Source organism: Urocitellus parryii, chromosome 7, assembly GCF_045843805.1.
Source record: "Urocitellus parryii isolate mUroPar1 chromosome 7, mUroPar1.hap1, whole genome shotgun sequence".
Classification (NCBI taxonomy): domain Eukaryota; kingdom Metazoa; phylum Chordata; class Mammalia; order Rodentia; family Sciuridae; genus Urocitellus; species Urocitellus parryii.
Window position 1 is genome coordinate 29,012,005 of NC_135537.1, and position 72,089 is coordinate 29,084,093.

General features: G+C 36.9%; 1 protein-coding gene across 1 annotated transcript; it reads right to left on the reverse strand.

Annotated features, from left to right (window-relative positions):
- Positions 1–13,018: 13,018 nt before the first annotated feature.
- On the reverse strand, positions 13,019–47,941 carry Trhr (thyrotropin releasing hormone receptor). The gene is made up of 3 exons (XM_026384552.2): positions 47,880–47,941; positions 46,545–47,412; positions 13,019–13,426 (listed from the first exon to the last, which is right to left on the reverse strand). The coding sequence occupies exons 2-3, from the start codon at positions 47,331–47,333 to the stop codon at positions 13,019–13,021; spliced, it is 1,197 nt and encodes a 398-aa protein (XP_026240337.1). The 5' UTR covers positions 47,334–47,412; positions 47,880–47,941.
- Positions 47,942–72,089: the final 24,148 nt, after the last annotated feature.

Consider the following 72,089-nt stretch of genomic DNA (forward strand, 5'->3'; position numbering starts at 1 on the left):
CAAGAAAGAGATAGAGATTCCAAAACAAACAAACAAAAAACAAACAACAATCAGAAATCCTTGAAATGAAGAAAACAATAAACTAAATAAAAAACTAAATAGAAAGTATCACTAACATATTAGATCACTTGGAAGACAAAATGTCAGATAATGAAGACAAAGCATACTACAGAGCAATAGTAACAAAAACAGCATGGTGTTGACACCAAAATAGACTTGTAGACCAATGGTAGAATAGAGGACACAGAGATTAACCCACATAATTATAGTCATCTTAGACAAAGGCACCAAAAACATACATTGGAGAAAAGATAGCCTCTTCAACAAATGGTGCTGGGAAAATTGGAAATCCGTATGCAACAAAATGAAATTAAACTCCTATCTCTCATCATATACAAAACTTAACTCAAAGTGGATCAAGAACCTATGAATTAAATCAGAAACACTGCATCTATTAGAAGAATAAGTAGACCCAAATCTCTATCATGTTGGATTAGGCCTCAATTTCCTTAATAAGACTCCTATAGTACCAGAATTAATATCAAGAATCAGTAAAGGGGATGGATTCAAACTAAAAACCTTCTTCTCAGCAGAAGAAACAATCAGCAAAGTGAATAGAAAGCCTATAATTTGGGAACACATGCACATCAGGTAGAGCACTAATCTCTAGGATATATAAAGAACTCAAAAATCTTAACACCAAAAACACAAATAACTCAGTCAATAAATGGGCCAGGGAACTGAAGAGACACTTCTCAGAAGATGATGTACAATCAACAAGTATATGAAAAAATATTCAACATCTTTAGCAATTACAGAATTGCAAATCAAAACTACTCTAAGATTTCATCTTATTCCAGTCAGAATGGTAGCTATTAAAAATACAAACAACAATAAATATTGCTGAGAATGTAGGGAAGAAGGCACACTGATACACTGCTGGTGGGATTGCCAATTGGTGCATTCAATATGGAAACCAGTATGGAGAATCCTTGGGAGACTGGGAATGGAACCACCATTTGACCCAGCTATTCCATTCCTGGATCTATACCTAAAGGACTTCAAGTCAGCATACTACAGGAACACAGCCACATCAATGATTATATCAGCATAATTCACAATAGCTAAACTGTGGAACCAACATAGATGTCCTTTAGTAGATGAATGGATAAGGAAAATGTGGTATATATACACAATGGAATATTATTCAGCATTAAAAGAGAATAAAATCATGGCATTTGCAGGTAAATGGATGGAGTTGGAGAATATAATGCTAAGTGAAGTTAGCCAATTCCAAAAAACCAAATGCCAGATGTTTTCTCTGATTTACGGCTGCTGATTCATAATGTAGTGGTGGTGGGGGGGGCATGAAAGAATTAGATGAACACTCAAAAGGGCAAAGGGGAAAAGGGAAGGGAGAGGAAGGGAGGGGGCATGGGTAGGAAAGACTGTGAAATGAGGTGGACATCATTACCCTAAGTACATGTATGAAGATACAAATGGTGTGACTCTACTCTGTGTACAACCAGAGATATGAAAAATTTTGCACTATATGTATAATATGAATTGTAATGCATTCTGCTGTCATATATAACAAATTGAAATAAGAAATGAAAACAAAATGCACAAACATATTCAGCAAAGATGCTATGTATCCTGAGAGAATTCCCTGAAACTGTAAATGTCTCCATATCACTATCCATTTGTTGCCTTCCATTAATTATGAGGATGCCATTTCCCTGTTGGACAAAATTTCCTCTTTGCGTCCCTAGATAGGTAGACCCTCACCTCAACTTCTTTTGAGTGTTTGCTTTATGCAGGCAGCAATTTTGATACTGAGTCCCTGATGCCTCTTAGTCTTCTAGGTGTCACTCTATATAATTCTATCATGACAATCATGAGACCTAGCAATATTAAGTTTTTATTAAAGTCCCAAATATGTAAGATATGTCTAACAATGTTCGTGACTATGTATAGCAATGTTCAATGACTAACAATGTTCTTAACAATGTTCAGAAGTTGTCCTTCCTCTTGTGTTGAGGCTTTGTGGTGGTGCTTAGAAAAGGAAGAAGTTGTCTTATACCACTCCCAAGAAGAATGAGCATAAGAGAATGAAGGTTAAGTTGGCTGTCCTGAATATTACAAGATAGATGAAAATGGCAAAATTAGCCACCAGATGAGTATGGTGCTGGAGTGTGTACCACCAACCACTTTGACATATATTATTTATGTGGCAAGTGTTATCTGACTTACTCCCTCAAAAAACCAGAAGACAAGTAATATATATGAGTTAATAAAGGACATGAACTAATAAAAAAAATAGGACTTAGAAGGTAAATCAACTAACCAACAAACACCTCAGTTATTGCTCTTGTTGCCTGTTTTCCTGGTCTTCTTCAGCCCAAGCGTCAGTCTTCCATAAAACTTGAAAGTTGCCACTACCATGTTACCTACCATATCCAGGACTTAAGAAGTGACACATAAGGTGTGTAGCGTGGGGGAAAAGTTGAAATAGCATTTTAATCGTCAATGGAGGAATTTGTCTCAAGATAACATGGGAAAGGTAGAATGAAGTCCTTGGAATCAATGATGAGCTTTCAGTAACACATGAAAGTGAGCTTACATTGAAGGTGCATAATACATTTTAGCTGATGAGTAGTAGAAAAATGTTGGTTTACTCTATACTTCTTATATTTCTGAAAATTTTGTAATCAGAGAGAGAGAGCATGCGAGTGCAAGCACGAGTACACACATTTGGGGTTAAGGTGGACTTTTCTGACTTATGCTTCTACATAACAAGTATGAACTAAATGAGTCCAGTGAGAGCGATTCAAAAGATTTTTGCAAAAGAGCCTTGCTGCACTTGAATTATGATTTGACAATTATGAACATGGTTAGTCATTTTGAAGAGAAGATTTGCATAATTTTGTGATTTGACTAATGTTTCCTTAAAAAAATAGAGCTATCTTATCTTGGTGCCAAAATAATTTGGAATTTATAGGAGAAACATTTTGGATTATACTGCTTTCCTTCTGGACTTCTATTATCAACATTTGTTATAATATATATATATATATATATACATATATATGCATATATAAAAATATATGTACATACATAAAACTATATACATATATAATTTGTATATAATTTGTTTATATATATACACATACACACATATATAATTTTTGAACATATTCTTTGGAATAATTTTAGATTTACAGAAAATTTGTGAAGATACTACTACTATTATTTTAAACCAGAAAAAGTTAAGAAAATAATGTTTTTATTTTTATTATCATGCTTTCAGGAAAAATTTCTTAGTTTGAAAATAAGACATAGCCCAACTAACTACCATTTTTGAATAAGCACTTTCTGATTTGAGAGTATTATTTTACTCCTGACATTTCATTGTAAACAAGTAGATACCATGGCTATGTATCTTGTCACTGCTTCTAAATATAATTTAATTTAATTCTCATAGTCCACTCATCATTTAGTTTTCTCTCTCCATTTTAGATGCAATGATTTTATTTGCTAAGAGTCAGATACTCATAAAGTATGTAAGAGAGAATGAGGAGAACAAAATTGAATAGAAATGATACAATCCTTTATGGTTCAGGAATACAGAGAAATAACCTTTTTTCCTGCAATGCATGACATTTGTGCTCTATCAAGAGTGTAATAGCTAACATACATATTCCATATCAATTCTCCAAGATTTCTTAGGGCAATGTCTGATTGGAAATCAAGGAGATTTGTTCTAAGAGTCATTTTCTGATTTTCAATTCTCAAGACAAAAATATATTTCTGACTACCACTTATATGACATTTTGCTTTAAAAAATTGTAGTATTGAGGGTAGCTCAAACATGAAGCAAGGATTTGGGTACAGATGGCAAATTTTGTAGGTTACTTCAGGAAGCGGAAGTGAAGGAATTTGGACACTAGAACAGGAAGGAAGAAATGTCAATGAAGGGTGTGTATTTGAGCTAGTTTCTGGGATGGAGAATGGAAGCACAGTCATGTGAGGACCCTTTGAAGAGTCATTTTGAAGATACCTCCGAGTTATTACACAAGAAAATGAGAGACTAGAACAGTTGTCCATTGGTTTCATTCCCCTTTGCTTGAATGTTGTTCCTATATTAACTGCCTTGAAATTCTTGGTTACCTGTGTTTCCACTGAGTGACTTTCCACAGCTTTGGAGAAGATGGTGAGGCAGTAATGCAGTCACTTTGGTTAAAGGACAGGCAGAGTGATGGTATGTGTGGAACTGTCCACCATAGCTGTGCTGAAACCACTGAGCCAAAAGGAGAAGTGGTAGCAGGCACCTCAAGTGGCTGCTACTTGTGATTTGCATAGATACATCTACATTATGTCAACTTTTATCAGTAGAATGGGCAGCTTGTGAAGTGGGTACACATTCATGGATCCTCATGTCACAGGGGATATACTTGAATCACGTAGGTATTCTGTCTGTGGAAATAGACAGGGAAGCATTCCCCCGTGAGCAAGGTAAGCAAACTCCGGGGGTGGGGGTGGGGAGCCGTAATGGGTGCCCTGATTCCCACGAATGGAATGCCCAGCTATTCCCTGCTGAGGATATTAAGATAACTATGCACTACCTTGTTTACATAGTGACATCCTTTGAAGGAGAGAGGCTCTGTGTTTGCATTAACCTGGACCTTATCTCAGCTAGCTAGCACTCAGGGTTAAAGGAATACTGGTCAAAGTGTAATTGCTGGTGGTGGGTAATATGTTAATTTTGGGGTTATTAAAGATGACTGCAGAGAGGGATAGGTATTCCTTTTGTCTGCCATCCTTCTGTCTGTCTGCACCTTCTGTCTGTCTGCATCCTTCTGTCTGTCTGTACGCGCGCGTGTGTGTGTGTGTGTGTGTGTGTGTGTGTGTGTGTGTCTGTTCTTTGTGCATCTAGTCCACAGTTCCCCCTCACAGGTGTTCCTTTACAGAATCATGAAGTGGAAGATATTATAAGGTTAACAGAAATGAGTGGACATCTTGAGGAGACCTAAGATCTCTCAGTGTCTACAGGCTATCTATATACCCTTTGTGATTATTATATGTGATATACAGTGCTTCCTGCTTATTAAAGTTAATTTTTTAATAAACCCATTTGTTTGCAATCATTAACAAAGATTTGTGGATGGTCCACTCTGTTCCAGGTACTGTGCTTTGCTGACGGTGGTGAGGGGAGAAAAAAGACTCTTATTGATTTTGTAGCATTTTTAGAAATCCTAGAAAAGAGTGATATGCTATTAGACAAAAAAATCCCATGAAATTAATTATCAGAGAAAACTGAGAAAAATTTATAGAGCTTGAGGTGCTGCACATTGCAACATAAGAAAAAATTCTTTGGAAGTGTTAAGGATAGGGCTATGCTTGAGGCATTTAAAAGAATCTTCTCTTGTTCCCTGGATGTTAGTGTCTCAAGTACATTTTATATTTTCCCCATGTCTTCAAGTGTGAAAGAATGGGTTCATTCAAACAAAGCTTGGGATTTACTTAAGCAGGAATCTCCTTAACCAGACCCAAATGAACCTTTTCAAATGAAGTCTACCAGAGCAGTAAGCCCAGGGACCAGACAAGTTTGCTTCTACATAGAGCTAAGCTTTATAGTCCAGGCATTTCTATCTCACCTATTCCAGGCAAGTCAAAGATTATTTGGAATTACAAAGGCAGTGGAACAATCTGCTTTACAATAACGCACAAGTATCAGAGTTTAGTATTTGCTGTTGTCCAAAAAGTGACAGTAAGAGACATTTGAAGCAATTGCTTTGAATAGTGCTGCCCAGCCTTCAACTTCTTGTTACTTCTCATATAAATTTTGCCTTAATTTATATCAACATTAATGAAACTCGGTATGGATTTGATGAGCTAGTCATATTTGTTCTAATACACATTAAATTAATTATAAAAATTTAAAGTATATTTGTGTATTGCTTATTTTACAAACCCAGGATTCTTGGTATGTGCTGGATGGTACTGAATTAAAATGAAATCTTTTGGTCAAATGATTTAGGGTTGAGTATCACCCAAAATGAAACAATTCAGAGGAAGAAGAAAGTGAAAGAGACAAATATTTCAGTTTGATGCTTTATTGTTTGCCATACACATATTGAAGCAGACACACAGTTTCCCATGGTAGAGCACATAATACTGCACTTTCTTAAAAAAGACTGTCCCACAAGGATGCAATGGTTAATAATTCCCAAGTGATGAAGCCAGTCAGCACACAATTTTCTGAAACTGGTAAAAGGAAGCCAAGACATTCAGAGGCACATCATAAGCAACATGCAAGTCAAGGTTGTCACAGTAATCTGAAGCTAACACTATGTGTTTTTCAGTTTCATGTTTATTGTTGAAGTTTAGGTTCACAAAGGGCCTAGGTCCCCAAGCTAGCTCTGATCTTTATATTTGGCATAATCAGATAATTTCAGAGTTGCCAGGGACCTCTGAACAATATACACACATATAAATACTTTTCAATATATGATAACAATATAATATAGAAAAGAGATACATATGTATTTTTCACTTGGAAAATTAGGACTACAAGAATACTTTTAGAATTTAACACTTACAAGACAAATAGTATACTATCTTTACTATAGATAATAGATGAAATTCACAAAGTTCAGGAAATCAACATAGCTTATTTATATACATTTCTACTTTCTACTCTTGGGTGTGACTGAATATTTTCTCACCAAGTATAGATAGTTTCTTTCCTTCCTTTATTTTTCCTTTCAACTAATTGCCTTCTTTTGTCTATCCCTGTTGAATTGAACTTGCACTGAACATGATTTATTTCTGTTTCCCTGCCCTCATTTGTCTTATTTCTCTTACATGGATTGTCTTTCCTTTAACTATCTAAATCAATCTATCCTTGAAAGAGACCCTAGTTTCTCTAGAAAGTTCTCTTAGCTACTCCAGGCCTCCCTGTAGTCTCCTTCCCTCTGAAGAATTCAGTTGCTTATAGTCTGAAATCACAGTTTGGCTTCCAATTATGTATTTTGATTTTATTATCTGACTCTGTGTCAGTGTTGTTCTCCCTAAATAGTGATCTTCTTGAAGAGGCAAAGTTTTACTCTCCTTTTTTTCTCATTATTAAATTAGGTTATGGAAATGAGAGTGCTATTGAAATTGTCCCACATGATTTATGTAAGGGATTGTTCTGACCATCATCTGGCATGCAATGTAGTACCTTTCACTGAGCCAGTAGAACCATTTAAAGAAATAGAAACAAATCAAACAAGTTATTTTGTTGTGAAGATAGATCTCTATGGGCAAATTTGGCATCATCACAATTTTAGAATACATTTCTTGGTTTGGAATTCATTATTTATTCATTTAACAGAATCTTAGGGACATAATCCAAGTTTAGATAATTTGTAGAATTCAAAGATGAAATAGACTTGCCCTCAAGGAGTTTTCTTTATAAATTTTGGGATAACTAAAAGCCTTGGAGGTTCCACATGGGGGCTCAGAAACCAGAGGTTTTTGAGGTGTGCTCAGAGAACTATAGGCATCAAAATCACCGAGTAAGTGAAAATCTCTAGTGTCAGGGATAAAAAGAAAACCTAAAAAAAAAAAAAAGCACATTTTAAGATGAGCTCCCAGCTAATTCTGTGTATCAAAGCAGGGGTGGGTGGTTTCTGATCTGGGGCTAGTACGTAAATACTCTGCTTTCTTACTGGGGCATCTTTTTGCTGTTGCAGGAGTATAGAGTATTCTTACAGACATCTGCATTCAGACCTCTTGTCAGGTGGAGTTTTACTCTACTGTCATATTGCATCCGTTTTTTTCTTCCTGAAAAGGGTCCATCTTTATCAATCAGCTCTTTTTCAGGGAGTTCATGTTCTTTTTTGGCAGAGAACAGCTACATGCACAAGAATTAAGGCCATTCTTCTTTGAAGAATGAAATAATCACTCATAGGATTGCAGGAGCTCAAGCTGACTCTATTGTTTATCTCATCCTTTTAACTTTTATAATTTTTAAAGTGCTTGCATTTCCATTATTCCAGTTGAGAGTCTGTAGTGTGGGCTTGACCTAGATGTTCCTCCATGAGGACTTGTAGGCAGTCGTTATGTGGATTTGCTGCTTATTGGCCATTAAAACGATCTTGTTTTCTTGCTACATTCAGCTTTGAAGGTTCTGGACAATGTGCTATCTTTACTGTACTACTTTATCTGGCCTTTAAAATTTTTTTTTCAAGATGTAATTCCCAAAAGGTAAATTAATCAACATATATTGAATTTACCATGAATGTGCTTGGCGTGGAAGAATGTAAATAGGCCTGATGATATTGTGTAAAAATATTCATGATTACTTTTGTCAGAAGAGATTATTTGAATATTAAAATAGGAACCATGTATATTTAGTTTGCATTAGTGAAGTTCATTTGGTGCTAACTATGATAATAGTCGGAGTTATTTTGTCATTTCAGTAACAAAAATTTCCCCCAAAGTATAACTCTTGTAATGAGGCTAGGTCCTGAGTGATTTGAGATCATATAACTTATAGACCAAACATACAAGGAAAATATTATCAGGTCTTATTTGACTGTGGTCAGTGAAGTTAAAAATTAAAATGGATGGATTTTCTAATTATAGTTTATAAAATAGAATCAGAATATGTAAATGATCTGTATATGATATCATCTTAAGACATTGCCAAATACACTAATAATTGCTTCCTTAAAATGTATTTCTAATATCTCCAACTCATATTCTAATTAGTACCCACAGTTATATCTTTGAGGTGGTATTATATGGGTCTTGTTTCTCTTACTGGATTGTGAGCTTTGTAAGGATGGGAAAAACCTTTTGTTTTCTTCCATAGGTCCCTTTAGCAGTTTTGCATCTATTGAGTGTTCTGCTGCTGGTTTTTGACTGAAACCTATGAAATGCAAAGCCTGTGCCTAGTTCTCTGTTTAAAAACAAAAAAAGGCTATATTAAGCAGCTCAATTCCACCTGAGTCCTATCATGTAAATGAGGACATGGTTAATAGAAATTTCAGAAGCACTACTTTTTTCCATAATTTAAAAGTGATTTAGGAAAAAAAAACTTTCATAGAAAGACATTTTCTTATACATAAATAAATTTGAAGAACACTTAAGAGTTTTACTTAATATATTTGATGTCCAGTTTTAGTCTTGAATGAAGTTGGATGAATCTTCCTGCTCCTAGAAAACTGAAGCTCACAGAGGGAGGAGCGTTTGATTGGGAGGGGGAGAAAAGGAAAAAAATACCCATCACTACAGGGCTCTATAGGACTTCCTCTTTTGTATTATCCTGACAACAAATTTGCTCAGTCAAATCTTGGTTTTGATGACTATTTACTGTAGACAGCTAAAGAAACAGAAAATTAATTGCTAGAGATTTTTATGATGGTGCCCTCCTCCGTAAGGGAACAAATGATTCCAAACATTTGAAAGAATTTTCTTTGAACTTGGGATGAACTCCTTGCTCCTGAGTGCTCAGTGATTTACATCTAGTTTCCTTATTTCATACACAAATATTCCACTCCCTCTGTGAATTGCAGTCAAGAGGCAAAAATAATACTGAATATATTTATACAATTTGTAGAATCGCAGGTTACTCATTTAAAATCTTTTCTACTAAAAAGTTAATATCTTTCTCTTCTATTATGTTTACAGATTTAACAAACTGTAGAATGAAGTAACTCTTTCATTTTTTAAGAGCAGTCTCAAACTGTGTAAACCCACGTTTACCAAAACATTGTCCTTATTATTCCAACAGAGTCTGGAAATATAACAATTCAAGTATCCACTTAAGACTTAGTTACACTGTACCAGGTTTTTATAGCTATAGTGTACTGAGACTTCTCTAGTTTAGCTCTAATCAGTCATTTCTTTTCATTGATTATCAAGGTGCTTGGTTCTGTTTATTTAATCTCTTTAAGAGTGATTATAGAGTTTGGACTTTTCTATTTATTCTTGACTTTGAGAATATTTGAGTTGTATGTTAAACTTCAGAAATATACTCACAATATTGAAGAAATCCAAAGAGGGAATTTATGTTCACTTGCCCTATTCATGATCTTTACCCCATATTCACATATTTCAGGTAGAAGATGTAACCAATGATACTCAGCAATTAATTAATAAAGTTGGAAGTAATAAAATGCCTCAAGGAATTTTATTAAGGGAATATCTTAATAACATTACTTAATTCCACCAACAGTTTCTTATTTACCACTTTATTTTTCATGCAACAGCATATTGTTTTAATTATTTATGGAAACACTTTGTGATTTAGTTTAGTGTGGTAAAGAATATTTTAGAATGTTATATCTCTTCTGTGTAAATCCAACTTGCTATTGGACATTATACAGAAACATTTAATGTTATAATGGCATTTGCTTAAGAGATAAAACAGCATGAACTGCATTCTTTTGAATTTCCCTTATAGTCTAAAACTAACAGATTATTAGTGAATAACTTTTTAAAAATTAAAATGGAAAATCTGAGCCCATATATTAAATTTCAAAATGTCAGAGGAGTATATTATGTTCTGTATATCAAGTAAAACTGATCATATTTTTTTCAACATTTGATATTATCATTCTTCAAAGATATTATATATATATAGATGTGTGTGTGTGTGTGTGTGTGCAATTAGGCCATCAGGTCATAAGAATTTAATTAGTATGTCAGCTTTAAAAAAGAAAACATATTTTCCCCATTTGTCCTCCTTAGTAGCTATACTATTTAGAGAATGAATGCCTGATTCCTGGTCTTATCATCAGAGAAATCACAATTCTAGTGATACTGTGGTGAAGATAATGTTGATTTCAATACTTACTCGAGCATGCCTAAGACATAGATACTCAATAATATTGGTTCTTTGCCCTAATTAAAAAATCTAATATATTCCAATCCCCTTTGTTAAGCAATTTATGTACACATGTGTATGTATTTGTATGCATTTGCATATATGCTTGTAAGATTTGGGACTGGGTCACTTTAGTGTTCTATTTATATGATTCCAAGACTAATATTTAATCCAGGATGAAAATTCAGTTAAAGTTGATTATTCAGTGACATGCAGTTAGACTTTAGGGTATTTTCTACAAATCTTTGTTTGCATTTACTTACTGATACAATGATAGAATGTCTTCCTGGAGTAGATGAGGCAAAGTTTCAGAAGCATATTCTGGAATGAGATTCTGGACCACAGACTCTCCATGAAGTAGTATTTTAGCACAGAAGGTGGAGACAGGTAGTCATCATTAGCAATTAGGTTCCAGAAAAATCTTCATGAAATAGGAATATAGGCTGTAGAGTGAAGATGCTAGTCTATGCGTTGCTTAAAAGTACAGGTACTTTTAGATCCAGTTATTAAAAAATCAGTGATTACTGAACCATCACCACAGGTAGTTTATACCCTTTGAGATGCTGATTGACCCAATCTCAGTAGGTGAGTCATTTAAAAGGTATTAAAGCAGGGCTGACAAATGTCCGGGGAAGAGTCAAATATACACTTGTCTAATAATCCCTGGAATAGCAGGTCTAAGTCAAAACTATAAATATAAGATACTGATGATAGGATGATATCAGTTTTAACTCAATTAAAAATAAAATCAATAGACTTTCACGTTGCTTTGATTTAGAATCGGTAAACAATATGTCACTAGATTTTGAAAAAAAAAAAAAACACCAACAAACTACTAATGACAAGCAGACAGGAAGAAAAGACAATTTCAGACATGTTAAAATCCATAGACTACAATGCTCAGTGGGAGTCCTTGTCTTGAAGTGTAATAGCCAGATTTTGGCTGACTTGGAATAACAACTATAACTTTGAGAATGTTTCAGACTTTTATGCTTGATTCAGTTAGAAGGATTCTCTTGACATGGCTCAGTAGTTTATACACAAGAATGTTCAGAAAGGATTTTCTTGCTTAAAAGTTTCAGAGAAAAAGTTAAAACCTTATTTTAAATACTTGGTCTTGTGTTGGCTGTTATATATCAATATTAATTGTATATTAGTTTGTGGGTTCATGGCTATTTAATGTGAATATTGCTCCTGCCCATCCATCACTTAGGAGCATTAAATAGTTGATAAGAGCTGGTTCATCTCCAAATCAAATCAATATGTCTCCTCAATTTATAATTTTGGTTATTTTGAGGTTTATTTTACATTAAAGTTTAATGATTATTTTACTCTGTAAGATATAAAAATTACTTCCAAATTTTATAAACAACATTTTTAATATAGTCAACATGTTGGTCAGAAATATCATTTTTACTCAATGAATAAATGTTTTTCCCTATGTTACCCTATACTTTCAGATATTCATGAAATAACTGTACTTTGTTAAAGTAAAATACCTAACGAAAACATTTAAAAATCTGCATGTTGCCAAATTACCGAGTATATAAATAATTTGGAGGGCTCACATTTGGTAACATAATTACGAATAATTTAAACTTGATGTCTGGATTTTTTTTTTTTCTTTTTGGTCCTTGGGATTGAACCAGGGGCGCTTAACCACTGAGTCACATCCCCAACCCTTTTTGAAATATTTTATTTAGAGACAAGATCTCTCTGAATTGCTTAGGGTCTCTCTAAGTTGGTAAAGCTGGCTTTGAACTCATGATCCTCCTGCCTCAGTCTCCTGAGCCACTGGAATTATTGGTGGGTGCCACTGCACCCAACTTGATGTCTGAATTTTATTGAAACTTTTATACAAAATTGATTTTCCAAATTAAACAAAAGGGGCCACACTCTCAGTTTTCCCCATTTAGCTATTTTACAGATCTGCCCCCATATTTTTGTGATACTAGTTTTGTAAGAAGAAAAATCTGAATCATTCTCATGCTTTAAATTGCCTAGGGCCAGGACTTGGGAGAGCAGTGGAAAGGCTATCTGCTGTCTCTTCACATTTGAGCATTGGCTGTTTTCTGTCTTTTGTGGATAACTGCATGGATTCTCATTTACTTCGTGGTCCATTTTCGTTTAATTCATCAATCAACTTTGGCTAAAGGTTACCTCAGAAGCCAAGCACGTGTCATCAAAAGACACTTTTGTAGCAGATAAGTAAGTGTCAGTGACAGTGATGTCATCAAGCTCTGTGCTGAAATGGTCTGACTCCTTGATGACACTGTAATTTAGGGCCACACTGTAGTTAGCAGGCTTTTCTGTTGGCTTCTGCTTGCAGTTGCAGAGCTTTCTGAAGGCTGCACGGAATTTCTGGGACATGAGGTTGTAAATCACTGGGTTGATGGCACTGTTGAGATAAATGCAAATTCTGCAAAAGAGCAAGAACCAATTTTCTTGGAAAGGACTGGAGAGAAATGAGTTGACAACCACAAGAGTCCTGTAGGGCATCCATAAAAGGGCAAACAGAATTACAACCACTGCCAGCATCTTGGTGACCTGTGCAGAAAAAGACAAAACGCAGCACAAACATCAATGAGAGCAAAGCCAAATAGTTCTCCCTCTCTCTACCCAAGCTTTGGTTTCCCAAGATGAAGTCTGAGACAAGGACTTAGGTGTAAGTCATTCATTTGGGAGGTGAACCCAGAAAGCAGGATTGAGGATGTAAGAAAAATGTGATAGAAGAGGAAAAGTCAAAATAGGGAAGGCTATTGAGATGATTTACTCTGTAGGAAAATGCAGCCCACCAAACTCAATGCATTTCAGAACAAATCATGGGTCTGAAAGAAGAGAGTCTGGGGCATTTATCCACTGGCAGTCTTGAAAGGTGCCCAAAGGGATTTGAAACCCTCTGTACTTCCATGACTTTCTTGCTTGGAATTCCTAGGGATGATAGAGAGAAACTTGAGGCAGAGAAGAGGAGATACATAGGGAACAGGGAATGCCTAAAGTGGAATGTTGTCTGTAGACAAGGACCATCCACTATAGCACCGGCTGGAATTAAAGTCAGACTAAGAGGATGTTAGGACAGGACACTGAAAGTGTCAGTGATGAGCCTTAGGAGATAGAGGTCCAAGTCCATCTCTTCTTGCCTTATGTGTGGTCCTAAGAATTTATCTTTCTTATAGCTCATCTGCAAAATGTAGTCAATATTGCCTTCCTCAATCAAACGGGGTAACATAATAGTGTGAAAAAGAGAAGGCAAAAATGCAATGGTCATTAAATGTCTACTATGTACCAGATGTTTTATATTTGTTATCACATTCAAAAAGCTTAATTACCCTCCACAATAATAGTGGCCACCATTTTTCTTTTTAATAATAGAAAACAAGTTGAAAAATTCCTTGGTGAAAGTTGTGGAGTCTTAGAGCTGGAATTGGAATCCACGTCAGCCTGAATCCCAAGCTTTCACTCCCGTCATTGCTCAGATTCCTTTCAGGTTAGAGGGAGGTGCAGGACAGAGGAAAATTCTGGAATTTTACCCCCCCCCAAAAAAAAGCAAAGCATAAGAGGTGGGACAATAGGTAGAAGAAGGTTAATATCTAATGTCATCAGGGATAAGATTATCAAAGGGCATAATTTAACAGATTCTTCTCTTACCTCAGTTCGCAGTAAAATGTTGGGGATTGGACGGTACTCAGAGTTACATTATCTGGGTCTGACTCCACATGAGGTTTTAATACCTTAAGTCATTAATCTGTGTATTCATTTGTATATCTGCATATTTGCCTGATCATTTCATTTACTTCATAAAGTTTCATTTACTTCATAATGTTTTTGAGGAATAAAATGAAATAATGAGTGTGTTGGGACTTGAAAACTGTAAAACACCATGGAAATGTTATCCTTTAATTTATGACAATATAAAGGACCATAATACTTCATCTACATGAGATGCATGAAAATTATGCTACTGATCATCTTTGGTTACTTTTCCTTAAAAGCAACAATTTATACATTTAAAAATAAATTTTCAATCTCTCACAGAGTTTGAAAGATTTCAGTTTCCTCAGGCCCAACTTTCTAGAGGGGCTGCATGTGAAAACTATCAAAATAGAATGAACTGATCTTTTTCTTCCCTTATTGCTTTTAATTTCAACTACTGCAACAAAGTCCCCTCCAGCAGCTACCATTTTGTTCTGGCATTGAGAGGGATTATCCTGCTCTTATGGCTTTTAAATTTTCTTTAGTGTAGAAATAAACATTTTGCATTTAGAGATTTACTCTGCCATTAATATCTCCTCGGTTCCCACCCTTATATGTAAACCTGGTAATAGAAGCCCTGGTTCCCTGCACTGGGTGTCTGCCTTGCTCCCCCAGCATTCTGAGTCTTCTGATCTTGGGCTTTGTCTGACACTTGACTATTCCTCTTGCATCCCATCTAAGAGTTCCCCGTGAGTTCTGTATTGTGGAACAATGCTACCCTCTTGCTGCTCTTCTTCCTTGATCTTTAGTGATAGCTTGCCTCCTTCCTCAGCTCTCCAGATGGAATTTCCCCCCAGACTTCTCCTATGGGCACACAGACTTCATTCCTTTTTGAATCACTCTTCTTCCTCCTACTTCCCTGCAATGACATTGGTGAGCTATCCATCTAGTCTCAAGGTACAGTGTCTGCTCTGCTTCCAGAGTCACTTTCTCACTGTCTTCCAACTCTTTCTGCTCTCCAGGAATGTGTCCCAGGCCGTCCCATCCCATCTCACTCACTGCTGGCTGAACTTTGTTTCTGACTCAGTGCCTAGAAGATACTAACCATCCATATTTTACCACTGGAATAGAGAAGGTGTTCTTTGGGAAGATGTGATTCACATAACACCAGATGACACATTCCAGTGATTCGGAGTTCTTTTTGAGTTTGGGAGTATCCACACAGTTTGCAGGCTAACTGGAACCTGATTTTTCTGAAGTAGACTTTTAAGATTGTACATAAATATTTAGTTGGTCCTAGGAAATCCAAGACTCTACTCAGTGACAAATATTCTGAGCTTTGAGGGGAACTATGGTGGTCGTCACCTCATTGTCATTATCACCATAATCTTCAAGGTCACCCACAGCCCTGTCTTTATCCCCTGTCTAGTACTCCAGATCCTCTATAATGGGATCAGCACTTTACTCCCTGCCAGGAACTAAGGATCCTATACTGGAATCCTTGCCTTGATTTACAATTAGATTGCTATTGTCACATTTGAATCCTTTAAAGATGGCCCAGGTAATCTGATAAGTACTATATAACTAGCATTTATTAAATGCTTATAATGACTTCATGGGTAAATTAGTTTTAGCTTTATTTTGCATATAAAGAAGTTTAGAAAGTTGAAGTTTTAGAGAGTTTATGCAACTTCTCTAAAAACACATGTGCCAATATCAGGAGTGTTATTCAAACCCAAGTCTATCCAAGTGAAAGGGTATGCTTCTTTCCTTCCTAAATCACTCCCACCCCCTCATGAAAGTCTTTTGCATTTCAACAAAGAGATTTTTACTGTGTTGTTCCCATTAGGGTCATCGAAACATTTAACTTCTTCTAAGTATAAACCCAACACATTTATTGTACCAAATTTCCGAAGAAAAGTTGAACTTCATCGGCTTTACATTTTTCTCTACAACTGTCAGGTGAAACATTGAATCTGTATGTAACACCTGCCTGCATTTTTTTTCACTAATATCAATGCAACTTTCATTGTGTTATAAAAGGACAACCTGTCTCAAGTAGTCTGTCTCCTGTGTGCTTCTGTAGCCTCCCATGCATATTTTGACATCACCACCAAACATTTCATTGCAATGATCTGAATTTGTTCATTTCTCCCAACAAATGGTGAGATTCTTCAGGGCAGAGGTAAATTTATATTCACTTCTCTGCTCTCAGGGATTTAGTACAACACGTGACAGGAAGCAGGCCTCAGAAAAGTTGAATAAATTTGGGCATGGAAGGCATTATTTCAGACTATGTAACTATGATCATTTTCTAAGTTTTAGTACTCCAATGTACTGTGAGAAGAATTTGGCAAAGGTTTTATTTTTTAATATTAAAAAATCTCTCTTAAATGAAGGTTAGATAGTTAGTAACATGAAGCCTCGATATATTTAAAATTTTTGTTTGAAATAGAAGAATTTTAAGGAGGTATAAAATGAAGCATATAACAATGATGTATCTAAGACTAAGAGGAAACTTGTCTCCAGTGAGATGATAGTGAATATATTCAAACACACCCATAATTTTCTTAGTTTATTTCAAATATCTTTGATTAGGTTTAATCATATTCTAAAATGTCCACAAGTTTTAATAGATTTCCTGCTTAGATTTTAACAGCTTTTTCTCAGTATAAGAATAAATACCTAGAAACAAAATATTCCAGAGATGATTTTTCATGCCAAATTAATTTCACTGTGGTTATTAGGATTTTATTTCTGGTGTTATTCCTTATCCAAAATAAAGTGATGAAAATGTAGGTTTGAAATTGGGCAATTGTTTTTCATTCTCTGTGCTAAGGCTTACAAGTCTTCAGAAACATCATGACAAATTGGGGGAAGGGGGAGTGATCATACAGCTTCTATTTTATTTTAGTTTTGGGTACTGGGGATTGTAGCAGGGGTGCTTAACCAATGAGCCACATCTCAAGCTCTTTTTAAATATTTTATCCATAGACAGGGTCTTGCTGAGTTGCTCAGCAACTCACTAAGTTGCTGAGGCTAGCTTTGAATTCATGATCCTCCTCGTCAGCCTCCTGAGCTACTGGGATTACAGGTGTGCATCATCGCAATGTTTTATTTTGTTTTGATTGTGTTTTTGAGATGAAGTCTCTATTGCTGCCTGGGTTGGTCTCAAACTCCTGTCTCAGACTGTAGCTGACACTACAGGCATGCCACCAAGCCTGGAAAAGCTTTTTATTTTTTATTTTTTTTTTAGTACTGGGGTTGGAACCCAGAATGCCACACATGCTCAGCAAGTGCTTGGCCACAGTTACACCCGCAGCTGTTGTAATGATTGAGAAGGAATTTATCCATTTGTTCCATGCATCCCTACTGTGTGTACTAACATGCTGGCTCTTGATGACTCAGCAGTGATCTAGAGAGATATTGCCAATGCCTTCGTGCACCTTAAATCTGGTGGGCAGTTACAATACAGTGTGACAAATGCTCAGACAGCAGGAAGTTTGGGTGCAATGAGAACTACCGGTCTGGATTTGGACTAGAAGCATGTTTAGCAAGGACTTTCTTGCTCTTGCCAAAATCTTAAGGTACAGAGAGACAGAAAGTTTGTCTCTGGTGAGATTTGGTGTGTGTAACTATCTGGAAGCATGTTAGTGGGTTGTATTATGGAGCCAAGAAATAACTTAGCATGCAAGTTTCAATTGCAGAACATGTAAAGAAGTGGAGTTCTTTCCCTAGGAAGCTGTGAAAACCACTACAAAAGATGTTATATATATATATATATATATATATATATATATATATATATATATATGATGAGGTGATGAGGAGTATCTAGCCCGAAGTATTAGGGCAGAAGGAGAGACACTGCTGCCAAATGAACTACAGCTGCAGGGCGGAGTGATGAGTCCTGAAAACCCCAGCTCTGTGGAGCCATTTTAGTCAATGTGGAAGCAGGCAGCCATTTGTTCAGAGTACACTGTCTGCAAGCAAGCAATTGAGACTGTGAAAAATCAATTGATGCAAACATGATATTTAAAGAGGGAGACTCTGCCCTGAGAGATGGTTGAGACAAGCAGGGTGGGCACTGGTGGATCTTGGTGGGATAGACCTCTGTCCTTGACCAACATGGCTAAGGGTTATCTTCTTTGTGAGGATCACCTGGCAATTTTGATGTTAAGCATGGCCGTCTGTCTTTTACTCTTTACTGTATTTAAATAATACAATGAATGGCAAGCAATTCTCATAAGAGAATTCAGATTCAGTCCTTCTTTAGCAACTAGATAAAGATTCTATTCTACAATTTCATTTTTAAAGATGTGAATTGGATAGATTTCTATCTGATTGCTAAAATTAAGATTACAGTTCCACAAGTGGGCACAAGTACCACTCTTCATGTGTGTGCTCCATGGAAAAACAGTTTGTGTTCTTTATTCTAGTCAGAGGAGGAATCGTGTATTAGTAACTACTATCTGTGTTAATAGTGCTATAATTCTTAATAAAAGGTTTGAAACTATTAACTAACATTTGTATATTGCCTTTTTTAGAAGAGTGTTAGATTAATTAGGATGTTGTAAAGATAATGCAAAGAGTTTCTATATGTCTCACACCAAAGCCCCTGTATTATTAATCTCTTCCTTAGCATGACATGTTTGTCCCATTAATGAACTTGTTGATAGTTTTATATGGAGTTATATAAAGTGAGTTAACTCTGGATCTTACTGAGCTTTCATTAATTTTCCCCCTAATGTGTGTGTGTGTGTGTGTGTGTGTGTGTGTTTCCTATTCTAAGATTCCTTTCAGGATGCTGCATTATATTTAATTACCATGTGAGATTTTGGAGGATGTCCACAGGAGTGAAGTGCCATTCTCAGCATAGCACAACAAGGATCCATGCTATGGGCTTGCCTTATGACTGGTTATATATATTACTGTATATTGCTTTACTGAGATATAATTGATAAATAATTAAATTCACCCACTTATAATGCATAATTCAAGAGATTTTAGTATATTCACAGAGTTATTAAACCATCATCACCATCAAATTTTGGATCATTTTCATTATTTGAAAAAGAAACTTAGTACCCATTAATACTGCTCCAACTTCCCTGCCTCCCCCAGATCTAGGCAACTACTAACCTATGTCACATCCATAAATTTGCCTATTTTGAGCATTTTATATGAGTGAAATCATGCAATCTTTTGATTCTACCTGACTTCTTTCACTTAGCATAATGTTTATATGGTGAAGCACATTGTAGCACACATTGATACTTTATTTATTTTTATAGCTGAATAATATTCCAAAGTATGTATATTCACATTTATTTATGCATTATTTCCACTTTTTACTTATAATGAACAATATTGTTATGTATATCTGTGTGCTTTTATATGAATGTATTTTTTTTATTTATCTTGTCTTTTATTTTTTCTTATTTTACTTCATAGGGGTAGAGTTGCTGGTTTGCATATTCCCTTTTAAGATAGAAAGTATCCAAAAATATCAAACACTCCTTTAATCTTAGAAGAAATTTTGAGAGATAATTATTATTAAAATATCCAGTATAAAATACTAACTGATTTTACAGAGGTATAAGTACTCAGGAAAGGTAGCCTAAAGAAAAAAAAACAAAACCCCAGGTGGGATGTATTCTTACACTACTCTTGAAAACTGGAAATAACTATCAGACAGAAAAACATGAGTAAGAGGAAATGGGAATTTGGAGATGAAATTATTGTTTGTTTTATGAATAAAAGCTTTATTTGTCAACAAACCTTTTTGGAATGGGTTAAGGAAAGAATGGGAGAAATGAAGATGGTCATTATAAACGTATCTTTTAAAAGTTTTGTTAGTAAGGGGAGCAGAGAAATGGAGGGCTTGCCAGAGGGGGACAAAGTGTGTTGGTTAAATTTACATTTTCAGAGATGGAAGACAATACAACTTTTCTGTTTGCACAGGGAACACTTACAGAGGTGGACATTTATGATCCAGGAGAAAGACGAAGAAGACAATTGGAAGAGCTAGAGCTGTGTTCTAGAATAGGGTGAGCATCCAGCAAAAGTAGTGGGGTCAGCATCTGCTTAACTGTAGAGGTGGAATTGCTTTTTTTTTTTCTTCCTTTCAGTATCTGCCCTTTCTTTCTTTGCCACATTTATGAGATCAAGACAATGCATGACAAAATGCTACCTTTCTCATCAACCCCTTAAATCCCTAATGGAGTTCAGACAGCAGTTAATTGTTAATTTCTTTTGGAATTTGCAGGGAAAGTACTTCATGTCATTGAACATTGGAAATGGACACTGAGCTCAGAGAAGTACATATATGAGTAGCAAAGCTAGTTATTGAACTAAGAACTTTTGACTCTAGGTCTTATTTGTTTACAGATAATTATAGATATCAACATATTTATTGAGTTGAAGACTTCTACTTGCTGCGAATATTGTTTATAAATTGGAAGGGATAATATTGTTGCCAAGAATCATTGGTAAGCTTGGAATCCTTTACGTGTTTTTTGCTTCAAATTGGAGTACTACATTTAGAGAGTACTGATTAGGGAGGAGGAAAAGTTGTCATAATAGGGCAGTTAGGAGTCCTTTATGCCAATCTCTTTCCTGGGGAAATAAGCAAACAAGAAAATTGAAATTGCAAAAATAATCCAATGAAATAATGGAAAGTTCTATTTCTTGGTCTATACCCCAAATAATAGCAAGTCATTTATTAGGTTCTGGTTACATGGGAACTGGGGACATTTTAATTAATTGCCAGAGGTCAGCTTATTAGTCATAAGGATTTGATTCATGCCCAGTTCCCTAGGTGATTTAGTTGGAATTCTTGTACTGACTCAGAAGAACATCTGAATTTTGATTCTGTATATGATTCAGATACTTTTGCTATTATTTTTGTCTTGGAGATAAGGCTGTGGTTTCTGAGCATTTTCTATTCTGACCATTTTCTATTCTGAACATTTTCTATGTGTTGTTGAGTGACAAAGCTTAGAAGGCAAAGAAGAACGAGTTGGAATTTGCATCCAGAACCTTGATTTCACAGTTCATCTCTGCCTCTGAGGACACTAGGCAGGACACATGGCTTATGTCTGAACCTTGCCTAAATTTCCAGGCAATTTCAAGTAGAGTGAAAGAAGCATTTGTGCTAAAAAAGCAAAGTCATGTAACAGGAGGTGACAACCACATCATTAAACTTGTATTTGAAGACTATTTGCCTCTTGTATACTGAGTGCTTTTCAAGGGCATCGTAGCAGGTAATTTTAATTTATGAACATCAACGTCAATTTTGGATCCTACCCGGTACAATGCCAAAGCTATTTTTGACTTCATGAAGTACGTAAATCAACACCAAACTTCTGTGACATCTCTGATGCAAAAATACTTGGAAGGAGTCCTTAGTACATAAGCCTGCCATATAGTAAGTGCTCAATGCACAGTTGCATTATTATTGAGTAAATACTTAGTTCTGTCAAATGTTAAGATGTAATTGTGGAACTATGTGTGGTTTAGGATTTTTAAATCAGTGAAGTGCTGTAGTTCTTGCATTTCCTCTGGCTGGAATACTTTCATTTTCAGAGTGCATTTCCTTTTGGAAACTTTTTTGGGTTAATGAATATGAAACAGTCCTTAATATTCTAATGCCATCCTTTAAAGGGTAACAATACATTCTGTATTTGGACTCTGTTTGTGTTTTCTGGCTTTCTGCATATTAACAAAAGCGTTCAGTGACTGGGGATATTTTGCTCTTAGATAGCCCTCAGCAAAGTGATGAATGGCCTTTTGCAATCTGTTGTATTAATTGAGCCCACTGAAAGATAAACTTGACTTGATAATTAAATAAATCTGAAGTTAGCCAAGCTTTCCCACTGATTGGGGGCTTTGGGACTTTCTTCTTGCAGATTGCTCTGCTTTGTTTTGACTTAAGTCTGGACATTCAGTTTTCAAAAGACAGCTATACTCAATGTGGGGCACTTCATACCATTCAGTGAGATCATTGGTGGGGTTTAAATTTTGAATGATGGGGCCAGAAAGGGGCTTGGAATCAACTCAAAGTCAGTTAAAGTACTTTTTAAAAGTGAATAAAATCCGGGTGGTGATTCATGGTGGAGAGGTCACAGACTGACAGACTCTTTTCTGTGCATTACTTATGGATTTCTTGACAAGAAGCCATCCAGGGATACTAATGCATGGATTCTGGACTCCACCTGTCATTACTAAATCAGAGTGTCCCATTCGGAATAGCCATTCTGGCAAGAATTTTCAAGGGTTTTCTGGGCTCTACTCTGATTAAAAATTACATGAAAATATTAGCAGAGATTCACAGTAGAGAAACATTGGCTGCAGTGGGTCATGCTTCAGCAAGAAGTAGGGCTTAAGGGGGACAATGATGATACAGGATTCTTAAAGTATGGAATTATAATTGTGGTGCATACAGGGAAATGGATAAAAGCTATTTGCCTCCACCCTTCTAGAGGGTGCTGAGGAAGGCAGGCAGAGCTCTTTCTCAAGAAGAACATTTGAGGGGAGTCTATGCCAGGGGACCTACATGCAAGGTCACAAGTTGGTACTGCCACAGGGAAGACACCAGAGCACAGCAAAGAGTTGAATTAAATGATGACATATTGCTGCACAGTACATGATGTGACCCTCTGTGACACCCAGAGTTTTCCAACAAAACAACTAAGCATATCTAAACAAGTGTGAAAGTATTTCTTTGGGAAACAGGCAGACCTCTGCACTCAAGTCTGATGTTGTATGGCCCTTCTAAGCCTGCACTTTCTTACAGGAATGAAGTTAGAGATAAAAAACACACAAAGAGTGGGGGAAAGTGATGGACTTTGAAATGAATCCTGCTAGTGGAACCCGGATTGAATGCTGACATACCAAGATTTCTCAGTGTAAGAGAGACCTCAAGTGATGATAAGCCTTGCTTTCTGAGAAGCTTTGAAAGTGTATGTTGATGGGAATGGTACAGTGTTTTCTTAAGATGTTGCAATCTAGAATGGAATAAATCAGGATGGTAATTGAAGGTATTTTAATTTGGCAACATGAATTAGCAGATGGAAGGGAGGAAGAGAATTATGACATATGAAATATCGACCATGTACCAGGCAAAATTCTTGGCATTTTCTTCATAGAAGTCCTACTTTTCCTGCATTTTACAAAAGATAAGACTGAGGTCAGAAAGACTAAAAGACTAATGATTGAAAGCCACCCTATGTTTATAGGGTGTATTTGTATGTGTATTTGACTCCCATGTTTTCTTTTGCTCTTTGCCAAATACCTTGACTATAGGGAGGAAATTCTTTTCCTGATGCTTGCAAAACCTAAAGCAAAATTGGGGCTTAAGGTTTGGAATTGGTGGAAGCTATATGTGGGAGGGGAACAGGGACAATAAAAACTAATTCTAATGTCCACACAAGGGTTTATGTGGAAAGCACTTAACAAAGATATTCCTATTCACACTGTGACATTAAGTCCTGCTGGAACACACATATTTTTAAAACGTTCTTGAATTCAGTTTTTTTTTTCTGCTAATAGTGGGAAATAGCTGAGAGCTTGTACTCAGTCTCCAGATTCGATGTAAAAGTTGCTGCAATATTGGCAACTATTGTAGCGTGGAGGCTACAGTATCGATTATGGAGTCTGATAATTCCGCATGATGAAAGGCTGGCTTCTCTCCTGTGGCTTAGATGTTTTCTTGTGCACAGGAGGTGGATATTTGGAAACATGCTGAGAAAAGAAAAACTCAGCTGGCAGAATTAGGATTCAAATTACAATAACATGCGAATTTTGAAAATAAAATGTCATTCTGAATATTTTAGGAGTCATGCTGAAAGAATGGTACAGTTCGTCTGCTGGAGGTTGGGTTCATTATTTAGCCTTTTCTAAGTGTTCTCTCTTCCAGGTGAATTACTGGTAAAGAGCCAAGCATGAGGAAAAGCCTGCTGTAATACATCTGGCTTTAGTTTCTTATTTTTGCTCTCTAGGGCATGGTTACTGCTCCTCCTGGTCATTTTTCTGTTAGGAACCAGACCTTAGAAATTCTAAATGGGGCATCTTGGCAACTCTGAGCTGAGACTCCAGCTAGTAGCTGTAACAATTCTCTGAAGATACTGATCTTTTTCCAGGGTGATATTTTCTATCCCTTTTTATTCCTCTGTGCTTCTCTGGCTATGAGATCCAGGAAGGGTGATACTGCAGACTGAGATACAGATGAAACCCCCCCACGTACTAGCACAGTGGGATCTGAGAAATCAGAGCCGGTATTTTTAAAATATAAACTGTGAATGATGGAGAGGACAGAAGGTGATGGTGATTCCTAACTAGAAGTAAAACTCTCAGTGTGTCAAATATTCTGTGGGCATTTAGTTGTCTTGCTACTAACACTTTTGGACAAAGGCCCTTGTCCGAGGATCTGAGATTACCTGGGAAGCGGCCAACTCCTTCTGCACCTGTGTCTCTCCCAGGGGAGACAGCGTGTACCATGGCTTGGGCCTGTCTGGAGTTAGAGAGCTAATTTCTTAGCTGTCTTTTAAAGAACTCCTGGAGATAGCCAAAAGGAGGGAGGTATGCTTCTTGCCTTCAGCAAACCATAAATTCAGTCTTTTTTCACTGACTTTAGCTTTTTGATGAGCTACAAATGTGATTCAAAATCAAAACTCTTGGTTTTAAGTTTTGCCTTTATTACCCATTGTCCTCCAGAAGGTTCTGCATTTAACCTGTGAGAAGATATCCCACATATGTATGAGGATTAACTGAAAGCAGAACAAGAAAACACATTGTAACATGTGCTATACCTTTCTAAAATGAGGGGCTGTTGTGTTTTATCCTGTCTTGAAATCTACCTCCTCAGTAAGGAGTGACAGCTTTATCACTTTTATCACTTTGTTTACCACTTTTATCACTTTGTTCATCTAACAGACAGAATGAAGCTTGTCTTATCTGCTTCTTACTTTTTTGACTAGGAAACCACTGGGCTCTACAAAGTACATGAAGCAAATCAGCAGGTGCTGACAAATTATTAGTATGAATGATATGGACTCATCTGCTTTGTGGTACTGTTCAGTGGTTAAGGCTCCAAAGGCAGACATGTGTGGCTTCTCATTCTAGTTCTGCTGCTTACTGTTTGTATGAAACCAGGCAAGACAGTTCATTCTTCTAAATCGCAGTATATTCATGAAGTATGAGTAGGTGTGAAAAATAAGTGAGGAAATTTATGCAAAGCATAGAGTATAGTCCTCAATAAATGATAATTAATTTTTTTTTTGTAATTTAGTGTGTGTGGGGAGGTAGATTTCTTACCATTGGGGAAATGTGGAGGATGTAGTCAAATAACATAACACTTTTTGAAAAATAATAATAATATTTTTTAGAACACTTAATATATCTTAACCATAGCACCAGGGACCTCATTGAAATATTTAATCTTTATAAATTTATAGGTTAGGGATTTTCTTCCTGTTTATAGATGGATAGATAGATAGATATAGAGAGGTCCAAATAAGTTAATATTTCTAGAGAGAGTGGGGGATACTGATCCTTCCCTGAGCTATTCTCTTTATTCCCCTTGTGCTCAGAGTCACAGTCTGGACAGGTGTACCTGTGCCTTGTCTCTTTCCCCGCTAGAGTGATGACTCCTTGGGAATCCCTACACTACTCTGCCTGGGAGGAGCAATGTGAGGGTCTGGCATGTGATAGGGGCAATAAATATTCAGGAAATTAATGAATAGATGAATGAGGAAATCATTCACCAATGCCCTTCTAAGCACTACTGACTCCATGGAGTCCCTGGAGGCTGTTAATGTCATTATTATCTTCTGTCTTCTTTCTTTTTTGTTACATAAAATCTTGTTAGCAGGAGTAACGTTTAATACATATTTTTATCTATAGCCCCAAATCAGGGTTTAGCATTAAAAAAAATGCTTGCCGTTAAAAATTAAAAATCCATATGTGAAGATTCTTTCCTCAAAAGAGACATGACAGATCAGGTAAATTATGGCAAAGACCATTTTTCTGAGGGACAGTCTGTTATTCTGAAAAATAAAAAGTTGTTGGCTATATTGTCATAAAGAACTTAGGAAAATTAAATAGCCAAGGAGATTCTAACTTAATATGATTTATGCTGAGTTCATTTCCCGTTACTAGATGTTGATTGATACTGTGTTAATATATACTAAAGTGAAATGGGATTTGCCTCCAAAAGGTACAAATCTCATTCTGACAGGTATTTTTGTTCTGTCTTATCTGCCCGCTGTCACATTCAATCATTTGTGGTTTCTCTTTGCAGAAAGTTATTTCTCTCAATGTCATTCTGCATCTATAGATTATAAATTTGTCTTTTAGAGCCTGTTGAAATCAAGGATTCTCAAATGTAATGGGAAAAGCATTTTCTCTAGGGGATACAGAGTTAAGATGAAGGAAGGGATATATTAGTTGCTAATTTAGGCTGCTTGTGATAAGCTTGCTGTTTGCTCTTTTGGTTTTATTTATTTAATATGTTTCTGCCATTTATTTACTGAGCACTTCTCATGCACCAGTACCTGTACTAGGTGTACGTTTTCACAAGTAAACTCTGAAACAGGAATAGTTCAGGAGTCAGCAAACTTTTGCTGTAAAGGGCCTGGTAGTAAATATTTTGGCCTCTGTGACATTCAGTCACATTATACTAATCAGGTCTGCCATTGTGGTAAGAAAACAAACAACACATAAATATATGGACATGGCCATTTAAGTTCTGTCAACACTTTATTTAGAAAAACAAGCAGCGGAGCTGCAGGTCCATGGCCATAGTTTGTCAACCAATGGAAAATTTGAACATTTAATAAATCAGAACAGTGACATATGACCTATTTCAAACTACTACTGTGATTTATGGCTATTTTTTTCCAAGTTGTCTATCTAATTACCAATGAATCCATGAGAAATTTGAACCAAATAATTGTGGTTCTCAACTCTTGGACCAAAGTTTTGATTTAAAATTTGATTTTTCTCATGACAAAATTGTCATTAGCATTGTTACTCCACTAACTCCTAAAAATATCATTTCAGCACCGTGCTTTTAATAATCTTGGTGTCTACTTTTCCAGAAGATGAGGACCTTTAAGAATGACAAAATCAGAGGTCATGTAGAAGCCAGCACGGAAGGCTCTAGGAGAGGCCCATCTACGGATTACAGCAGGTGGCCTCATGGCCCTGAGGAAACCATTCCCTTGGTTTCTCTATCACACTCTTCTCATTACAGTGGGAAAGGCTTTCCTTTTCTCTCCCAGCCACTTTGGGCTGTTGTCCTGGCTATAACACTTACAGGTTGTTAAACCTGGGGCTGTCACCATTTCTAAGTCACAGTGTTTGCTTATGCAAAATGGGGACATAAATTTTACCTATTTCATAGGGTTGTGGCATGGATACATGCTGTGCTATAAGGGCTCATGCCAGTGCATGGAACACAGTGAATTCCAGAGAAATGAAAGCTATGTTTGAAACTAATAACAGAAAACACTCATTACTCATTTTGACTATTGTGTTAGCAAGAAGGTACTATCATTATCTCCATTATAAATGAAGAAACTCATGCCACTCACAAATGGTAAACTGGGATTTGAATCAATCAGAATAGTGTCTCATCCTATGTTTTCCTAAAAAGTTCATAGATGAGGACTGGGTAGAGATTGTCATTCTTTCTCTTTTGGAAATGAAGAGAGCTAACCTAATATTTTTAGGTAAAGGAACATTTATCACAAACTTTTCTTGACTGCTGACCTACCTAACAGACCTTATTCCAGCACTGGGGAATGTTTCAGTTCTGAACTAGAACACAGAATGCATTTTCTTTTAGAATGAATGTTAGAAAAGTTTATGAAATGTAATTGAATAGTATCATTAAAAATATACTTCCTGTGCATTAAAGCCAAATGACCTTTGTAGGTCAACCTGGTGTTTTAGCATTGCCTCAATCAAAAAAAACTTGGTTGAGTTTCAAGCATTAATTTATAAATGACATTCGTTAGTGCCTGCTTTGGTATAGTTTTGATATAGGATCAAAACACCACCATACTTTGAAAACAGGCCATTGAATATCTCTAACTGCCCTATTTAAAATGATACCTTTCCTACTTCAACATCTCCCTATCCCCCTGTTTTCCTGTTTTATCTCCACAATCTTATGTGCTATGATTCAATATAATATGTGCATTCATTTTTTGATATCCTTTCTCTTTCCTTCCTCTTAGAAAGTCAGCTCCATGGGACAGAGATCTTTGTCTTATTTGTTCATTGTTGTTTCCCAAGCCCTAAGGCACTCTCTGCAACATTCAAGCAGGTTTCAACACATTTTTGTGGAAAGAAAGAATGAATTTAGCTGTCATGTATATAAGGAAAAGTTCCCTTTTCTTGGGCAGATAGAGCCCACTCTGTAACCCATTCTGAGATATTAGTACTAAGGGCAAGTGTGTGAGGATGTAGAATAAAATGTGGCTGTCGGAGACTTTGAATTAGAGGCTAAGCTTAGATTCTTTGCTCTTCAGTTTTTCTTGAATGAGTGACTTTGAGCTCAATGTTGTGAAATCTCAGGCCCCTCATTTTTAAAACTGAGAAGATAAATTAGTCCTGTGTCTTAGATGCAAATGAGATAATGTGTGAAAATTCTTTAACATCATGCCTGGCACATAGTAAGGCCTGAATAATAAAAGTTAATCCAGACTGGAGCCTATTCAAATGAGACAGGCTGTTTCCAAGGTTGCATTGCTAGAAGACCATCAGAAAAGTCTGGTGCATATTAATGGAAGAATCTAAGTGAGAATGTTTACACTCTGGTTCTTGAACGTCGGTGAGAAAGTTTTAAAGAGGCTTGTAAGACTCATTTGGGGACATTTTCAAGAGTCTCCATGCTCTAGAGAGTCTACAATGTTGGATGCATCTTAAGAATTAATGTTGTGATGTGACTCTGCTGCCGAGAGAGGAAAAGGTCTGTGCCTCTATGGTTTTGGGGTGAAATAAATGTTGATAACAATGTATAATGCATTATAAAGATATTAAATGCTCATCTTTTCATGGTGCCCGTAAACATGACAAGCACACAACATATTGGCTAGATATGACACAAGGAAATGACTACTCCTTTCAAAAGCTTTTTGCATACAGCATTTCTCCCAATGCTCCAAAGGAATAGTTTTCCAGGAGATTTTACTCCTGAATGGAGACACTTCTATTTTAGGGAAAATGGTTTCTTGAATTTTATGCTTGCTAATCATCATTCTTCAAGTTGTCTTTGTGACAAATTGTTGGTGTTTTTCAAAGAATACTTTACATTTCTCAATGTTACCAAATAACCTAGCTCTCTACCCTCAATATTGGAGATCATGTGGGGTCAGTTTGGCTGAGGCAGAAAGGTGACCTTGCCAAATGAACAGAATTCTAATGATAAAAGCTTTTTTTTTTTCTTCCAGTAACTCTTTAAAAGACAGCAGAATTATCTGACAGTGGGCTTACATGCAGGTGGCAGTTTGCAAAAATTAATGGATCTTCCTTTATGCTACCACGACCTTCTTGATGACCACTAAAAGTTACTTGAAATAATTCATTTTATCAATGCCAAGAAGTTTATATTTTTTGACTATAGGAGCCTAATAAGTACATGAGATTTCTTCTGGTGCTGCAGTATTCATGGCTTAAAAAATAATAATAAAAAAATCAAAATTGCTTTCTCTATTTGTAGCATGCATATACGTGGATATCAATGTGATTTAATAACGTCTTTTAGTTAATTATTCTGAGGACAAGGGTGAAGTTGAGAAGGATCCAGGAACAGAAACTGTTATTCATTAGCTTAAAAGCCACGGTCGATAACAGCAGTTTTCCACCTGTCTGGATTTTGGGTCTGCATTGGATTTTGAGTGGCTGACACAGACTCCTTGAGATTGGAGAGCACCCCTCGGGAATAAACAAACATCCCGTGATGCAGAAGTGAGACCAGTGCATGGAGAGAGAGCTCCTTTCTGCCTTTTGCCTTTAGTGCTCTCAAAGGTTTTGGTGAAGCACAAAGAAACCAACATGCTTGCTTATGTAGGAGGCTTCAAGCACTCTTGAGCTTGCTGATCCCTATTTATTAAAAGAATCTGGACCCCATGATGCCACATTCCTTTGAGGTAAAGTCAATAGCAAAGTGAAGTCAAGAACTGTGGGCAAAATGGAGTGTGTTGCTTTTTCCCCAAGACTAATTGCTTCTAAGTGTACTTCCAGAATTCTCCAAAGATAAAGTGGAAAAAAAAAAAAAAAACCAAGGTATTAGAGCAGAAGGAAAAAACAGATTGTGCACATCAGACGTGTCTTCTGGGAATGCTGATAAAGGAGGGACCTGGCTCAAAATTGTGGAAAAGAATTACCGCTTGTGAGCTGGTACTGCTCACAGTGTTTTTGAGTAAGTTTTATTGAGGCACAAAGCTTCGATTGATCTGGAGTAATAACTTCAGGCTGAACTTTTTAGCAAATTAAATAAATAAATAAATAAATAAATAGATAAATAAATAAATAAATAAATAAATAAACCACCCTGCTGTAATCCATCCAATCTGACCCAGTCTGGACCTCTCTCAGAAGATTCTTGTCTCAGTGAAGGGGGAGAAAGTGTTACTTGTGAAATGCTGCTTGATGTGAATGTGTCATTCACTGCTGCAGAAAGGAAACAATCTTAGTTAGGGACAATGCCAGCTAGTTTTTGGTCAGTGAAATGGTTCATCTGAATATAGTTTATTGAGAATGAGTCCCAGAACAGACCCACTGAGAGGTGTTTAGAGACCACTAAGAAATTTGGATAACCTATCACTTACTACTACCTCATCAGTTCATTTTTTTTTTTCTAAACAGCCATGGGACTTAGCCTGTTTATCCGCGTATCTATCACTTCCTTCTCTCACTTCCTACAATGAACACTCAGGCCTCTCCCAATGCCCCCTCTTCTTGCCATCACCCTCAGTACCCTTAATTGAGGACTCTCCATTTTACCAGTTTGTAAGAACTCGCCGCTTTCTGACCCATAATCTAAGATTGATCTGCAACCAGGATCATCTTTATCTCTTTTCCTGTTGTATTCATGCTTTTTTATTGACTTGTTCATCTTTTTACTTAATGACACACATTTATTTCACATATACTTCCATGTGTAAGACACTGTGTGGGTCTGCAGATGGCTCAATGAATCAGACACAGTTCCTACGGAGGAGGAGTTGTATCCCTTTCACCTCCTCAGGAAACACACCTCATCAATACTGAGTCTTCCTCGTGTATCCACAGAGAATTCTTCCCACTCCACTATCTCTTTCTCATCAAGCTGTAAAAGGCTAAGGTTTTTCTATCTTAGGTAAATCAAAATAAAACAATCAAGAATGCCTGGCCTTATTTCTCTGTGGCTTGGCTACTGTTACTCTTCCCAGTTTCTCCCCATTCTTTATTTGTCAGCTGTATGAAATTTGTTTTATTTCCCCCAACACTTTAAGGACACTGCACCCACAGAGGTCACCAGTGCCCCCTTGGATGGTTTTTAGTCCTTATCATTACTATTTTCTAATGATCATTGCTGAGATAGTCTCTTCCTTGGGTTTCTGTGACTCTGCTTTCTTCTTTCCTGGTTTTCTTGCACCGTCTGTGGCTATTTCTTTTCTCTATTTGAACAGGCTCTTCACCCCATTCTAGCTACTCCAAGGTTTCTGTACCACAAAACCTTCTTCAGTGATAGCATCTAATCTGGTGTTATCCACAAACCAACTGTATACTAATTGTTTGGAGATCTGTAACTCCAACCTTTTCTTTTTTCTGTGCTATGAATCTATAACTGGACCCTGGTGACTACAGACATTTAAAATACAACACAGGCAAAACTAAACATGTCCATTCCATTGAAATCTATTTTCCTCTCCTTATTGTCCATGTGTAGCTAAGTTATATTATTCAATTAAGAAGAGCTGTAGCTAACATTTACTATCACCATGTTCTAGGTACTGTGAGATGTACTTTATATAGGTTTTTGCATCAAGTCCTAAAAACCTGTCATTTTTTTTTACAGATATGCAAACTGGGGCTCAAGGTTATAAATTCATTGGCCACATTATATAGTCAGGGGCCAACTCTGGCTCTGACCCCAAGGAACTAGATTTCAGAATTCAATCTCTCCACTGTCACACTACTTTCTATCATTGGCTCCAGTGTCACCTTTGACTCTTTTCTCTCTACATCTGCTCACAGGAACTCTATTGATTCTGTTCCAATGCATTGGTGTCTTTCTTTCTATCCTCACTGTGGCTTACTTTATTGTATTTTGCCTTTGCAGGATGATTCACATGATCTTGCTTGTGTGTGTGTGTGTGTGTGTGTGTGTGTGTGCGTGTTGCAGTCCTCTCCTAACTAACATTGAGTCAATTCTTTGTCTACATTGAAGACAGAATGATCTTCCTCAAACTTGGATTGGATTATGACACATTTGCCTTGCCTTCTCTCAATGACTTTTCATAGCCTTTAGAATCTTCTCAAAACCTTATACTATAGAAAAATCTATTTTCTGCTTCTCCTTATTTTATTCTTCTCCTCTTTTGCTGCCCAGACTTAAGGGGCTGCTGGCAGTTCTCAGAACTGATTGTATTCTTTCTAGACTTCTGGTCTTCATCCATAGAGTTCCATTGCAGAAACCATCTTCCTTCCCTTCTTCATCTACAAAATAACTATTAATTCACAAGGCTGAGCTTAGGAGTCCTAGTTTCTCGAATATTTTTTCTGTTGCCTACCTCTCACCAAGCCATCTAGGTCCAGAGCCATTAATGTATGTTTTTTACTATAATACCACTTATTCTTAGAAGGCTTTATCACTTTACTTTTCCATGTTTTTGTTCTACTAAACTGCAATCTTCTCATGAGCAGAAACTTTCTGATTTTTTTTTTATACTAGTGCCTACCACAATACCTGGCCTATAATAGATTTTCAGTTAAATCAGAGGTGAGGAAATGCAAATGTGTCCTAAATTTATTCCCTGCTCCTTCCTTTCCTGTTTCACCATCTCATGTAACAATGCCCTCCAAGGGAAAGTAACAAGTTAACCAGACCAAGCTTGATCCAGGATAGCACCTCCATCATGCACTGTGGTGGGTCTATACAGAAGAAATGATTTGATTGCTCTTAACTTATGGAGAGAGATGCCTAACTGATTCCTAAAGAAATCCCTGGAGGTCCATTCTAGTACTTTATAATCTCTAGTGAAATATTTCTCTTATGCATTGGTCCCGAATCTAAGCCTCATTCTATCTTTTGTGATAAAACCGCAAATGTTTAAGTGCATTCCTTTTTCTCACCCTCTGTCACCCAAATTTTATGTCTGCATAACTTTTCAAACGTTTGCCAAACAGAATGAGTCACATTGTGGAGCTCCTAACAGAGGAAGCAGGGCAGGATGTCAGTCCCACGCACTGGCAGTGGCAGGATCACTGACTTTACAAATGATCTTTTAAAATTCATGGAGTGCTCTGCATTCGCCTGGCCTCTGTCGCCTCTCCTTTCACAGTGGTGCCACCTCTCTCACTGAATCACTTCCTTGTTTTCTAAGCTAAGCACTGCTGCCTGCAGAAAATACACCAAATTCTCCCAATATCGTAAATCCCCATAAAACTCAAGCAGCAATGGCTCTGAATGGAAGGGCACAGCATGCTTCATTCACTTGCAGAAACTCTACAGTTATGTTCACGATGATTCATCCAAGGGGCACCGACAAAAGTCCTCAGGGCTCTTTATGAAGGGTTACAATATTTTCTTTTCCAAAATATTATCTATTTGTATTCAATTAAACATGGCTGTCAGTGTTCGAATTATTCATTCTATTCCTTGTGTATATGGATTTTGGTCTTGTCTAATTTTCAGAGTTAATTCAACTTTGAATTTATTCGAGTTCTTCTCACATGCCACCATACCGCTCTGAAATGTGGTGTTTGACCCCAGTGGCCAGGCCACGAGTTCTGGTTCATATACATCTACTTTTTTTTTTTTTTTAACTGCATCTTCATTTACTTCTTGGCTCCTTTTTTTTCTTCACTGTCCTTCTCAACAGGAAACATCCACTAAAACTCTGTCCTTACCCCTCTGGCTATGTTCTGAGGGGAACCAGTCTTCATTTTTACTTGTCTTCTATCCTCTTTTAGCCTCTTAAGTCTTAAATTTTTCTAGACTGCAGTTTTTGTTACTTTGGCCTTCCCTCTTTCTGAATTTAATCCTAGTCATGCCTTCTTTCCATTATCTTAATGATTCCCAAATCCACGTCTCCAATGCTGGCTACTCACAATCTAATATTTCCAGCTCCCACATGTGATGCCTTATCTTAAATGAATATTTCTGACAGTGCTTTAAACTCTCTTCTTCAACATTTTGTCAATAATTCCACCATTTTCAGTCCCCTGAGAAAAAAATCTTTAGGGTCCTATTTGATCATTTCATTTTCTTTATATTTTACACCCAGGCTTCACTAGTTTAGTCACTTAATATTATGTTCATAAGCAGCATGAAAACCATCATGGACACAAAATGGATGGGATAATGTTTCTGCCACTGTGGAAGGTAGAATCTGTTAGGAGATGTAGATATTTGATCATTTTTTTTTTAACAGCAACGTGACCATACATATGAAAGTATAAAGTGCTACAAATCCAAGAAAGAAAGCCCAAATCCTGCCAGTTGGAGGTCAGGAAAACCTGTTTTGAGAAGTGACTTATTAGTAGATTGGAAGTCCTAGAAGGAGCTACAGAATGTTAAGATTAGGGAGTAAACACACTGGCTTGGAAGCATGATAGAGTATATCAGTGAAGGAATTGCCTGCAGAGGATAGGGGAATGGGTTTGGGAAATTAATTAGGATCATAAATGTCTGAGTAGGCCATGATAATGACTTGGAATTCAGTGTATAAGAAATAAGAATATTGGAGATTTTCAAATACTATTGTGATGGTATGGCTTGCATTTTAGATAATTCTGGCAGCACTCTGGGAGATGAGTTGGAAGATAGGATTAAAAGGCAGGGAGATTGGTTAGGAAGCCTCCACAAGTTTGGCAAAGCAACTTTGTACTGTAGCCTCTCTGCTTACAGTACAGAGGAAAAAACAAGGAGTCTGGGATTAAGGCAGTAGTAATAGAAAGGAGAGGTCGGCTGTGAGAGGGATTTCAGAAGAAAGAATTCCAGGTAAAATGATTTGAGGAGAGTAGGCATATTTGAAATTGGCATTTAAGAGAGAAAAGAGGGAACTGATTATGGTTCTGCAAATAGATAGCACAGATAGTGAAGACTCATTTGGAATAGAAGCTTCAACAGGGAAGTGTCACATTTTATTGAATGTGAATTTCTCTGACAGTGCTCAGTGGCATTATGAAGGAACCAAGAAGGTGGGTGTTGATGGTGACTTGGTTTTATTGATCCAATCTCAGCATGTATATCCTCTGAATTTACTTCCTATTTTTTCTTAAAATAAACATTGACTTATATCCACCACCTTTCCTTAGATAGAATATACTTATTTTAATTCTGAGATTTTTTTCTCCTGTTGAAATGATTCTTCCCTTTCCCCCTTTATTTGAAATGACCTCTCTTCTTTCACTTTTTAAAATCATTTCCATCTCTACATTTATTTCATGTTACCATCTCTAAGAAATTTACTTTACCCTCCACCAATCTCATTTAAAAATATTTATTTTTTAGTTGTAGTTGTGAATACCTTTATTTTATGTATTTATTTTTATGTGGTGCTGAGGATCAAACCCAAGACCTCGCATGTGCCAGGAGAGTGCTCTACCACTGAGCCACAACCGCAGCCCCACCCATCTCATTTTTATTTACTTGTTTTTGCCCTCCAGGTTGAAATTATAAAAGGTTTGTAACAGGAGTGCTGGGTTAAAATCTTTTTTTTAAAACCATCTAGTTTAAAACACTAAACATCTATTTAAACTACTAGTCAATGATATTTAGCTGCTGTTATGAGTGTGACTTCTTATTATAGATTTTGAGCTAATTGTAAGCACATGATAGGAGCTCAAAATCTACCTCTGTTATAACCTCTATACCAGTATATATTTTTGACATTTCATGAATAAGGAATGAATGAATAGTATTTAATATATAGTATGTAATTTACATGTAGTAAGTATGAATTTTTTAGTGTTTAAGTATTTCCTTATAGCAACCCTATAGATATTATTAGTATCCCATTTTACTTATGAACAAACTAAAGAATCAAGAAATAAAATAACTTACCCAAAGTTATAAAGATTGTATTATAGTTTGTATGTGAGATGTTCCCCTAAGGCTCATGTGTTGAAGGCTTGATCGCCAATATGGCAATGTCCAGAGGTAGGGCTTTGGGAAGTGTTTGGATCATCAATAGATCAATCCACTGATGGATTCATAATTGAACGAATTGTTGGGAAGTGGTAGAAATTGTAGGAGGTGGAGCCTAATTGGAAGGAGTAGATCACTGAAGGTATGCCTCTTTAGGGCTTATACTGTTCTCCCCCACTTAACCCCACCCCCCGCCCTGGGGTTCATGGTCACTATGAGAGGCAGTGCTTGGCCATACCCCTCTGTCATGTTCTGTCACACCAGAAGTCCTGGAGCTCAAACTCTGACTCTAGAGCTCATGCTCAACTGACCTCCAGTGTATGTCCAATGCTTGGAACCTCTTGATCTAACTGCAGGCTGAGCTTGAAAGCTTAACTGAATATTTTAGAAAAGTATGAAAGTGTCAAGAGTGGGGAAGGCTTTAAGAGGAGAGAGAAATTACATGAGCAAAGTCACAAGGTACAAATGAGCTTGGAGATTCTTGGAGATATGTTTGATTTTGGAGAAAGAAATGAAATTAGGTAAGACCATTCTTCCACTTGTATTCTGTGTCATAATTAATAATACCACTGCCTACCCCAGTTCAGAATCCAGAATTCCCTTTAGGAAAATCTCTTTTTTTTATCTATCAAATTAATCATTAAACCCTACTGAATTTGCCACCTTAATATTTCTCATCTATCTTCCTTCCTAACCATCTCTACCTACCCCCTAACTCAAGCCTTCCTTGCTTTTTGCCTAGATTACAATAGCTTCATCCCTGTTTCTCTGGTTCTGGGCTGGCTCCATCAAACAATTTTAAGAGCAAAGTTCCCAAGAGTCAAGTTGCATTTGTCATTGTGAGTATGAAAGGCTTTCAGTGGTTGCCCGGTACCTAAAAACCAAATTTAGATGCCTTCAGATGACTTGCAGGGCCTTTCATGGTCTCACTCTGTGCTCAACTTGGTTTTGTGAATGACTACTTACTGGTGTGAAGGTCTTGGTTTTGTGTGCTGGCTTGGAAAACACTGACTTATTCTTCAAGAGTGGGAGTGAGTCTTGCTCCATAGGAGGCGTGCTCTCCATCCTGAGGTTATGGTCATCCACACTGTTGTTGCCTCCTCCATACACCTTACAAACTAACTTCAGGCTTCCCGCTTATTTTTTCATGTCAATCTTTTGTATATCACCGTAAGTTCCACAAGATAGTGACTATCATTTGGTTCTCCAGAATAGTGCTTGGCATGAAACTGGCACTTAAAAAATGTTTATTAAATTAAACAGATAAAGAGTAAGCAAAGCCAGAACAATGATAAAGGGTAATATTTTATAGGACTTTGAAAGCCAGAGAGAATTGGAGATTTAAAAAATAAAATGATGTGTGCAAATCATTTTAGGAAAATTAGTCACATGGGACACTCAAATAAATTTATTATCATCTTTAAACCTGTGCTCATATTGTTTTCCTTCCCTGGGTTGCCTCTGCTCTGCCTCATAATCCCTCTGGCCAACACTGTCTCACAAGAAAGACAGAATGATTTTTTTTTATAACAAAGAGAATTATTATCTGAGTCTGCCATGTTTCTAAGTCAGCCTGACCTATGTGGTGGGGAGAAATCTTCCTAAAAGTTCTTATCTACTCACTTAATCACTATCACACAGGTTAGTTGCACTTTGGTTAGTTTGTAATGCAAAAAGGACTTGTTAAAAGACAGGACTGAGCAGATTATGCTAAGTGAAGCTAGCCAATCCCTAAAAAATAAATGCCAAATGTCTTCTTTGATATAATGAGAGCAACTAAGAACAGAGCAGGGAGGAAGAGCAGGAGGAAAAGATCAACTTTAAACAGAGACATGAGGTGGGAGGGAAAGGGAGAGAAAAGGGAAATTGCATGGAAATGGAAGGAGACCCTCATTGCTATACAAAATTACATATAAGAGGTTGTGAGGGGAATGGGAAAATAAACAAGGAGAGAAATGAATTACAGTAGATGGGGTAGAGAGAGAAGATGGGAGGGGAGGGGAGGGGGGATAATAGAGGATAGGAAAGGTAGCAGAATACAGCAGTCACTAATATGGCATTATGTAAAAATGTGGATGTGTAATTGATGTGATTCTGCAATCTGTATACGGGTTAAAAATGGGAGTTAATAACCCACTTGAATCTAATGTATGAAATATGATATATCAAGAGCTTTGTAATGTTTTGAACAACCAATAAAAAAAGAAACAACAAAAAAATAAAAGTACTGATGGAAAGGGAAAACAACAACAACAACAACAAAAAAACCAAAACAAAAAAGACAGGACTGGATAAGGATAAGGATATTGCCCAAATAAACAGCACTTTTCTCAGGAAGCAAAACAGTTTTGACTTGACCAAGCCTCCAAGTATGCAGGCATTTATCTTTCATTTATTATATATAAATGATTACTTGTTTGAGATATAACCACACAAAGAGGAGTGTGCTGGTAAATATTTAACAATCATCTCTCCACAAAAAAATGAGGGCTGGCTGGATCATTACATTTACCGATTTCTGTAGTGTAAATAATCCAACCACAGCCAACTTGAAGCAAGCATCATGATGGCACTGACTGCAGAGTTGGGAAGGAAGACTAACAACCTGTTCTTGCAAAGCCTGTACTCCCTGGCTGGGTATGTACATGTTGGGGATCCAAGTGTATACCAAATTCAGTGCAGTAGGTACTGGGAACACAAGACCTTACTCTTAAGGATGCTAGGGGGTATAGGGAAGACAAGACAGGCTAATAACTATGATACATAAGAATTACTAAACCAGAAACATATGCAAACTACAATGAATGCATAGGAAGAACACCTAACTTATATAGTTTGAGTTAGGGATTTAGCTATATAAACCTGCTTGAGAAATTCAGGGAAGTCTTGATGGGGTGCAATGGGGCATAATTTGAATTGAGACTTGAAAGATAATTTGGAGTTTGCCATATAAAGGGTGTTCCAGCTGAGAGAGCATAGCATGTTCAGAGAACTACCAATCATTCAATGTTACTGGAGCATAAAGTGTAAGTTGAGAGAGCCATGAAAGATAAAGCTGAAAATGTAGGGAATGGCCAAGATCTTCTTTGTGATGGGAAGTTTAAACTCTAGGTCTCAGGGGACTTTAAAGATTATTTTGATAATATATATCTGTGTTGGAGAGATTCCCTCAGTCAGCATCATGCAGAATGACTTGTGGGGAGAGAGGAACTAGAGTTGGAGGGGCTGGAAAGTTGTGTGCTGAAATGGGGTGGCGAGAGGTGGTGAACTGGGGCACTGGCAGTGTGGGTGGAGAAGCAGGTCAGCTACCAACACTATCAGCCAGAACGACCAGAACTGCCTATTGCTTAGATTTGAGTGAGGGGTAATGGGGAAAAAAAAAAAAAAGGCCTTTAGAAGGACTCCCAGGTTTCTGGCTTGAGAATGTAAAATAAGAAAGAAAGAGATAGAGGTCTATGGATTTGATGTTATTACGTGACATCCAAAAGGTAATTGCATATGAAGACCAGGCGATGTGTTTTCTAGAACTATGTCCTGGGGACTCATAGGTGGTTGATGTCAATATGTGTATAGAAGAAGTATGAAGAATGTACAGGTAGGGCTAGGAGGGGGCAGGCATGCGCACAGCAGGGGCCACAGCATAGCTCAGATTTCTCTCCCCAGATAATCCCCTACCATAATCTACTCCAATCATATGAAGACCATTCTGAACATACCCAGTCATCTCCCATCTACTCCTCCTCCTTTCTGTTGAATTGTCTTCCTCTCTTTGCTCCCTATCTCCTTATTACCATTTTCCAACATTTAGCCCTTTTCTACAGGTGCAGCTCAAATCAGGTGCTCCATGAAGCTGTCTCCCGTTTCACTTCTCCCCTCACTGTGCATGTTCTCTTTTGTGAAAAGAGATTACTAGTAGATACAGCCAGCATGGATTCCTTGCAGGGGAAGAGTTTGTCTTCATATCCCCTGCAACCTCCATACCTAGGGCAGGTCAGGTGCCCTTAGAGTTATGAGTGTTTAATAAAATTGCAGAGGACATTAAATGACCTACTGTGAAATTTTACATAATGCCAACCCAACTCCAGCTTTACACCTTTCACCTTTCCCTCAGCTTATTTATAAAAGAGCAAAGGAGGCTAAAATGTTAGTTACAGCCCAGGCTTTGCCTGTCGGGAATTTGGGATATCTGCATTTTGAAGAATTCATGAGATGCTTTATAAAATAGTTTCTCATTTTCAAGGTTAACTGGTTTTCAGATATATTTTTATGTGGCCAAATTGAGAATTCTGTAAGAGTGCAGGTTTTCTTTTTCTGTAGCCATGTAAGAAAATTTATTTTTCTCTACCGGTAGAATTATGGGCAAAGCTGAAAATCTAAAATTGGGAATAAACAAGATCTGTTCAGCTAAGACAAAAGACCCGAAGCACATTACTGCAAAGGATTATCATTTAGTCAATTTATGGGATATGTGAGAAGTCTTTCCTTATACAAGATGTGAATTGGAAAGTGGAAAGCCAAGTTTTATAAATGAAAATAAAATGGCATGTTTTGCTACCTGTGTGCTAAGTGACAACACTGTACTTTTTTTTCCAACTTCGTATAGATCTTTATGCTATTAAGGATATAGCTGAACCCAGACAATCAGAACAAATAAAACAGTTAAAAATGAAAGATGGGCCCTTAAACTCGGGTAGGCTCTGATTTAGGGCCAATGCTGCAGACTCCAGTCTTTCTGCCTTGAAAAGTTCATCACTGGTTAAGCTGCCTGGAGGGCAAGGAGCAGGAGTTCCCTAGGATGGAGGTGGAGTTGGCTGCTGTGTAAGTCACACAGCCTAAAGGATTTTGTACTCCCAAATACCAGCTCTGCTGCCTGACATTCCACCAGCCTGGCTCTTTTCCTTTGTGTCCAAAGGAATTTTCCTTGTTTAAGATTTTAAGAAGTTCAGTAGCACTGTAGTCAGAAATTAGAGGGAGATGAAAAGGGAGGACAAATCCAAGCCATTTCATTATTTCAGCATTCTTCAAGCACAGCCTGTGGATGGCTTAAGAGAGGGTCATGAGGCACCAGATGGGGTCACTGAGGATCACAGGCAGGAGAGAAGAGGATCTATTTAAACAGGAAGAGAGCAAGTATGAGTTTTTTTCTGATACGTCTTATTTGATCTCAGCAGTAACTCTGCGAGGTAAGAGATAATTGTTTTGCCCATTTTAATGATGAGAAAACTGAGGTTTAGAGTAATGGACCTAATCAGTTTCTTTTACTCTGTGTGTTCTCTTTGAGAATAATAATCCCATCATGTTGTATGACAAAGCAGGAAGCAAGTGTATCTATATTCTGACTATCACAATCTAAAAAATGATCCGACGAAAACAGGAAGAGACAGGACAATGTGGTAATGATTTTGGTCTTTGAGAGGAGGGGTAAGAGATGCCTTTTTTTTGTTTTTTTTCTTCTTTTCCCTAGTTTTCTGTTTTCTATAATACACATGATTAATTTAATATCATCACCAAAAAGGCATATATTGCTTTAAAAAGGGAAGTTTTGTTTCTTGGGCTATCAACCTTCTTTCTAGTTGGGTAGAAATCTTTAAAGCATTTTATAGGAATAAAAATCGCTACTTGTAAGGATTGATTTGTCAAATAAAGCCACTAATAAACTTTTGCCATAAGTTCTTGGACCCTCTATTAGGACTGCTCTTGTTTCCCTACAGTTATACTATAAGAAAAGAAAAAGACACCAGAGATTCCACTGAAAATAAAAATTGGAAACCTGATCTCTAAGACAGTCTGAGTACATATCCCTGCATCCTGTGGAAACAAATATTCAAATTGAAGTAAGTATTCACATTATAGTCTTTTACCAAGAGGTTCCGGTGTTTTGTGCTTTCAAAATACCAAAAGAACCAACCAATTAAATAGACTTATACAGTCAATGATAGAGATGTTTTATCTACATAATGCTCACGGAGCTAAGGGATCTTTCGGCATTGTATACACAGAGCTGGAATATAACAAATGTGGTCATTTTAAACTGTGCCCCTTCAAAATCAAAACGTCCAATTATAACGCAAAATATTTAATCAGTCAGATAATTCTTTTTTCTACTCATTTTCAAATCATAAATTTGAGTAATTTACTTTATTGATTTTACCTGATATTAAGGTGGTTTACTAAAATTTAATTGAATCTCTAAAAAAGAGGAAGAAAGAGATTTCTGGCCTGGGTTTGCTATGTGAGGGATGTGAGTTAAAAATAAATAAGCAAACAAAAACTCATATTTGTCCTTTACAGATAAATGCTCTCTTATTTCTTTTTAAAAATGTAGCTCCTTTAGGCTATGCATATTAGACTTTAATAACTTGGTTAGAAAGACCTGGCCCAGAAGAGTATTTATTAAAATGTAAATTAAACTTGCCTAAAAGAAAATATGTAGAAAAAAAATATTAAAATTCCTTGGGTTATAGAAGTTAGAGGTTTGAAACTTACGAAAATTTAAGAAAAGAACTGTTTCAGAAAAGGGAAAATGCAGATCATGGGTCACTCCTTTTGGCCCAAACTAACTTCCCTTCCTAGCTTACGTTCCCATTCACAAAGGGTGACACCATTCTTCCCAATGTGGAACTCTGGTATCATATTGAATTGCCTTTTCTCCATCCTTTGTGTCTAATGTTTTCATAGTCCACTCATTCTTTCTTTGAAATGCCTCTTGGGTTATATCTTAATTTAAATTCTCCTGATAGAGGATCTTACTACGTTAAGCCTGCATCACTACTAATAGCCTCCATAGAGGTCTTTCTGCCACCAGCCTGTAGGCCTTCAGAACTGCCTTTGCCTGTAGCTGTCAGATATCTCACATTCAGACACCACTTTCATCTTTGCTGCTCCCTGCTCAGTACTCACATCTTTTGTTGCTTCTGCATGAGATTCAGATTCCTCTCTGTGTGTGTCATGGTTGGGTCCTCCAGGTCTCTCTTTCTTTCTCATAGATATTTCTATCAGTTCAATCTTATTTTTACTGTCTCCTCAAACACATTATTCATTTAAAGTCAACCAAGTTGACCCTACTTTTTGTGCCCCTTCTTGCCCTCTTTTCGAACCTATACCGTTTTTAATCCAGCCACCATGTCGTGTCTCTTTTGCATGGAGTGCTCTCCCTCTCACTTTTGCTTTTCAAATGCCACATTTTCCATGTAGACTTCTATGATCCCTGCCACCCTATCCAAACTCCCATCCCATCTATAATCAAGATTGAATTACATGACACACTTAAACACACTCCTATTGATTTATATGTCATCCCATGTTTCTCAACCAGGGTGTTATTGGTATTTATAATGGTCCACTTCATCATGGTGCAGGGCTGTCTTACACATGGTGTGACATTTGGCATCCCTCACTCCTAGTTGCTGACACTGATGTTATGGTGACAACTCCCAATGTTCTGAATACATCTCCAAATGCTCCGAAAAGTTCTTTAGAGAAGTTACTATACCATTTATGTATTGGCTCAACAAATAATCTTTAACAGTGAATGCATATTTTAAAGAACAAATCATAGTTCCCATAGAGTTGCACAAGATATTTTAAAAGGTGGAAAGGAACATAATTAGCACTGAGGTGTTAGTCATTATTCCACTTTAGGTGTGTTTATAAGATAATTCACTGAACCCTCACACAGATCCTGATGTTGCTATTGTGAAGAAACAAGCTCAGAGAGTCCCATTTTTCCAAGGTCATATAGGTTGACTGGGATTCTGGCATTTAAGCCTGGAGTTGTTTGGAGCCAAACCTTTACCTTTTTCTTCTATCACACAGCCTCTATAAAGATAGCTTTGAAATAACACTGTGAACATGTAACCTAATTAGCAATTTAAAGTGCATTATTAATGCTGATAGGTACTAATGACTGTAATTGAAAGAAAGGACGTTAGACCAGACAAACCTTTTCTTTTCTAGAATTTATAACAAGAGTATAAATTGGAGTCTAATGAATGAATTTTCTCACTGACTGTCTTTGCTGCAAATGTTAACCCATGTTTGGTTTGTAATTGAGGTGCACATATTCTTTACTCTCTTATTGCATTCTTAATATTTGTCTGAGCAGATGATCAACAGATCTTTCTACATTTTAATTATTCAAATTTGGGGTAGTAAAGGGCTAAATACACCTATTAGGTAGCATTGCTAGATCCAAAGCAACGGGAATCTAAGAACTAGAAATAATTGCTCAGGTCTTCTATTATCTGGGTGGCTTTAATAATAAATGTTATCTGAATCAAGAATTGCAGTATCATTTATAATGTTGCATAAGTTTTTTTGTTATAGTTTATTAATTATTTTGTGTCTATCTAAATGTCTAAAGCATCTACATTTTAGTAGAGTGTATTTATATATGTATATATATATATGTATGCATATATGTTCAGTTACAATTCTTCATATATTAGCTAGCCTAGAACTTAAGAAGTCGTAGTGTGAGTAGTGTGAATGATCCATATTTGTACTTTAAAAAGTACACTCAGGTTCTATCTATGCACACTGTATTCCTTGCAGGAGAAGGAGAGAGAGAAAGGGGCAGCGGCAGGTGGGGTGGGGTGGGGTGGGATTCAAGCCACTTGAAAGAACTAGTATTTTTCATTTCATGTTTTCTCTTTTAGCAATGACAATACATGTTTATCATTTGTTTATTATGTTCAACGAAGAAGGAAAGGATCTAAAAGCTAAATTTGTAAGTGCTTAGAACCATTGTGTAAATATATATAAATGTGTGCATAATGTAAAAACATTTTATTCTTATATTGTCTTATAAATAGTATCTACTGTAATGAAGTTACACCTCATTTGCTAACAAAACCATGTTCAGTCATAAGAAAATGGGCATTCTGGTTATCTGAAAGAATAAAGGGGTTTTTAGTTAAGCTTGGTCAGAAAAACAAACATTTAAGAAAATTTTACTTCTTTATAATGAATTCAGCTTAATGTTGGCCCTTTTGTTAGAACATTTCCTGAACAAAATGCTTTTTTAGCTTCTGCAACCTGGGACACCTTGGAGGGATCTAGAGGAAAAGGTAAGAGAATACACCCCCAGCAAGATGAACAAAATTATGTCCAGATGACTCAGTTATGTATCTCAGTTGTGGGTAACTATAGAATAGCAAGAAAAGTTTCATTATTTTGACTCAATTACTCTCTAAATTCTCTTGTTAACTTTGTGGTGCAATAGAATTCTTAAAGTTAATCCTTTGTCATGCAATAGAATTTTTTCCTATAGAAGCCAGAAATGGCCCAAATATTCTGATAACATTTCCATAGAGGCAAAAATATTTTAAAGGTGGATTTCTAGAGTTTCTATTAACAGTTCCTTATATCTTAATAGTACCTGAACTGATATCTACTGGTGTGCTATTGAATTTTCCCCCATCTATTTTTAGATCTCCATTTGCTTTAGAGATGGATTTAATATGTAAAGCAGAGGCTTACACTGTGAAACATTTGCATGATTGCATTTTGGTTTCCCATCAGCTAAGTAGGGCAAAGTTGATCCCATCTCACAAGGAACTTTATTCCACATTTCCTCTATTGACTTGGAGGTTCAGCTTTGCTTACCTGCTTCCTTGAAGATACTGTGCTGTTGAAACATCTGTTAGAGGTATTTAAATTCAAATTCTTGTTCTGATGGGTTAAGTCATTTTTCCATGTCTTAGAGTTTTCTTTAGGGTCAGAAGGAATGGGATTTAAGAATAGGATTCTTGCAATGAATCCATAGAGGACAGTGGCCAGGATCATTGGCACCACATAAAAGACACCAAAGTCCATTAGGTAAATAGGTGAGTAGTAATTCCTGGAGATCTTGTAGCCACAGGACACCACAATAGCATCTTTGTAGGTGCTAATGTTGAGATCCAGCAAGAAAAACCAGAGCATGCAGTAGATGGAGGTGAAAGCCCAGACAAAGATGATGATCTTTTTGGCTCTGGAAAATGTGCAGAGAAACTGGGCTTTGATGGGGTGACAGATTGCTATGTACCTTTCAATGGTAAAAGCTGTGATCGAGCAGGAGGATGCATTAATTCCCAAGTACTGGAGGTAAGTAATGCAGAGGCATCCGACGTAGCCATAGACCCAGGAACCATAGATACTGTCTGTTATGTTGGGGAGGCCGGCAGCCACCAGGACCATGAGATCGGCCACTGCCAGACTCACGAGATAGCAGTTTGTGGGGGTCCTCATGTGCTTGGTTCTCATGACCACCAAGACCACCATGATGTTTCCCACGATGCCCAGACCACAAATAATGAGCACAAGTAAGATGGTGACCACTTGGTATTCTAGGGCCACCACGGCTTGTGGTTGAAGCTGGGTTTGGTTCAGTTCACTTACTGTTTCATTCTCCATCTTCCGTGGCTTGAAGTTTCTCTGAGGCACTTCTTAAAACATCTTTCAGCGTCCACCTTTATGGCAGTGGTTCTAGCCCCTGTGAAAGGTTATGTACATGTTCATTCACAGGCAACTCTCTCTCCCTCTCCTTTCACCTTGTTTTCCCACAGTCACAGGGTTCCTATGCACTTTGGAAAACTTCTTTTATTGCAACTAGTGTAGGATCAGTTTCCTCTTCATCAAGGAAAACGCTTAAGAAAAAGGAAACAGAGAAAGCCCCCTGTTTTGAAATAGTGCCCAAGAGAAAAACTAAACAATATATGCTAGCTAAAAATAAATACAAAGAAACCTCACACATCCTTGGGAAAACTATAATAAAGAAGAAAGGGTAAGGGGTGTGTGAAGGCAAGAAGCTCCAGGGTCAAGCTCGGTAGGAATTTAGCTGTGGCCTCCCTTGCTCTCAGAGGTTAAGATCTTTTTGGTATACAACAGTAAGGCTTCAAAACTACAATTTCCCATGTCCCCCGTCCCCCACACTCAACAGAGAATAATTTCTTTTCTTACCTTTTCCTCTCTCGCACTGCCTGCTTTTCCGGGTAGATGAAGTGGTAATAGGTCCAAGTTTCTAATCCTGCAGAAAATCTCCTCTACACTGACAGGGAGACCACTTAGCAGCGTTCAGCCTTCAGAGCTGCAGTTCCCCGCAACCCTCGCAGCCCTTTTCAACTCATGACAGACCATGCAGACGCAGCAGCAGCAGAAGCAGCAGTAGGAGCAGCAGCCAGGCTGTCAAATCATAGATCGTCCCCTAATGAGAGCTCACACGCGCTCTGGCTCAAACACACATATGAGCACACACGCACACGCGCGCGCGCACACACACACACACACACACACACACACACACTCTCACTTGTGCCTGTCAGTTCTGGCTGATTTATAATCTTCTCCTCTTGAAGGATTTACTTTTAAGTGTGTTGCTAATACAGTTCTCAATGGGAAAGGCTGAAATCACAGGCAAGGGGTCCGGAAGCAGCTTGTCTTGTAGTTGCTGATCCTCTAAGTTCTGCAGAAACTCCAGTACCTGAGCTGCCCTGAAATATCATTCCCATTCCTTGCCTGACAGGATTTGGGGGGGGGGGGTGGGTAGCAAAACCTGTTCAGTCTAGACACAGCCCTTGAAGCTTGAAATATCTGTCTGCACCAAAATCAGCTTTTTTCTCTACTATAGAAACTCTGAGAATGTTTCTCCATGGAATCAGTAAAATCAGCTCTCTCTTCTAATATTGTATGAATGGAAAATGAGTTAAAATTGATTTCAAACCATTCCCACTGTAATCTTCTGAGGATTATAAAATTATAATTTAAAAAAAATGATTCAAGCTAAAAGCATCGATTGAAACCTGCACATGATGTGTTGAGTTTGGCTTTCAGCTCTGGCTCTGGGTGCCTTTCCCCTTTCTTCGATCCTCAGGACTACCAAGCACATGAATACCTGGCCATGGTTTGTCTTGATTTAATTCTGGGTGGAAAATCCTCTAATAGAATTCCAGCCCAGTGTCACTCTGTTACCACATGTCTGAAATGGAACTTTATAGATCCGTTTTTTAAAGAATAGTGTAATTTGGCTGTATTTTTATTTATCTAAAGTAACCCATGGGCAAATCTGTACCTTTTCATGAAGCACAGAAAACATGTCTTTTTTCTTCAGACACCAATGAATGCACCAAATATTAATGTTCATTTACTTTTATCTTAACTTACAATGAAAATATCCCTTAGCAAGATTTCCTGTGTGGTGAACTGATTATTTTTTAAAAAGTTCAGATGCTCTTCCCTCTAGAAGATGTCAGTAGAAGAGTCCATTTTGAGTAGACAGGACTCTAACAATATAAAAAAAAAAATCTCAAGTCAGATAGTAAAGAGAGAGGGTGACATTCTGGATCATATCAAGTGACTCCTACCCTCTGAACTACACAGTAATCCTTGGGTACCCATGTCTCCTTCCATATTATCTGTAGGTATAAATTAATGACCCATAAGTCACATTCAGACATGTAATGTTTGGCCTGCACAAGACAGGCTCAATATGATTTAAAATAATTGGATCATTTTTTACCTTTTAAAAATTGGGATAGAAATTGAATACTGAATTAGAATTTTTCTCATAAAATTGAAAGGTCTAGCCTTCATGGGTCCTCATTCCTGCTTAGAAACAGTCACCTGAGGCTGAGTAGTGGCTGAGGGTCTGAGATTGTAGGGGTCTTTGTAGAAGACAGAATGTGTCCTCTCCTGTCTTCTTCACACCAAGCCACCTCCCTCTTATCTGCCATACATGCTAGCTTCAGGCTGACATGCATACCAAGCCCCTGTTGCCACTGGAGCATGGCCCCTGTATCATACCCACGTTTCTGAGAGAATCAAGGGAGGATACTAGCCAAATGCAAATTCTTTTATTCTAAGTAGAACTTTTCCTGACTTTCTGTGACTGGAGATGGATACCCCTTTACCATTCCCCATGGCCTAGAGGACAGAGGTTACTCCGAATAGTTGCTTCTTGCCTAATTCTCTGCTAGTCGGAATAAAAAAAAATACTTCCTACAATAAAGGCATCACCTCCCTACTTCCCCTGGACCCTACTGCCTCCAACTCACAATATCCTTTGAAAGTCCTACTTGATAAATCATATCTTCCCTTCTCATTCTCCCAGTGATTTTAATCAACCCTCAGCCACCTAAGTAGTATGGTCTGATTTCTACACTACATATCATTAAAAAAGATGAGCAGAGTGAACATCTACAGTGCTGTTTGCCTTTTCAATTCCACTCCTACTTCAAATCTTCTTTATTAATCTTTTCAGCACTTTTATTCTGTTTTAATATTATGGATATATATTCTTTTAATGCACAGTAGTTAAGCTCCTACTATGCACTTTAATGTCCAGGCACTAGGACATAAAATTTCATTTTTATCTTCAGATAAATCATGAATGTTGAGAGAAGCAGAACTAAAATCATGCTCAGAGGGTTTGGTTATGAAGGGAAGGCCCATATCAGGGGTGAAGACAGTGAACTAAGGGACAGGGAGGGTTCCCAAGCAAGGTAACACCTGAAGGACAGTCTTGAAGGAAAGCATAGCTCTTCTGATATGTGGGGAGGGTGAAAAGACGTTCTGGCTAGAGGTGACAGGTTGTACAAGTCTCAGCTGTGGAAAAAGCCAAGGATTTGGGGATTGCAGGGGTGATTTTATGATTCTACTTTGGCAGTGCAGAGTTGTAACAATGTGATGAGAGTCACTGATGACACCCAGGCCAGGTATCTAGTCTCTCCTGTGCTAAGGTGACTGACACTGACCTTGGCTCCTCCTCCTCCTTCTTTTCTTGTGCTTTCCACTCTGGACAGGTCACATTTCTGATTTTACCTTCCCAGACTTGCCAGTTTATTATGGTCCAACTTCATGAACTTTGCAAAATTATATTTTCTAAGTAATTAGGATTCCTATGGTAAGTTTTTGTTTGTGAACCTCCATTAGAAAATATCTAATATATATTCCCTATATTCAATGAAGCACACCAAAATAGGGTACAATTTGAATGAACTTTACATTTGAGTTGAGATTCTTTTCCCTCACAATAATATCTTAAATTTTAGCCAACTATGGTCTCTGTCTTTTAGTATTTCTGACTAGATTAAATGCCTCTTTGGGAAAAAAAAAAGGTCATGGGGTATCTGTTTTGAAAAAAAGCAGGTAAGTCGCACCTAGAACTATATATAGGTGGCAAATCACAACATTGCCTATACTTTTCAAGTCCACTTTCTAAGGCCTGTGGTCTCTGACCTTGCACCTTTGCATAGGCCTTCTTGACTACATACCCCTAGGCTGGCATTGAGAAGAGCATCAGATTTCACAGGCTCCCCTGTAAGAATGTCTTTGGATGCCCATCCAGGACATCCCCTTTCTCCACCACCACTCCTCCCCAGGGGTCTGGCCCTGGACTTTTCCCTTGAGCTTCAGGAAAGATTTAGTACTTTTTACCCACCTTTTCATTATAATTAGATAACTTGCTCATGGTGTCCAGTTTTCCCTTTTCTGGTTACCCCAAGAAAACATCCATTTAGCCAAATCTCTATTCCTGAGACACACTGGTTGACATGATACCACATCTTCTGGGAAGTCCTGTCTCTACAACAGCAATTCAGAAAAGCATTGTCTTTATCTCTGGATGTGGTTTTAGCTAGCTATCTAGGGTTATCTCTGGTCATCACAAATCTATTAACAAATAAATGATTACTTGCATTTATATTAGTCAGCTTTTTGTTGCTGTTACAAAATACCTGAGAAAAACAACTTATAGGAAAAAGAATTTATTTTGGCTCACAGTTTCAGAGGTTTCAGTCCATTGTCAGTTCCTGACTCCATTGGTTCCAGGTAAAAGGGCAAGAGAGAGCAAAGTTGTTTACCTCATCGTGGTTAGGGGGCAAAAAGGAAAGGGTCAGGAGCAAAATATACCCTTGTAGAGCACACCCCTGGTGACCTACTTCCTCTGACTAGGCCCCACCTACTCAAGTTTCCATTCTATCACCTTCCTCTAGCTGGTTGACTTCTGAATCCATTGATGGATTAATCCATTGATGAAATCGGGTCCCTTATAAGCCAATCACTCTCTAAAAGCCCCACCTCTGAATATTGCTGCATTGGGAACCAAACCTTCAACACATGAGCCCTTGGGGGACATTCCAGATCCAAATTATAACAATACTATCAGCATTTCTCACACTTTGGTCTGCATCTGTTTGAATCACCTGGAGGGCTTATTAAAATCCAGACACCTGCCACTACCCCCAATTGTATGCTTCTGTAGATCAAAAATGGAGCTAGAGTGTAAGTACTTTTTATAAATTCCCAGGTGATATTTGATGCTGTCGGACTACACTTTGAGTAGAAGTGTACTTACTGATATAGCTCAGTGGTTCTGATAGGGTTTGGGGAGCAATGATCAATCGGAATCTCTTAGAGAAGTTTTAAAAATACATATATCAGCCTAGTCTGCCTACATATTTTGTGTATAGGTGTATTTTCTAGGATCAGAGCCTGAGAAAGAGACAGGGATTTGGGGCAAAAGCAATTGACTTGATCTTCTATCACTCTCTGTCTTGTACTGTCATAATTGGCTTGGCTTGACAGGTGGGAGATTTTCAGAAAACAAAATATTAATTACATTCAAGCAGCCCCAGGATCAGGAAATCTGCTGATAATAAAACATCTGGCTTAGTCATTGGTTTGATTGACACAGACCAGTACAAGGAGAGGACAAAATTTAAGAGGATGTCAAAAACCTCAGTAATCAAGATGATTAATATTTTGTTGAAAAAAATTTAAAGTATCAAATTTAGTGTAAAAGTGTCTATGATGAATAAATCATCAAAATTTTAAATAAAGATAGACTCGGTATTATAAATTTTCCCTTTTGCCACAGGCTCTAAGTACTGGCCCTTTACTTAACATTTATATATTTTGTTTACTATGGATTATTCTGTATTAATTTTGTTTTTAAAAAATATTGCATTAAAACATTACCCTTACCACTGAATCTTTTTAGAGACCCTTGTATTTTTGTATCACTTACTTTACTTTATCTTCAGCTTCCTCATCCCTATCTGAATTTCAGAATCAGTGGGAGAGATTTCACCACAGATACTTGGTTTTATCTCACAGATTTTTCTTCTTGGTTAGGAAATGAAGCTCATTCTTGGTATGTACAATAAAAGTTGAAAACTAATAAGTCATACCAGCTAAATTTGTTTTGGAGATGAGAAATTGATGGTATGTGGTATACAAGAGGGCTCATTCTGCAGTATGTACTGTTTGTTACCTGGCAGATGAACTGGGTGCAAGTAATTTGCTGAGATTTCAAAAGATGACAGCATTGAAAACTATGGCAACAGAGAGCACTGGCACAAGACTAGGGTGCCTGGGAGAAGTTGTATGAACTATGCTGGTCTCTAGGTTTTAGAAAAGCTGAATGTGGAGCAGACAATGAAACCATGATCAGGATCTCAATCCCAGCGAATTGAGTTCTGGAAGTCCAAAACAATGTCAACCCAGGATCTGATGCTGAGTCACCTAGATACTAGATGAAGGATCCTTAACTTCCACTGTTCAGGTGTAGGCTTCATCACAGACCCTGGAGAAGAAGGAGGCATTTGGCAAACTCAATAGGAAAAATGTCAAAATTAATTTTTACTGAAATTTAGATATTAGCCAGAGAAAATTGGCTGGCTTTTGATCAACAAATGAAAATGCTCTATGTAATAGGATTATAAAGTTTTGTTTTTGCTTATTGGAAAAGCCATGAAGTCTCATTTACTCTGAAAGGTAAAATATGCTGTATGTCAATACCTGCTTTGGACACAAGCTACTTGTACCATCTCTCTAATGTATATACTTTTATATTGCCTAGTGTCCATGTTTGAGGAGAAAAAAGGATCTTCTATGAAAACAAAGCACATCAGAACTCAACTTAAAAATGAAAATGAACCAACACACGTATGTAACTGCTTTCATTCTGCAGTATGTACTGTTTGTTACCCTGCAGATGAACAGCGTGTGCAGGAAGGGTTAACACTGTTTATAAAAGTTTCCCTAAAGTGTCATGTGGGAATCCGACCTACACAAAAGTTTAAAGAAAATAGAATTTTAGTCAAACTGTCTGTTTTTGGAGCTCTCAATTACTTTGATTTATTGCATGTTTTATGAAATACTATTTAAGCTTAATTTTTAAAAATTCAAGTAATTTTGACATTTACTACAATGAAGCTATTGTATACTTAATTTTTCTGGCTGATCATGTTTTATTTGTTACTCTGGCTTCTGAAAACTTGAAATTCAAATTTTTATCCCTACATGAATAGTTCTGTAAATCTTAACCAGTTAAGATTTCCCCCTCAACTAAACTCATCAACATAGTATTTGACCAATGATTGCTCTCCTGTTCTTATTTTTTATTATGTTATAGATATATCTATGTATGCAGACACATACCTACAATGCACTGCTTCTCAGAGCTCTAGGAAAATGCCAAGAATCAAATACATGCATATTTTTAATTTGTTAAAAAAGCAACTTGAATGAAGTTCAAGTTACAAACAGCAAAAATAATTCATTTTGAGTGTATAATTTTATAATTTTTCTAGTCTCGTTACAATTAAAATACAGAAAGTTTCCCTTACCTTAAAAGCATTCTTATATTCCTTCCCAGTCAGTTCTTTGTCCCCTGAACAATTCTGTATTTAAGTAACCGTTCTTCAGCCTTCCACCTCTAGATTATATTTGTCTTTGAAGAGTTTCACCAAGTAGAATTACTTAATGTATACTCTTATGTGTTTGACTTTTTTCAGTTAACTAATTTAAAATATATTCATGCAATAGTTGTTGCAAGAATCAGTAGTTTATTCCTTTTATTGCTGCATAATATTCCATTGCATAAATTTATGGACATATCATATTTTGTTTATTCATTCACTTGTCATTGTATATTTGTATTGCTTCCAGGTTTTGTTTTCTCTGAATCTTCCATTAATAAAACTTTTAATATATACACATATAAAATGATAGTGGAAATATTTTCTCATTTTTATAATATTAATTCTTCTGTTCCATTACAAGAATATCCTTTTCCATTTAGATAGAGGTACTCTGATTTTTCTCAAGAACAATAAATTTTAATGCACAGGTCTTAAACATATTTTGTAACATTACCTAACATTTCATGCTTGGATATTAAATTACATATATGTTTATATGTACATTTGTCTGTGTATAATTTTAGTTTCCCATTCTTCACTGCTAGTATATGAAAATACAGTACTATTTTTATATATTGACTTCATATCCAGTACTCTTAAGAGAATTTTTAGGATAATCTATGTGCATGGTAATGATGTCTGTTAATAAGAACAGTTAAACTTCTTTCCCAATATCTTCCTTTGATTTATTTATTCTTGTCTTATCACACTGACCAGGAACTCTTCTACAGTGTTCAATACTAATGGTAAGAATGTGCACTCTTCTCTTGAACCCAATAAAAGAGGAAAACTTTGGTCTCTTACCATAAGTATATTCTAATTTGTACTCAGAAGCCCCATTTTAATCTAAGGAAATTCTTCATTTTTTTTTCTTCTTGAGGTTTTTTTTTTTTGGTCATGAATGGGTATTGAATTTTGTGTTTGTCATATGTTTGCCATATCTGTGGGTATAATTATATTCTCTTCTTTGTAAAAATTCTTTTAATGCAATGTAAATTGCATTGGCTGAGTTTCAAATGCATTCTTGTACATAATACTAGATTTGCTGGTTTTGTTTGTTTGTTTGTTTTTTAGTGCTGGGGGTAGAACCCAGAGTTTTAGCACATACTAGGCACATGCTATGCTGTACTACTGAGCTACCTCCCCAGCCCTCACTGATATTTTGCCAAAGAATTTTGTATATGTGTTTATGATTCATTTTAATCACATTTTTTTCTTGAAATATCTTTGTGTATCTTTTTAAGAGGGCAATACAGGCTTGATAAAATAATCGATAAGTCTCCCTGCTACCTCTAGATTTTGAAATATTTTTATTGGACTGGTATAATTTTTTTTAAGTATTTTATAACATAAAACAGTGAAACCGTCTGAACACTGTGTTCTTTGTAAGAAGGCTTTTAATTACAAATTTAATTTATTTATTAATATTGGTCCACTCACGTCTTTTTTAAAAGAAGTTTTGTGTATTTTAATCTTTCAATAAATTTATCCAGTTCACCTAAGGTTATTTATTTTACTTTCATTAAATTTTTATAATATTCATCTATCTTGTGTGTGTTCACATGTGCATGTGTGTAAGTGCATGTGTGTGATAGTTGGAATTGAACCCAGGGCCTATGTATGCTAGGCAAGAGCTCTACTTCTGAGCTACACATCCCACCCTTTTAATTTTATTTTGAGACAGGATCTTGCTAAATTGACAAATTCAGGCTCTTCTGGCTCTCAGCCTGCCTCAGCCTCTCAAGTAGCTAGCATTATGGGTGTGTATCACCTTACCTGGCTTTCCTTTTATCTTTATAATGTCTGTAGGATCTGTAATGATGCTCATACTTATCTTTGCTATTAGAAATTTTTGCAACTTTTCTTTTTTTTTTCTAGATAAATGTAGCTAGAGGGTGATCTATTTCATTAAAATAATGTGCAAAAAAAAAAAAAACCCACCAAATTTTAGTTTCATTGTTTTCTGTTCATTTTCTATTTCAAATGAATTTGATCTTTATTGTGCCTCTCGTTCTTTCTTTGGCTTCAATTCGTTTCTTTTGTTGGACGCTTAGATCCCAGATTTTAAAACTTTCTGTTTTTAGTATAAGTCTTTTAAGAATTATAAAGTTCCCTCTTAACATTGGTCTAGTTGAGTTCTATTAATTTTGATGTTATACTTCTCATTCAATTCATTAGATTTTCTAGTTTTTAGTGCACTTTTAAGACTTTAGAAGTGTACTATTTAATTTACATATATTTGTAGATTTTCCAGAAATGTTTTTGTTATTGATTTGTACTTTAATTCAATTGTGGACAGAAAACACACTCTATATGATTTAGATCCTCTTTAATTTATTGACTTATTTTATGTCTTATCACATGTTTTATCTTAGAGAAGTTTCCATATGTTCTGCCTTGGCATGTTCTATAAATATCGATTAGTTCAAGATGATGGATAGTGTTAAGTATTCAGTATCCCTATTGATTTTTCTTCCCACTTGTTCTATCAATTAATGAGATAACAATGTAGAATACACAAAGATAACTGTGGGTTTTTACATTTCTTTTTTGTTTCTATGACTTTGAAACTCAGTAATTTTATGTCTTCTTGGTGATGTGACACTAGAGTCTCTATAGAGATGTGTCTTAACCAAACCATCAAAAAGTTCATTGGATAGAGAAAGAGATATGTTATAATTTAGATATCACTTTAAATGTGTTAAGTGACATTCTAATAAATTTAATAATGACACTTTTATTTATCACAATCTTACTGTGTTGAGTAGTAAATATATTAAGCTTTTATTACGCACCTGTACTGGATTGAGTTCCTGCTATGCATCTATCACTCGTCAAAGCTAATCTATGAATTACATTTTAAGTCAATTATTTAAGGATTCAGTCACATATTCATACAACAAATGATATTGTAATAAAACCACCTTCTTCTTATCCATGTTGACTTAGATAGTATCTTAAGACAGAAAAGAGAGCATAGAAAATTAATGTCAGGTTTTTTTAAAAAAGTAAAATAGTAGTTGTGAAAAAAATCCTAAAAAAAATTTTTTTAGGTTGGTACTGTTAACTGGATTATTAGTATTACTGATGAGATCATCCTAGCCCTGAGGTGCAGAATGGTTCCATCACCTTGAGGAAAGGCTTTCTGACAGTTCCACGGGTGGTAGACTTGGAGAAGGTAGATGGGATGAGGGCTTGTTGGAGTGACCACGATGGGAAATGGTAGTTTATTTGAATAGGTAAGCAACATCTGCCAAAATGTGAAGTAGCACACTTTAGCAATTGGCAATATTTAAAAAAAAAATGTTAGGGCAGATTTTTAGTTTATAAAATCTTGGGAGTAATTTCCTTTAAAGCAAAACATTTTTGAAATGTTTTATTATATTTTTCTCTTAAATTCTCCAGTCTTCTAGGGAAGCTTCTGTGAAAAAAAAAATGGAGGGGTCTGGGGTTGTAGCTCAGTGGTGGAGCGCTTACCTCACACATGTGAGGCAATGGGTTCTATCCTCAGCACCACATAAAAATCTAAAAAATCAATAAAATAAAGGTATTGTGTCTATGTACAACTAAAAATATATTTAAAAAACGGCAGGAGAAAATGGGGGAATAGCTTAAGAGGCCACGTTACAGAGTGATTTCTCACCTTCAGTATGAAGGTTCACCTGTTCATCCGCTCACACTTGAAGTGCTTCCTTATCAAGTGCCAATTATTTGACAGGCTCTGTGCCAGACTCCACAAATAGAAATATGAATATGAAAAGCACTGAGGAGTCTGCAGCCTGGCATGGGTGATGAACATATGCTGCCAATTATAAAGCAGCTTCTCAGCTGCTATCATTGAGGTATGTACACATTTTTAAGGGAGGACAGGGCTAGAAGTGACTAATTCTGTGTGAATGGTATAGAGTATTTCACAAGGTCAGGGAGATGAGCAACAGGGCTCAGACCTAGGATAAAACAACAAGCAATAGAGAGTTCTGCAAATACCCTGAGCAACCAGCTGGGGTATAAGGAAGATATTGCACATGGAAAATTCTCAGAAAAGAGCTGTAGGTATCTGGTCTTCTCTGAGGACATGTCTCGGGGAGCACTTTTCCACAACCCATGCAGTGCTTATTCCTTCTTGGACCTTGGGCTCTATTACAAAGGCATATGCTACCCTCTTGGCTCTTGATTCAGATTGACTGGTTTTTTTGGAGGTGGATTTTTTGGGGGGTATTGGGGATTAAACCCAGGACACTTTACTACTGAGCTACCTCCCTAGTCCTTTTTTTTTTTTCCTTAATTTTGAGACAGCATATCACTAAGTTGCTGAGGGTCTTGCAAAGTTACTGAGGCTGGCTTTGAACTTGCCATCCTCCTGCCTCAGCTTCTGAAGTTTCTGGGATTATAGGTGTGAACCATTGTACAGAGCTTGACTGGTCTTTAGTCCCAGATCACTTACTGTTTAATGTGGCTTTGTTAAGTCACTTAATTCTTCTGTGCTTCAATTTCTATATGTGTAAAATAGGAATAATAGTAGTAGTTATCTCTTATGGTTGTGTGTTTTTTTTTTTAACATTAAATGAAATACTATGATTTAAAATTATTAAAACTATGCCCACACAAAGGGTGTACTGAGTAAATGTTGACAGTTATTGGCAACAGAGTAGAGGAAAAAGACTATTTTCTAATTCTGCTGAGTTTTGAAGTGTAGATCTCTGAAGTTTCAAGAAGTGGCAGAGGCCATCTACAGGAAGCTAGCTCATTTGTGTTGCAGAAAACTAACAGAGAAAAGACTAGACTCAAGTCTTAATGATAATGGGAATGGTTAATGTAGATACTTTTTGTTCAACAAATCCCTGAAACATGTTAAACAGGCTAGTGTGCCCATTCTAAATCAGAGCAATTGGTTTTAATCAAACTCTATCAAAATGAATATATGAAAAGAGAATGAAATTGTTAAGCATAGCTATTTTCAAACTAGAGGCTAAGACCCAATGTTGCCTTTGTGAAATCAATTTAGTTTCATGAAAAATACTCTTTTAGGATTGCAGATTATGAAGTTTATTTCATAAACTTCTAGTTTAACTTATGCATATAGGTAATAATGTAATGATTAATATTGACAATTGTACTCAGCACTATTCTAAGAACTTGATGTGGGATAACTCAGTTAATTCTCACAATGATCCTAAGAGATAGCTCTAGTTACCAACCTGAATTTGTAAATGAGGCAACTCCGAGATTAAAAAACTTCTTTGAGGAAAAAAAAATTGGTAAATTCTGGATCCAGGTGCAAACCTGGAAGCCTGGTTCTAGGAGATATGAAGTACAAGGTTATAATGTAAAACGCCCATCACCATGTCGCCTATCACTATCAAACTTGTGACCAGAGTTTGAGTTGTGTTAGAGGGCAGAGGTGTAACTCCCACCACCCCAGGTCCCTGTAGACCTTTGCAGACCTTCAGCCATCTTGGCAAGCACAGTTAGTGTTAATATTCAGGTTACTTCTGAGTTTTAGCCAAATGATTTAATCAATTTAAGAATGGAAGAATGTCAGTGCTTGCAAAAGAATACAATACCAACATCTTCAAGGGCATGCTTTTAGGGAGGCAAAATGGTCAACTGCAAGGATGTGTCAACCATAAAATATCCAGTTAGTTACATTTGCAATACATTTTTTTTTAGACAATAAACATTACTGTGCATCTACATATTCTAAGTCTTGTGGGAAGCAAAGACTTAAAAAACTAAAAAACTTTGCAAATAATTTATTGTGCAATGAGAGAGAGAAGCAAATATAGAATAGGAGTTATAATAAATGTCTGTAAATTCAACAATAGCAATGTCAGAAATGCAATGAGTTCTTCAGTTGTACATAGCATGAGAACCAACTCAGCCTGGAGAATCAGAAAAGCTGGTGGAGGAGCTAAACCTCCATTTGAATCTTGAGAGGAGGAAAAGGAAAAGTGTATTTCAAGCTGAAGGAAGAGTGTGTGTCATGTGGTGATAGATAGGAAGGCAGGTCATGTTTCTGGAACTATGGTTTATTCCAATCTTTTCACTTACTACCATGTTTCTTAATGAGAACATCTTTTGAATGAATATTTTATATTTTTCTACAACATCTTAATAACTGAAGAAATGTTGAAGCTTGCCATATAGCTGCTTTCTCCTAAACTCTATTGAGTATGTGTAATTGATTACTACTGCAGCTGGGAAGAGGAAATGTCTGCAGTACTCTGCCTATTCTTAATAAATTCTGGCTGAATTGGCTTACCTAAGGGGTTAGTGTACTTCAAAGGTTGAAACACTTTCTACTGATTGAATCACTGCCTTTCAAAAGGGAGATGCTTTAGGCAGTGACTTTAAGCTTGCTGTCTTGTCTAGATGATGTCAAGGGTTCAGCACCTCCCCTAGGCGGAACAAGTCACCAGCATATCTTCTCCTCCTTGTAAACACATACTTTTAACTTATTTCAACAAGCAAAGTTAGCTTTTGGAAACCAGAGTTTAGATAATGTATAGCAATTCAGCATCATCTTTAAAAATAATGGTTTCATGCGTGGAAGACTGGATGGATAGTGAGTGGGTGGTGATCTTTGTAATGGAAATAAAAGCTTTGAGTGTCTAGTAAAAAAAAGTGGAATATCCCACAAATCAGCTGGATGACCCCGGGAAATTTACTTTAACCCTCTGAGCCACCATTTCCTCTTTAGGAAAGTTGAGTGTGTTAGAATAATTGACAAGTTCTGGCTTTAAATGTTTGATCACCTGGCTCAGATCATGCTATAGCATCTCTCCGATCTAATTATCTGGGGGAAACAAAGTGGAAGTTGGATTCTTTTCTTGATGGTCAAAGCTATATTTTAAACGTAGGCTGTGAAGTTGGACCCCCTGGCTTAACCACCCTGGCTTTTCAGGAGGCTGTAAAACTGCAGTGTCTGTGTGCACTGGCAGCCTACAGGGGCTACTCTACTTGACTTCTATTGTGTGTTTTATTTCCACTGTGGGAAAGGGCCCAAGCTCCTGTGCAATGAAGGCTTAAGGCCACTAGCTAGTATATTGTCTATGAAGGCTGAGCTGCATAAAGCAACAGAAAAGAAAAACTCACAAGATGTAAAAGAACCAAGCTCTTGGGTACCTTTAAATCTCTGTACATATGCAGATGTATCCCCATGAGAGTAAAGGGTAATAGCTTCTCTTTGGAGATAATGATATTTACCCTCTTGTTGCCTGTTCTTAGGGAATGCATATTAATTCAAGAGAAAACCAGAGCTCTACTCGTCCAATGATGTATATTTTATGGTTCTTTCTTTGTAAGCTCACATCTTTTATTGGCTACTCACTTAACTGTAGTTAAGGAAATGCTGAATCCTGTTCCTGTGCTGTTGCTATAGCAATTCCCGAGAGAGAAAAGCCAGGCATGAAGTATTCAGGTGAATTTTTATCAAACTAATGTTTAAATTAAACGTGAATTTTAATTTATTTATTAAAATATTTGAAATCTGGTCATCTGAGAAGCTGAAGTACTGCTTTCCCAATTACCCATGCCTTTTCCACTTTGCTGTTTTATGCACACGAGTATCTTTAGCAAGAACTCACTCACATTTTCTCATCCTCAGGTGAGAGTTGCTGAGCCACAGCAAAGGCACCAACTGATCAACTGACAGTTCTGCCTTTTCTGGGTACTACACTGCAGTTTTACTTCTGCTTTGAAAGGAGTGATCTAATTAAAAAGACATTTCAAATGCTTATTTCCCACTCCTGTCCTTGAACACTTGCCCAAATATTTTTAAGTTATGATGAATATACTTTGGAAACTTGGCTCTGTTTCTAATCTGATTTTACATGAATGTCCTCATCCATCTTTGTTGGTGTACCAGGTCATGTCTCTCTCCATACAGTTCTCGACCAATAAACTCACCTATTGGTGATGGGTCAACATTTTGGTGCTGTGCCACCTTCTCACACAAGAGCAAAGAAGCAGATGGAGGTAGGTGGAATGGAAGGTTTGAGGGACAGCATGGAAGGGTACATATCACATGTCGACATGTGCATGGAGTATCCTTCTCAGCTCCTTGCTCAGTATTAATAAACCAGGCACTGGAAAACTTTTTTGGCAATATTTATGGTTATGCAGAACATACCACCAGGTATAACTCTCAGCTCTGCCACTGAAGTTCCCAGGCAGTCAGGGTCCACACATACATGAATAGGACTGGCTGTGTTCCAATAAAACTTTATTTGTGAACAATAAAATGTAAATCTCATAAGATTCCTATGTGTTACAAAATATAATTCTTATTTTAATTTTTTTCCCTCATAGAAAAGGCTAAAAATGATTGTTAGCTAATGGGCCACTAAGACAACCTGCAGTAGACTGACATGGCCAGCAGCCTACTTTTTTGCAGACCACTGCCATAGAGGTTAAGAGGGTGGAACAGAGGCCCCACAGGGTGGCACGCAACTGCAATCCCAGCAGCTGAGAGGCTGAGACAGGAGGATGCGGAGATCAAAGCCAGGCTCAGCAAAAGGGAGGCGCTAGGCAAATCAGTGAGATCCTGTCTTTAAATAAAACCAAATAGGGCTGGGGATGTGGTTCAGTGGTCGAGTGCCCCTGAGTTCAATTCCTGGTACCCCACTCCCTCCCCAAAAGGGTGAAACTAGGGCCCAATTCTCTTTCTTTGAATCCTGAACTTTTTCTTTCTAGTTTTTTATCTTGGGCAATTAGTTTCTCTGTGACTTCTTTTCCAGATGTGTAAAATAGAATTGGTGATAATACGTACTCCATGGAGTATTTTGAGGGTTAAATAAGGGGATACACACACACACACAAACACACACACACACACACACACAACTGATTAGAATGGTTCTTGATGTAGCATATAGCGTGCACACTAACAGGAGTAATTATTATCCACAAAGAGCATCAGAGCACTAAGGAAGATGCTTGGTCATTGTGGGAAAAACTGAAGTAGCAAGATTTGATATTCATGGAAAAAGCCAATATGATGCAGACTGAGAACGTAACCACCTTTGCTTTCTTCCGGAGTCACCTAAACAGCACAGGCTTCCTTTTGCCCCCTTCTCCTGACCACCTGCTTCTGGCCACCATCGATGGCCCACTTATGATGAATGACTCCCCGTGAAACAGCTGCTTGTGCTCCGTGTGCCAGCACCTTCTGTCACACTAAATTGAATCATTTTTATTCGCCTTCTACTGCAGTTTCTAAGTGTTGACACAGTCATTTCAGGACTGGTCTCATCATTTTTAGGTCTTATGATGGCCATTTTTTATATTGCATAAACCCAGAGAGGCAAATTTTTTGCTGAACCTTAGGTACCTGCTGGGAAGCAGAGGACTGGCCTCTCAGACTTGTTGATAAAAACACAAAAGATTTTGTGACTTGTGTTTTTTTTCCTTGTTTAACTGTTCCCAGTTGTTTCTGATTCCTTTTCCTTTAGGAGAATTTGGAGTTGAGGAATTAATTAATTAATTAATTAATTAATTATTATTATTATTATTTTTTGAGCAGGGTGTGAAAGATAGATGATAGAAATAAGTATGCAAACACCTAGATGTTGTCCTACCAATGTTACCTTCTTTTGTGTATACAATTAATTTAAAATCTTTCAAATCACTTTTCTCAAAAATGGCCAAATCAAAATCTTAAATATTATTCTTTTTTAAAGGTAAATGCCACAGGAAGGAATACTGCACCAAAATATTATCCTTAAGAAATTTGGACATCAATTTGGAGAATTTAAAAATGGATATCACTGGCAATTTTTTATATTGTTTCTTAAAAATGATGTCAGGCATTTTCTGAGATTGGTCAGGATTAATCACAGTTAGTAATGATTCCTATGGAAAATTTTTTTTTTAGGTGTGTGCCTTTTTTTCAGGAGTTGTATGGTAGTTAGTTCAGTTCGAAATTTTAAAAATTATTTTATTAAGTGAGTTATTTATTTATTCAAAGCGCAAAGGCACGATTCTAATCCTGGTCCCAACACTTACTAATATTGTGTCTTTGGGTAAGTTATTTAAGGTCTCTGCTCAATTTTCTCCTCTGAGAGGCATAGGGATGTAATAATTTCATCCACACCATAGAATTGTTATGAAGAACGACAATGATTGTAGAGCACTCTAGAATGGTGCCTAGTACAGAGTTAGAATTCAGAACAGGTGTGGTGGTGCACACTTGAAATTTAGTGACTCCGAGTCTGAGGCAGGAGGTCCACATGTTCAAAATCAGCCTCAGCAACTTAATGAGGTCCTCAGTAATTTAGCAAAACTCTTGTCTCAAAATAAAAAAAAATAAAAATAAAAAGGGCAGGAGATATGGCTTAGTGGTTCAATCCTGTACCTCCTTTCCTCCCCCAAATTCAGTACACATTCTCTCTTTCATTAATTTATTCACTATGCAATGAGTTCATGTGTCTCTACAATGCTCAGACTTTGACCCTTTCATTTATCATATGTGTGACCTTGGGCAAGTACCTTAACCTCCCAGAGACTTAAGTTTTCTATCTGTAACACAGGACTAATAAGTAGTACCTAATGGTGTTGGTGTGAGGGGAAAACATACATTCAAAGCATTTAAATCAAGGCTCTAGATATAGTACTATTCAATAAGTGTTAACTATCACCATAATTGTAATTTCTCAAGGTCCGAGGGTAAGTTCTGGGTGTTTGGGGACAAAAGAGACAGCCATTGTTCCCTAGCCAACTGGTGAGACCACGAGTGAGCCAATAGTTGTAAGAGTGGTAACTGTGGCAACACAAGTGCATACAAATGTTACCTAGTTAAAAAGAGCAACCCGTAGTCAGTTTTCTTTCTTTAACGCCAGTATGACCAGTTTGCTTTTAGTTTGAACATAGACCCATGATATTCCAACTCAGCTTCACAGAGGAGACACTGGGATGTCCAGAGGAAGTAGGTAGGGTCAAGCACACCTAAGTCCGTTCCTTCCCTCTGCTATTTACCAGTTAAAATCCCCAGCATCTTTTAAAATGAGTACAGTGTCTCCTAACTGCCTGATTATTGAGAGAAAATATTTATTCTTATCAGGCACATGGGAGTAATGTGGAAGCCACTGTGATTACTAGCTAAGAATAGAAGAAGCAAATAACTCTGCCAATTTAGTAGTCATTTTTAAGAACATAATTTTTGATTTACATAGGGTCTCATTTTTTGGCCTCTAAAGACAAAACTTCCACAATATTAATTGAATTTCAACATTACCAATTCTAAATTAACAAAGGGTCAAACAGTACAAATGATTATTGGAGAAACAAAATAACTTAGTTCACAGCAAAAAAAAATCATTAAAATTTACAAAAGAATTATTTTCAAAAATAAAATTAATGCAACAAATGGTGCTGGAATAACTGGATGTCTATGTTTAAAAAAATCTATATACAGACTCATACCCTTCACAAAAATAAAGAGCTTCACAGACATAAATATAAAATGCAAAGCTATAAAACCTAGAAAAAACATAGCAGAAAATCTAGATAACCTTAGGTTTGGTAATGACTTTTTAGTTACACCACTAAAGATATGATCCATGAACTTTAACTTCGTTAAAGTTTTTTTTTTATTTTGTCTGCAAAAGACACTATGAAGGTAATGAAGAGATAAGCCACAGAAAGGCAGAAAAAATTTGCAAGACATATTTTATAAAAAGATGTTATCCAGATAATGCAAATAAATAAACAGATAAATAAAAATGTGTCACACAGCTGAACAGACATTTTACCAAATAAGGCATACAGTTGGCAAATGAGCATATTTAAAGATGCTCCATACCATATGTCATCAGGGTAAATGCAAATTAAAACAAAATACCAATACACACCCATTAGAATGGCCTAAATCCATAAAACTGACAACTCCAAATGGAAGAGAGGGTGGAGAGCAACAGAATTCTCATTCATTGTTGGCAAAAATGCAAAATGATTCAGCCACTTGTGAAGATAGTTTGGCAATTTTTTAAAAAACTAGATACAGTCTTACCATATGATTCAACAATTGTGCCCCTTGGTATGTACCCAAAGAAGCTGAAAACTTATCTTTACAAAAGAAGTTGCATATGCATGTTATAGTGGCTTCATTAATAGTTGCCAAAACTTGGAAGCAACTAATATGTCAGTCAGTAGATGGATGAATAAATAAATCGAGGTACATCTAGGCAATGGAATATTTTTCTGTGCTAAAAAGAAATAAGCTATGCAGCCATGAGAAAACTTAAGTGCATATTAGTAAATGAAGGAAGCCAATTTGCAATAGTGTATGATTCCATCTTTTGGAAAATCAAAACTCTGCAGATAGTAAAATGACCAGTTATGACCAAACGTTGGGATCTTGGAGAAGGATGAATATGCAAAGCACAGAAGAACTTTAGGTAAGTAAAACTACTCTGTGTGACACTATAATTGGGGGGGTTCATGTCATTATACATTTGTATAAGTTCATAGACTACATAACACCAAGAACAAGTCCTAATGTGAACTATGAACTGGGTAATAATAATGTGTCAATACAGGTTCATCAATTTAACACATGTACTTGGGGAAGAAAAGGATTTTGATAATAGGGGAGACTATGGAGTATGTTGGAAATCTCTGCACTTTCCTCAATTTTTAAATTTATTTTAGTACTAGAGATTGAACCCAGGGGTGCTTAACCACTGAGTTGCATATTGAGTCCTTTTTACTTTGTATTTTGAGACCGGATCTCCATAAGTTACTTAGGGATTCCTCTCTTAGTTGCTGAGTCTGGCTTTGAACTTGTGTTCCTCCTGCCTCAGTTTCCTGAGCCACTGGAATTACAAGTGTGTGCCACCACGCCTCCCCTTTTCTCTTAATTTTTCTGTGAACATAAAATTGTTCTTAAAAAGTCTATTTAAAAATATAAAAAATGAAAAAAATATATAATGAATGCATTTGCTAATCCTTGACACAGATGTTAATTGATGATTATTCAAAGAATTTTCCCAAAAAGTTTTACTGAGAACAGAAGACCTACTAACCTCATGTGATAAGAATTTTGTGGTCCAAACACTTGGAGAAGTTTTAGGTTAAACTAATTTCTTTACTGTAGAACATTTCGTATCCTTTAAAATTAATGAAGTGCATTGAGTGTTTCTATGAAGGGGTAGAGTACACAGCATGTTACCAATTTATTAGTGTGTGTGTGTGTGTGTGTGTGTGTGTGTTGTATTTTGTGCTCTATTCTAGTAGAAGTCATTTTGGAAACTGATACTTTAGCTTTTTATACACCCTCCTAATACTCATATAAGTCTGCTGTGCTGCCTCTTCCATCCCTGTGGTGTTCTGAAGGTCAAAATATAACATCATACCAGACACAAACATGTTCTTTCCATCTCCTGGAACTTAAAGGAGTCCTAGAGATTTTCCTTTGAACTTCATACAGTGAGTTCATATAAGCATCTTATTTTTTTTTTTAAAGAAAACTTTCTCAAAGCATCATATTAATACTTTGAAATAGAAAAAAAATAGGAAAAAAAGGAAAAGTGATAGTTGAAATCCGTTGCAGATATGTACTCCTCGAACAGTCTTTCATCTCAGTTTTGGGAGAATTCTGTTTGGTACATTAATAAAGGTTTTCTCTTCATCTGATTCAAGTTCATGATATAAATTGTTTCAGGTACTGCTTGTTCAATGCTCACAACCAGAAAGAGAGGCTATCCATGCAGCATCGGCAAGGATATGCTGCCTGAAAACCAATGTACTTCTTGAAGAAGAATGAAGGATATACAGATGGCCAATACCAGTTTCCAGAACATTCTACCTATGGCCACAAGTTGAAAATGGTCTGAACGGACAATTAAAAGCCTATATGTATTTTTAAAATCTGGATCTACTTGGGAATAAAAAAACACACATTCGGTCAAAACTTTGTTTCTATAACTATCCACAGATTGAATTCACATATTTGTGCAAAACTCCAGATGCAAATTAACATTTCTAGAGTATATGAACAGTTTCATGGTGAGACCCACTCAATGTTGGCAGGCAGATGTGATTGGGCTGCTGTCCTTGGCTCTGAGTACGTTATAGAGCCAAGTAATCCTTTTATTCCAGGGTTTTGTATCTAAAGCAGATGGCAGTCCTACGTTCACATGGCAGTTTGGAGATAACCATTGAGTTCTTAATGGGGAATAAAGACAGATTTAGTAAATTCAGCAAAGCCTATAATTACATGACTTAAAGGTCTTTAAACCTATCCAATAACAGATTGTATTTTTAAACTTTATTCCCTGAAACTGAATTTGACCTGTCAGGCTGACACAGATCCACATGCTTTGGATTACTGAAGGGTAGCACTACCATTAATTTGGAGCTTAGAGCTTAGATTGCACTGTCTTGAAGGGAAGCAAAAAGAAATAGAAAATAAATACAAATAAAATAGAAACTGCATTTTAATTTCTCAGTTACTTTTAACTTGTCTCCAAAATCACAGTGTTAATTTAGAAACAACTTGTTCTGCTATTTCTACACATTATTAAGAATCAATGATTTTTAAAAGATTCAAGTCATTAATTATAAAGGCGCTCTAGTTTTATTTTTTCTTTTTTAAACAGCAACCTGGTTGTTCAGTATCAACTTTATTGCTTGTAACTATTTTGGGAGAAAAATACTAGAAGTTTAATGATCAGACTTATTTGTTCACCAATACCATAGTCCTCTTCTGATAATTCCCAGAGACCCTATTTTGACATCTAAAAAATGTAAACTCTACCTGAAACATAAGTCCTATCCCCCAATCCTATAGTGGAACTCTTTTTAGTATCCCTGCTTTACAGATGAGGACAGTGAAACAAGTGGATGGCAAGAGATTCACCCAGAGTTGACCAGCTGTTGTACAGCAGAGCTGAGATTTGAATTCTGCTCTTGGTCACTGTGCTGTAGGATTGCACAGTGTCTACCACACAGAAAAGACCCATTTTGAAATCCCTCATATTCCTTGACCCCTTATTACTGCCAAACAAGACAGGTTGGAAAAAAGGAGCACCTGAGACTGTGACAAAAAATAATAATTAAAAAAAAAAAAAAGCAAAAGCCACAGTCCTGGCCTGGCTGTATTCTTAACCATGACTATCATGTCAAACTATGGTGACCACCTTAGCTGTCTTTTCCCCCCAATGGCTCTTTTGAAGAGAGCAGTATTCATTAGGATGCAGAAATGCCACCTTTGCAAATACTTCATTGTGGCCATACTTCTTGTATAGTAATCAACAGGGCTAATGACAAGCAAATTTTGATAAGCCCGAAAGCAGCAGTTCATGCAAAGATGGGACACTGCATTGCTTTCGTTAAGGTTATGTTTTGTCTGGCATACTATTCTCGAATAATGAAGATAGAAAACTGTTGTGATAGATGTACAATGAGGTGGATACATCATCACCTTTAAAGTGATATCTACAGAGGAACAGCGAGTAGGGTAGGCTCACGTTCTATGGTGCAAAGCTGACACTAACTGCTGCCAAAGTGAATTCCACATTACTTTCTCCATTTCTGTCAGTTCACAGAATTCTCATCAAGTTTTTCTTTTTAGGGCTCTTTTCTTCTCTCAACAGGAGAAATGCTGTCTGGCAAAGTGATGAACTGTTGCCTGATGGACCTTTGAACTAATCAAGTTCAAATCAAGATTATTTCTTGTGGATTGCAACATGCCAACCTGTGCTCCATTTACATTCTTGCTTGAATCAGTGTCTTGTTCCTATGGCTGCTTCCCCCAGCTAATGGGCATCCAGGGTCCCACTGAGCTCTCATAAACACTCTGCACAACTTTTACGGTAATTATCGTTTCATGCATTTGACTGTAAAATTTGGGTTTCTGTATTCCCTCCACTGCTTCATCTTAAGAGTTTGGGGACTTTCTTTGTAACAGATTGTGAGTTCAGAGCTTTAAAACTATTTGTTGGCACATTAAGTGAAGACACCTGTCAGAAAATTAGTTGGTGTTGAGGGCACCATTGTATTTAATAATATTTTTATCTCTAGAGAAGAAAGCAGTGTTTAATCTTGTTAAGTATGATTTCTGTAGGGAATATTTCATCTAAGATTTTTGGTAGACATTACTACTTGCCTCTCAATATTTATTTTTCCCTGAGCAATTTGCATACCTCTATGTTGGGAGTGGATTATGAATGAATTATGATCCTTGAACTGCCCAGAGACAGAGGCAATACCTCTCTAGGGAATTTCTCTGTGCAAAGGCACCAATTGAAGCCCAGTTGCTATGGTGATGTCCTGTTCAAAAGGGGGTTCTGCCAGCCACAGAATTTATCAATTTTTAACCTTCAGTTCAAATGCCAGCTGCTTAGGGATAGAGAGTTATGGGGGCAAGCTGGTAATTAAAATTAGGATGCACAGAAGTTTGTCCTTCACTTTGAGTACTTTGAAGAAACTTTCACACAATGCATCCTTTTAATGATGTATAATAACATCCTCTTAATGATGTATATATAATAATACATGATAATGTATAATAATACATAATACATAATAAATGAGCTGAACTGACTCAAGGTCATTGCACTCCATCTGACTGTGGTGCCCACCAGGTCTCAGGTTTTTCTCTATTTGTGTGTCCATTTGTTTTTTCTAATCCCTTATTGCCCCTCCACCATTTTCCTGAATTAACTGTTGTGCAGGTTGTGATATTTCTGGGCTATAAGTTCCAGCTCCTTTTCAAGTTGTGAGATATAAGTAGGAGTTGTTCTTCAGGATTCTGGGATCGCTAAAGGAAACTTTTACCCTTCTAGGAGATAGATTGTTTCACCTGGGAAGCAGGTGAGATTATTGAAGATTCAGTGGGTATCATGGAGTATAAGGTAATGTTGAGGATGTTAAGATTTATTAATTAGGGTTCTCTAGAGAACAGGAGGTATGACTATAAAAGGGGGATCTATTAGGTTGGCTTAAACAACCAGAAGCTGGATAGTCCACAATGGCCACCTGTAGGCTGGAGAGCTGGAGGAACAAGTAGCAGCTGTGCCGTCCAAGATGCTGCAGGCTCAGAACAAGAGGGATCAATGATGCTACCCCAGTCTGAGACTGAAGACTTATGGAAACCACCTGGAGAACCACCGAAAGAGTCTGCTTTGAAGGAGTGAAGGAGCTAGAGTCGGATGTCCTCTGGTGATTGCAGCAGCAATCAAGAACCTGTTCAAGAAGAGATTTCAACTTCTGCTGCTTCCTTGACCTTTCAACTTTTCTTCCATCCAAGCCCCCAACCTACTGAATGGTGCTGCCCATGCTTAGGGTCTCTACTTCAGTTCACTATCCCTCATGCCAATTATTCCTAGACTCACTCTAGAAGACACACTCAGAAGCCTCTTAATCTTCAGCATCTTTTAATCCAATCAAGTTGACAATTCAAAATAACCATTACATCTATCTTATTGAGAACAAAATACTAGGTCTCTGATGTTCATAGACAGACATTTCT

Excerpts from the sequence above, each read along its gene's own strand:
- Trhr (XM_026384552.2), bottom strand. The coding sequence starts at position 47,333 with ATGGAGAATGAAACAGTAAGTGAACTGAACCAAACCCAGCTTCAACCA. Across the intron at positions 13,427-46,544 it reads CAGTATCTTCAAGGAAGCAG|GTCACCAAGATGCTGGCAGT; the intron begins GTAAGCAAAGCT and ends TTTTCTGCACAG.